We start from the raw sequence: 54,642 nt of genomic DNA, 5'->3' as shown, positions 1-54,642 counted from the left end.
AATCGATAGAGAAAAAATTAATTGTGCACATTTCAAATCACATTATTAAGTACATGTATTATTGAGTATCGATTCGCGTGTAACACCTTTATTTTGACAAACTAAAAAATATTGTCACGTGTTCCTATGTAATAGCATGGTAATATTCGTATTGCGCGGACTTGATGTCGACCTTTTCCCATGATACATCACGATTACATCGCAAACCGCTGGCGGCGCCCTTATTGCGAATAGCGAGAATTCAAGTGTGTTATTTCAGTTAGTGCGATGTACTTGGGCAAAAGTGTTTGTTCCTAAAATTTGAAACGACACTCAATGATAGGCCTTAATTCCTCTTTTGATATAAATAATGTTGGACACACGGCCACAAGTTCCTCATCCTTCTAATTATGGCTGCCGCAGAAGATGTTTGTTTGTTTATTTATTTATTTATTTATTTATTTATTTATTTATTTATTTATTTATTTATTTATTTATTTATTTATTTATATTTATTACCTAGCGGGGGGCTAGATCTTGATTTGCTATCGGATCTTTCTTTCTTTCTGGCAACAAACTTCAAAATGCTTCTCCTACATGTTACATCGTACAATGACGTCACTTGCACATATGCATCTAGTTCTATAGGGTGTTCACAGATTTGGGGTCAAAGATCATTAAGGGGTCATGTTAGGCATATGACCAAATATCCTCAAAATTAACGTTTGCTTTGAATTGATTGGTTCTCATGAATGGGGGATGAACCACATAGGCCTACACCAGAAGCGGGTACTTTAACCACTGCGCCATATTATCACCTGATTATCTCCCTTCAAATAAACTGCTGTTTCTGTTTCATTCCCTTTTTACCCTGAGGTGCCATTTCATTTCCCTTCCCTTTTCCCTTGAGGTGCGAAGCTGGTCTGTATGCGCACGATCATTACTGAAACGACTTAGTGATGGTGAGCGATCGAGGTAAATTAAGGAAAGTGGGACCCTTCCCATATTAATCAGTATGAAATATAGACGAATCCAACGAGTCAAGTGATGGTCAGATTAAAGCCGCTTAAAAATCTATGTTATATTGTATTGTGTTGTAAACTTTCATCATTCTTTTGTCTACGGAGAAATCGTCAAAAAATTGTCGAATTAGTCTCAAATGTGGTATACCATATTTTAGACTAATTCAACAGTTTTATGATCATGATGATTATCATTAATAAAAACACTGTAAACTACCAAAATCACACTGTATAAAATGTCAGTAATTCCATAAGGAATTAGGCACATTTGCAAGGAACATTTGCATGTTTTTATGCATGAATGTTTGAAAGGGACGACATTTTATGTTATAGGTAAGTTTTAAAGAATTCGATTTTCCAAATATATAAGGTCACCTTCCTTTAATAATGAAAACTTTCAACAAGTTTCTGAGGTGGCGTGATGAATCTCTGTATTTTCTTTTAACACATAAACCTATACATATACAGGCTGTCCCAGAAAACTTACTGGGTGGATTAATTTCGACATTTAAGCATTTTGACAAATAAGCATCAGAATTTAAAAATGCAAAAACAAAAATAATAATTTTACTAGAATCAGTTGACTGATTGCAAAGAAATGAGAGATTACATATAACACATGCGCCATTCACTTCACTTCAGTCCAAGTTTGAAACAAATATCATTGAATAACACAATGCACACTAGTGGTTTACATGCCAATGGGCTTTCTAAATGCACACTAGTGGTTTACATGCCAATGGGCTTTCTATTTTGTTTGATGAAATCCTTTTCGTTCTCAACCAATCTGTTTCTTGCAAAACATTTCATTAGATTTTGTTCAAATTGGAAAATATTGTAGATATCAAAAATGAAAACTTCATGTACTATGCAGGTCTATGCTCGGTACATGTAATACCATTTGTTTTGTTAAATATATAAGTTTTTAATTTAAACATAATTCATGTATTGCACAGTATCTCACACGTTAAGGGATCTAAAATGAGCGTTTATTGCGTTTCGACAGTATTTTTTGTAGGACATGAGAGCACCTCAGACCTATCGAATTGCATTCTGAATACGAAGCATGTCTTTCTGATATCAAATAATTTTCATTTTTGAAAATCACAATATAATATAAATTTTATGACAAATTATAAAAATTTGATATTTTTCAAATTTTTGATATATAACAGTCCTCGAAGTAAAGTATATAAATCTAATGATATATTCTTAAAGTGTATGTAGCAGGGAGGAAAAGCCGACGGTCAATTGAAAATTTTGACCTTTCATATTGAAGATATGGATTTTTTTCCCAAAAAGACCTATTTTTTTTTGGTGTTTTGGGAAAAAAATCCATATCTTCAATACGAAAGGTCAAAATTTTCAATTGATCGTCGGCTTTTCATCCCACCTACATACACTTTAAATATAAATCATCAGATTTATAAAGTTTACTTCGAGTACTGTTAAATATCAAAAATATCAATTTTTAATGATTTGCCATAAAATGTGTATTACATTGCGAATTTCAAAAAAATCAAAATTATTTGATATCAGAATGACATTCTTCGTATTCAGAATGCAATTCGATATGTCTGATGTGCTCTGATGTCCCAAAATAAATACTGTCCAAACGTTCATACCCCAGCCCTTAATGCTTTTGGAATATTTCCAAAAAATGGTAATTATTTTAAACTTCAACATAATGTTGCATGATATCAAGAATCACACGTAAAGCTGTTAGCACTTGATCATTGTCATTCTTGGCTCAAATATTCTTCGGAAAGTTGAAATAGAACTTGCATAACTTAAAGGATTAAAGCGGGGTAGTTTTCTCTGACAAAATATTGCTTCAAATATTGTCATGAATAATGAATGCAAAAGTTTAAATTTAAACAAAAACTTAATAATTTAAACATAATACATCGTCGGCCGTATCACATACTGACGTATTCGACATTTTTAACATTTTTGAGAAAATTGGTATGTTAGTTAGTTATGTTCTACTCTATATATTCACCAAAAATCATGCCTCAAAGTGGCTTAATTAGTAAGATATTACTTAATTTAATTATGTCGTATTTACAAAACCTTGAATGTCTGCATCACATAACGACGTATTTGCCGATCACCTATACTGCGCAAGCCCAGTATATCGTATCTGCAATTTGAAGAATTTGCCGTTTCACATACTGACGTATTTGCGCGACGTATTTGCGCGACTCTGCCAATGCACGGCAAAATTGCCGTTTTGTCCTTTTCACATACTGACGTATTTGCGCAACTATTTCACATACTGGCGTATTTGCGCGACGTATTTGTCATTTGAACGGAGAAATTGTCATTAGTCCTTTTCACATAGTGACGTATTTTATTTAATATTGATTTTTTGCAGAATAAGTTATGCTCTGATAGTGATAAGTGAATTATATTGAAAATATGGTATATTTGCATTACTGTTAAACTGGTTTTAATCGACAATAATATTTTAATCAAGATTATGCAGCAAATGAAAATCGCTAGATTTTCAAGTTCGATTTTCTCGAAATGCGTATTTTGCAAATACGTCAGTATGTGATACGGCCGACGACATGTATTGCACAGTATCAAAAATTACAAGCTACAAGTTCATCACTTAATAATGCATCACTGCATAATGAAATGAGGTACGCGCTGCTTTTTAATTGAATACATAAATACAAAACATACAAAGTCCATGAGAAGTGATTTTGAGAAAAACACCTGTGTATCATTTTTATTCCTTCAGTTAGATTTACCTGGTCAATATGGTAAGTTTTATGTGCAAATGAGTGGGTCAAACTGTATTAGGTATGACGATTAGCATTTCAGGGACTTCGTGGGGATCATTTTAAATGCTGGACTTCGGTGGTATTTTGAATCCTATACAAAGACAACAATGTTGGAATGAGATTACCACTAGTAAGATAATACAAAATAAAGCACACAGGTATGTATAATGTTGATAAGCATATACTGCCATGTAATATAAACCACACACTTTCCTTGATTAAACCCATTTTATTTTTCAAAAGTCACTCTCCAGCAATGAATGTGTTACAAGTGGACTTTTATACATACTGGATTTCAATCAATGTGTTACAAGACTCAAATCCTGGATTTGAGTGTTTATTTCATACATGCTATTTTTCACATGCTCAATAGACACAGAGGATGAATTTGAGTTGTTCTTTCATACATATGACAGTCCTATGTATAGCAACAATTTCCCATGCTTAACTCAATTTGGCCAAGTATGGACTTGGGTGGGTTTTGTATTAATATATTCAATTGATTCCGATGCCCATTTCTGACACTAATGCCGTACATCACCTTTATTCCAAAAAATATCAACGTTTTGCATGATTTGATCAAAACAAACGAATTATTTACAACCGGTTTAAAAAGCACCTAATCAAAAGAAGTTTTGCATTTCTCCAACCAATTGAGACAGTATTTTCCAAATAAACCATTTTTAAGAATACAAGCTTCAGGTCATAGCTAGAATCGGGCAGTCACTGTTTGCGTATTTGAAACAAACACATTTTCAAACTGTCACACAGTATATCTTTACTTTGGTACAAGATATTTAATTGTAAATTTTACATATTTAGTATCTGGATTGGATATAAGTAAATTATCTGAAAAAATAAGAATTCGATTGGTAAATTCGATTGGAAATATGCAATAAAATGTTAATGTATAAAACACCTTTGTGACTCCACTGAAATATCACTGCCAAGTTTCTTGTACCCGCTAACCTAGGTATCAACATGTAAAGAGAGATTTTTTCAATGAAATCACGTCATGATCACGTTATATTGTAGTATGTGAAAGTGATGACCGTGTTGGACGCCATCTTGGATTTCGAGGTGACAGAAGTACTCGCATAAATGTGCAAGAGTACACCAAGCAAATAAACAAGAGAATAAATGTACATGATATTTGTACGCATGTTTCAAAGTTTAAGCACGTTTTTGAGATATGGTCCTTGAGTTTGAGTCAGCAACAAAGAAATTCACATTAGATTTCAAAATCTTCGCAAGTTCATAGCCCTACTATTTACTTGATTTAGTCTTATAAGTGTCAGGGATTTATCTGTTTGTTCAAGGTCCTTTGCATCCTAATATTTCGAATCTCAAAGTCAAATAGGTGTTGTCCGATCCATCCAGGCAAGTGATACGCACGATACGGGCATATACTGGCTCGGGAAACATTCTGGTCACCGCACTATTAATGTCGTAGTTGCCTGGAAATATCTAAAGCGAAAAGAAAAGTGTAATTGTTTTGCTAGAATATATTATTCAAGTCAATAGCTAATATTATTATCACAAATAACATGCATATCCAGTCATTTTTGTGCATGTCTTGGCTATTAATTTAGACACTACAGCATTCAACGCTGACAGTTTGGGAGATAACAAAACCTCTCTATTGAATCTCTGCAGATCCTGGTTAGAAGCTAAGTGTGCTGGTAGTGTATTCCATATGATCCTGCAGAGTATGGGAGAAACGATCCAATGCGCCACGGTTACCCTTCATGACTACACCCCCACACACACACACACATGAATATTTATGAGTATATGTAATTTAAATAAGGCAAAAAAATGGTTGTTTCCTGTAGCGCTCGCATTTTGTTTTTGACGGCTTATTGTGCGCATTTGAATTTTTTTCACTTACAAAGAAAAAAGAAAGAAAAAAACCCCGAAAAATCGCACAAAAAAATATAAAACACATTACACATTACACAACAAACGAGCATAGTGAAAAACTACTAAATATTCTTGAATATGAAGAAATATGATTTTGTGTGTGTGTGTCGGAGAAACCCACTGTAAATTCTCATTCCAATTTGAAGCGAAAAGGGTATTTTTTTTTCCATTTCAAGACATGGATTAAAAAAAACGCATTTCGCATTTGCCTTAATACTGCATTTACAGTTGTTGGTTTATTGTTACAACTGCTAAGTATGGGATAAATGATCGTATTCGATATTCACTACAGTCATTGCCCTCTAAATGTAAGAGTGGAATTCACTCTTTGTGAATTTACTACAGTGATAACTGCAACCAAGAGTGAAATTTCCTGCACAAAAGAATGACAATTAACTCTTTATTGGGCACAAATGTGAGTGATCTCTAGGGCTGTTGGCAGTCTAAAATGAGTGACTTTTAAGAGTATATTCCTATTCACCTCTACGTTTCCATCGTGATCCATAATGAACCTCTCGCCTTTCGAATAGGTACTCAAGAAGGTTGACACTTTAAATAACGTCGTCCAATGTTCCAGAACTGCAGTTCCATCTAGACCTATAAATCGGCCACTACCTTGTGTAATAACTCCGAATACATTTGTCGCATAACCTTTAAAGAATATCAATTGCAGTAATGTTGATAACTTTAAAAGAAATGTTGGTTCCTTTTATCATGTTTACTGTATGTAGGCAATAATGTACGTACACGGAAGACGAAGACGGTCTTTTGATGAGAGATTTGACGCAAAAAAAAAATGCTCATTGGGTGAGAAGCTACTAAAGCTGGGGGTCATTCAGTGACACCTGCAACAATTTTGAACAATTTTGGAGACAAAATAACAAAATTCTGGTCGGGTCTTATAATCTAAAATCAGTTCAGAACTATTTAAAGAGGGGTTCATAATTTGGGTGGAAATGTTTTAGGAGAATTACCGTATACCGTATGATAGGCCTTGATTGATTTTCATAGGATTTATTGATTTCATATTGCTCGTAAAGCAAAATAGAAAAATATCTGTTTAAAAATCATTTTTTCTGGATTTCACCCTGATTCGTCTTGATTTCTACCAAAAATGTTTTCCGAGGGGACAGGTTTCTGCCTGTCCCTCCCTGGTTTAGTTTACGCCCCTGCCTGTTACCTATATCAGCTTGAATCCAAGGTTGAGGATCATTCGGTTCTGGTACCCATTTCCTGCCACCATTCAGTCTTCCGTCCTTGGCTGGGTAATATACTGTGGCCTGGAAGGGGTCCTGCAGAAACGATGATGCTTGAATACTCCCATCGGGTATATCTCCATTTTCCATTCCTAGTTTATCAATGCAAACTAGAATATCAATTAGACATAAAACATGATCATTGATTAAAATCTACATCTCAATGTAATTTCAATTAATTAAATTACCACTACATGTGATTAATTGGTAATAAATTCTTTAAATTGATGCAAGTAAAACTTAAAGCATGCCTACGGTCGCATTTGTTCGCTTCATTAGCATATCTGTTCTTGTTCCAAAAATACAAAAATCCGAATGAATTTTAGGGTGGCCTAGTTCGTCAAATCCCTCATAACTGACTGACCTGTTGGTATATTTCCAGTTACATGACTTGATTTTGTGGTCACTGAAGTCGGAGAATCATTAGAATCGCCATCTGCATTTGTGTTTAAACAAAATAGAATAATATTAAATATAGATTGTGTTTTTTGTTTACCCAGCACTGATTCTATACTTCTCCCAATAAATGCACAAATCTAAATCTAAATCATTTTATAGTGGCATCCCTCATAACTGACCAGTTAGTATATTTCCCGTTACAGGACTTGAATGTGTGGTCGCTGAAGTCGCTGAGGCATTGGAATCCTCATCTGTAAATAAAATATTTAATCAAATGATAAATATAAATTAACAGTGGTCTTAACCTGGAATTATGGAAACTTTCGGGCCGCATAACTGCTAAATTATTGGGCTAAAGTTATAAAAGCATACATATTCAGAATGGCAAAGACTTGATAAATTCATCTGTGCGGTCAAATTTGGGCCAAAATGCTCATTTTTGGAAAATATTAAAAAAAAACCGGTTTTTAAACTAAGATTGAATTTGGACTGTTTTGAAAGAAGATATTCTTTTGGTATTTTTCGTTAACACATCAGTTTTGATTTCGTCGTGTTTGTTGGCTTAATTCCCTGTAGTAGTTATTACGTTGTCTACCATTTGACGTAATAAAGCACCGTTCAACATTTACGTCAGGGAGAGTTTTATGGCGGAATCCGAATTGTTTTGGGGTCTTGAGGGGATCTGAATTTTTTACTTGAACCATGAGGGGGAAATGTATAAGTTTTAAATGGAGAAAAAGAGGGAAACAAAAGGTGGCAATCCGAGAATTTTGAGTGGACGCGAGGGGGAACGCGATATTTTTGGTCGATATTTTTTGGTCAAATCTCCCACCCCCTGGCGTGCAAATATTGAACTTTCCTAGTTACCTTTGATTTTTGTTGTCTTATTCTGCACCAATATATACACTCCTACGACTGCTGCAGCAACAACAGCGCAAACGATAATATGAATCCAAATTTTGATACATCGCTTACAAATTCGTCCGCCCTTGTTACTAGCTGTATAGAATGAAAATTAATTAAATTAATTAATCAATTAATAAAAAAAAATTACTATGTCTACTATATACTAAAAACACATGCATGCATTGTCATTTTAGCCAGTGTTCAAAGGTAATAAGGGATGAATTCTGAGACTGAATATCTTCAAACTGTCTCTTTTGCAACATAAAGGTTGTTGTTTTTTTTTTTTTACTTCTTCTTCCTTCCTCACTTCTAATTTCACCTTCTTCTTCTTTGTTTTCTTTTCTATCTTTATGTTCATTAGCATTGTTTGTTTATAATTTTACCAGATTCGTTATGACGATTAGCCAGAGAAGCCGGAGGCTCGTTATGACGATCAGTCGGAGTAGCCGGAGTACCAATTATTGTATCGTATTCGTGGTAAGGTTCCTCTGTATTTGATACCGGCATAGGCTCATCTAATAATAATAATAATAATAATAATGATAATAATAATAATAATAATAATAATAATAATAATAATAATAATAATAATAATAATAATAATAATAATAATAATAATAATAATGATACATATTACGTAGGATTTCACGCCTGTGCGGGGGGTTGAACCCAAGCGACCCGAACTATGAACACTTTGAAGTGTTAACACCTTGCAGGGCCGTGTAACGCTTATCATACTCTTTCAACATATATATTCAACTGCAAAAAATAACGGTATATATTAAAGAGTTTGAGAATATAATCACATCAAAAGAATCTACAACATCATATCACACCATGTACTCTATTCTTATCATATGAATAAAATCAATTTATCTCAATAGGCAACGGAGGAATGTGATCTTATTGTCCCTGAGTTTACTATTCTATACAGACCATTGAAAGACTCGACCTTCAACAATACAGTGACAATAGATTTGCCTGTTTATTTTGAAAGAAAACTTATAGCTGAATATAATTACATCGCTGAGCTATTAGCGATTGGTTTTAACCAATGATTGTTTTTTAACCAATCGCTCACCGAGCGCGAAATACAAGTATTAGCTCATTTTGTAATATAAGCTACTCTCAGCAGCTGGCGGGCAGTTTATAAAGACAAGTGCTTTGATGCCTGTACAAAATAATTCTTTACCTGGCGTGGACGATGTGCAAAAGAGCGTTTATCGTCCAGAAATACTTTTCAAGTCTATGTTTTTGCATACCAACCTGCGTGCGTCCTGCTGTTAACGTTCGGTGTCAGGTAGCCATCTTGGTTTGAAGCTTGCAGATATGTATGTTGTATAGCAATATCTTCATTGTTAACACGCGGTGGGCGACTGCTAGCCATAGTATATAAAAGTTTCAACTTCAACCTGAATAAAGCACAAGAATGAAGTATGTACCAAAAATTTGACAAATTATTGACATTAATAAAAGTAGAACTTTAGGAAATAGAAGCTAAGCTAGAACTAGTTGTAGTCGCGACAATTACTAATAGCTGTCTAACCCACAAGACCTAGGGGCTAGACATATTTCTGTTGTAACTGGCTCATCCATTATGACACGATATTGGATAGGCAAAAGACAAAGTCCTATCTTTTATTCTCTAATTGCCTGTTTCAAGTACATACTAATACTTAATTAATGATCGTATTACTAGTAAGGGAGTGGTCCCTCAATATATTTCTTCAGTTCACTCAAATAAGCGCTCAAATAACCAGAAATCCAATAGCATGATTAGGGCATGTCGGTATTTATTTTGGTATCATTTAATAGCGGAGACCCATAGCTATCCTATGATATGAAATAGAACAGTGTAAAAGGTACAGAAATCCATAAGGGTTGGGGTTGGTTAATACCCTTGGTAAAACGTTTAACCGAAAAATACGTCAAAAGAAACAAGGGTTAAAAGGGCATTTCGTGATCCACAGCCTCATCCTCCCACTTTTCTCAAAAAAGTAGAGATTTTTTTATACCACTGGATACCGCTGGCTACATAATGTTTATGTACCAACATTTTCTTGCAGATTAATTCGTTTAGCAAAAATAACGCCAAATTTGAATTTCATTCTGGTATACCAGAACGAAATTACAACATTGGCCTATGGAGCAGTGTAATACACTAAATCATGCATAACTCTCAAACGCAAAATTGGAACTAACTGAAATTTTGGGAATAAGCTTTTTTCGTAGATATCTACTGAAAAATGTCATAAAAAGAGCATGATAGGATCACGAAATCATCCTTTAAGTAATATTCTTGAAATGGTCTGAATATGTTTATCTTACCGTACTCCTCCTTAAAGCGTGAAACCAACAAATACACCAGTAAGACAAGGGTTAAATATTAATACAATGGTGAGAACTATAGGCAGTGTCAGAGAGTTGGGTACAACGTAAAAATCGCAACTATAGTAATAAACGATATCTTATTTTAACGATGACGTATGACACATTTGGGGTGTTTTTTGCCAACTGTGAGTTCACCACACAATCAAGTTACGTTTAACTCCTCTTGCTGCATGCCACGTTAATGTTGACGTGGTAATGAAATTTCCCATCATATTGTCCAACTTATGAGATCATAATTATATACACACATAGTTGGCTCTTTTTTTATCAGAATTAATTGAAAGAAGCACCCTTCATAGAAGACGAGCGGGGCCCAATGTCATTCAACCATGGCGGAAATATAGTACGTAATCATGGTAATGAAATTGGATACCCTCCGTTTGAAAAACAAAAAACTTCCTCGTATGACTACACCATGTCAGACGAGGAAGTAAACAACTTGTTTGTACGGGAATGTACAATTTGAGTCAAATTGACACTGTCATTGCTGACAAATGTTATATGTAATTGGTCCCATTGTTATTGGAAGCAATGAAATAAAATACATTACTCTTCTATTTAGGCTTCCGAAAATTTACATTATTTTGTCACCACAATTCATTGCTTTACCCTGTTCACGTCTTTCCATGCAAGATTGAGTTGTAACTTTCCTAGTTTATGTACTGCATTATTAATGCAGTACATTTATATTGCTGTCTTTAATTCACATGCGTAATGAACCATAAACAGAATATTGGAACAGGTCAATTATTTGCCTCTTTTAATCTTTACATTTATTTCACTTTATTTGTCACGTCTAGCCTTAACCAATGTTAACCTATTATTATGTTCTCAGAATCTTCCTTCCTATATTTTGTACAGAGTTGAAGAGTCCAATATAATCAACACTTGGACTCAAAACTTGGACTGTTGGATAGGCTTACTTTTCCCAGAAAATTTAGTTTTCTACACTTTTTTGACCAAAATTCATTTTTGACTTGCTCATTCAACAACAATCACATTATTTACCAAAACTCGTGTTTTTAAACAAAAATCACATGTTTTACCAAAAGTCATGTTTTTGACCAAGAAAAGATTCTGATAACATAATAATGATAAAATTTGATGGTTTTTTTCACCCAATACAAAATTTATTGGTCTCGCTATGAGTTTAAAAATATTGGACTCGACTTCGTCTCGTCCAATATTTTAAAACTCATAGCTCGACCAATAAATTTGTGTATTGGGTTCAAACCATCCAATTTTATATCATGTATACAGTAAGTTTTCCAATAAAACTTCAAAAGTACATTACTGACATCACAAATATAAAAAGGAACATGTTGCCGGCACAATCTGTTCCCCCCTAGTGCCTCCGGTGGACACTCGAATATGAAAGTAGGCCTACGTCTTGGCAAATAAGGCATCAAAACTACAAAATGATTCACAGCAATTAATTTGTCCAACTTAGTTATCCTATTGTCAGATATTTGATCAGTGTTCAGCCTACCAACTTCCCATAAATGATGAGCATTGTTAAGATAGTAAAAAGAAATTATTTATTTATTTATTTTATTCATATTTAAATAAACTGTACTAGTGGAGCTGACATGTCTACTTACATACAGTACAGGTCTTGTCAATTTTAAGTTAACTATTCTATAAATTCAAATGTTCATGATGACATGTTGCAGTTACTCCCCATTCCAGAAAAATACAGCACTATTTTTTTGCGATTAAAGTTCTGCAAAATGAAACATAGCTCAATCCTGATCATTAATTTAGTACTAACTGGAGATAAAAGAAAAATTCACTATTGTACTAATTTCTTGAAAACAAAGAGCCAAAAACATGCATTTTTGGCATGTTTTCTGACAATCGAATCACAAAAATCAAAGACTTGGAACAAGTCTAAGCATTCAAAATATTGAATATATGCCGACATTTTGCTCTAATTATCACTTTTACTGTGTTGCTATATTTAAATGATTGGTTATAAAAACGAAACATATCTTTTCCAAAAATTAGAATGCATAAATTGAAATTAGTCTTAGTACAAGTCTTTGGAGTTGATTGTCACAGCATACGGAAAACACCCTAAAAGCGCATGTTTTTGGCCCTTATTTCCAAAAATTGGCCAAAGATTAAAATTTTACTTTTATTGCCAGTTAGAACTAAAAAAAAGGATTAGAATTTAGCTATGTTTCATTTGGCAAAACAGAATAATATTTTTTTTATCCCAAAAAATTAGTGCTGTATTTTTCTGGAATGGGAAGTAGTGTGAAAGGTCTTTAGAAGAGACTGTTCATTCCAAATGTTTTCGCTAATATCATCAGCCGTTATCGGGTAGCTTACCACATTTATGTTGATAATATGTGACGCGATCAAGCAAAATCAGTCGGAACTCGGAAATATTAAATTTTCAGTTTCTTATAGAATAGTAAAAAGCATTTACAAATCTGGATTTTGCAGAAAACTCCATTGAAATTGAACCAATAACAAAGATATGAGCAATTAAAGAGTGTCCAAAACAATAGGAAACATAAGAAAATATTTCCTTTGTTTGGCTATATCTCAAAATCAATATTTCCGAGTTCCGACTGATTTTGCTTGATCGCATCACATATGTTGATGTATGTCTGAGGAAGATACAGTTGCTGCACGGTCTTGGCTTGCCGATTGCATCGCTGAAATACGATCGTGATTTGTTTAAATATTTCGTTGTTGAAGTTTGTGTTTGTTTCCTTTTTATAAAAGGCTTTTGATGTGTATTTTTGTATCAAGTACTTTGCATGTGTGTTTTATTATGTAATTATTTGTATTATGTAATTATTGTTAAGCGCATTGGTCTTTGTGGAGATGCGCTCAATAAATCTTGATATAATAATTATAATCCTCTACCTTCCCAGCAAACACAATTACACAAAACGTTTTCGACATCATTCGCAAAAGGTCAGAAAAGGTTGCCAGAAAACGTTTAAATGTCGGGTTATATATAAAGGACATATAAAGGGTATAAAACGTTTTCATAACATTCAAAAACATTTATTGATAACCTACTGCAAATATTGTAACATAATGTTATTTAAGTGTCAACAAAATATTGACTAAACTACTATTGCTATACTACTACAAGTAATACTTTTACATCTAGTTTGTTTCGTATTGTAGGCATCAATAATATTTAGAGCGGTGATACAATAATAAAATAAATCAGAACTTACCCTTATAATAGTACCCCTTTCTGCAACAGAACTATTAATCTGGATGTAACTGCGCTGCGTTACAAATTTTATTTAAACAAAATTAGTCACGGATATATGACGTGAACAGTGACTAACAGAAAATAGTCCGAAATAGAGCTGGAAATACCCTCTTAATCCCACCATTGTCTACAACAACATGGACAAGGTCGGTGAACATGGTAAACAAACTTAATAATGGATATTGCAGTCATATGCATGGTATTCATGGTATTCCTACTTTCCACAATTGTTTTAGTTAGTTAAATTAAACAGTGTGCTTTGAGGAAGTGTACATATTTCCTATGTACACTTTCACATGAAAGTAAACAATTTTCGGTTCAGAAATGGAAGCAAAATATGTGGCGATGTCGGGAATCGAACCGGGGGATACTCAGTGGAAAATGGTAGGTACATCAACATGCCAGCCACCCATACGGGTCGCATTTTCATCCTCTCACTATAACGATAGGTCATTTTTTGTGATATTGCTATAAAGATGTTTCGTTTTTTTTGGTCAATGAAACTCCCGATGCAACTATGAAAGTGGGTCATTTCTTCTAGCCTTGCACTACTCTAATAATAGTCCGGTATATACGGGAATTTAATGATGCCCCCCCCCCCCCGGACTCTACCAAACCAACTTTTTTTAGCTTCCTTTTATGGTCCTATAACACATTAAAATGTTAACAAAAATAATTCCCAGCACTCCGGTAAGGTTCAAGGTCAACACAGTGGTCAAATTTCAAAGTTGCTCAAATCTGGTTAAAAGGCACACCGAATTATTCCTTGCAAGGATTCAGAAAAAGTATAGTTTGACCTACCTGCGACATATCGTTCTTGAGCTATAAGCAAAAAGGTCAAATCTTTGGGGGGGGGGGCAGGCCAAAAATTAAAAATGCTCCGATGTCAACGAAATTGGTCTCAAATTGCTTGTCACGTAAAAACAATTAGTTGTTATATCTATGGATTTATATGTCAAATTCGGTGTCAAAATCTGTAATCTTTGTGTAAAGATTCCTTCATGTTTATGGTCGGTTGCTGTCAAAATGTTTGTTTGTTTGTTGGTCTGTAACAGCTTGTAATCTCATCTGTGGAAAAACACTGAGATCATTCATACAAGATGCACAATTAAGCCAAAACAATAAACTGAGGTAATTAATATAATCAGTCTCAGCCAAGAAGCCCCTTAAAAAGCATGCTGGCAATCATAAGCGCCAATCCGGAGAGGGGGGCAATCGGCCGAAATTGTCAAAAAGTGACTGAAAAGAACAAAAATGGGTCGTTTTGCTGAACGGTGGGGGATACGTCCCCTTATCCCCCCGGGATTGAAGCCCATGCTGGCAATAGCTACAGTTATGAAGGAAAAGGAAGAAAAAGAAAGAAACAGAAAGCCACTTTGGACACAGAGTGACTATATACTCACAATCATCACAAAGCTGTTTCACAAAAAGTATTCCCTTTCAAAACCGTACACTACCTGCCCTGGGTGGGGCATTAATATATTCGCCCTTAATACAGCTCTTACCAGACAGACACTCGACCAAAATTGCAATGTGTATATCCATTTCGTCCGTAAATTGGGACACTTACGCATAAATCAGCTCAAACAAAGATATGTGACCTGCTACCACGAAATAAGTATAAAGTCGCAAGTTGGTAGTTTCAAAACTCCCTGGCTATTGCGTTGGTGTTCTTTATAGTAATATCTGCGTTTGTGCAGGGGACACAATGGGCCATTCTCGAAGGACATACTACTGGCCTGCACAGGTGCACGGCCGGGTGCACGGCAAACAAAGAACATCAACTCAGTCTGCCAGGATGTTTCGAAACTACCAACTTGCGACTTTACACGCATTTCGTCGTAGCAGGTCATATATAAGGAGTGTTTTTCATCAATGTACTTGCTTTTAAATATAAACTTCTGTTAATGAGGTATCTTTTTAATTACTTTGTGATCAAAATACCGATTGGCATTATATAGCCTAAATGTTAATTGTAACTGTCCCATTAACCCCCATTTGATACGCGGCAATGCTCAATGACAAGTGGGACACTGGGCGTGACACATTACACATTATAATCTATTATTTAACGACTCTACATATGTGAGTGGACACTACCAATGGGTCGTAAACTCGCCAAATTGTATTCTGCGTTACAGTGTAAAATATGCGTGAAGGTCGTATTCATAGCTATCTCAATTCAGTGCGACAAGTATTTCATCAAACACTGTTTAAATCAATCAATAATACTATTGCTGAAGAGGATAATAAGCTTCTACCTATTTCTATAGTATAGTTCTTGTCTTTGTTTGCTTTGGCTAAATCCTGTTCAAGTGGTACATAACAAAGCATTGTTATTTGTCTAGGTATGTATAATCAACAATTAACAATGAGAGGACATTGCTGAACCTCGTTGACTTGGGAATGATTTGAAATGACCGCCAATTATGACTGTTTGATATTTATTACCAGAAATGTGGAAAAATAGACACGTGTAGAACCGATAAAAAGTAAAATTTTGTTGAAGGAACAGAGTTCAACAAACCATAACCCCGCTTCTGGATATCGTTTGAAGTCAAATGATACAACATTTTAAAGCTTATGAAATATATTTTCTGAACACGAAATAAAACAAAATTGACCGGGGCCGACTTTACGGCGGATTCGTGGTGTCCAGTCACATATTTTGAAAAGTAACCATGGTAGCATTTGGGCATAAATTACATTGAAATACCACAAAAATCATTATTGTTTTTACTATTTTCACGAAGTCCGTATGCAATTATAGCTTTCTGCTTCAAATTAAGTCCTTTTGACACACATTAACCAATTTGTAATTTCCAGCCACAACATCAATAAAAAGTCATAAAACATAGATATAATTAGCTAAATTTATTTTAGTTCATTAGCAACAGTATTATACATAGCTTAATATGTAACATATGGTTTTTGTTTATATTAAAAACATTAAAATCAAAAGCCCCTATCCTACTTACGACAACAGACAACTGGGATATTTACTCAGTTTAATGAATATGCAGAGCAAGTGACTGATTCCTTTATATGGTACCGTATGGTAATCTGATCTTCTAAATGCTGAAATAAACTTTTTTTTTACATATTATGCAACCTTTAAAGTGCCGAAAACCCAATAACTTAGCTATAAACCCTAATCCTTACCCTAAACTACGTCTTAACCCTAACATACAACCCAGTGGAGTTTCGCAAATGGGATGACCGTTCCCCCTACTTTTGTCAGTCAGTCGGGGAAATGCACCCAGTCGGGGAAAATGTGGGTATTACAAATGTACAACGAGCGAAATTTTCCTAACCTAAACTGCCGTAAACCCTAACTTTTACCCCACTCGGATAAAATGACCTGTTCAGACTAATATGGACTGTTCCCGAATTATTTTGAGCTTACTATCCTATTCCTCTTCATCCAAAGTGGTAAGGAGGCAAATAAGGATAAAATGTAAAATAAAATTGGTTTTACCCCCTAAATGGACCTGTATTGTATGTTGCCAAATATTAATGAGAGTGTACAAATTAACGCCCAGTTATAGAAATTTGGTTACTTGCGTACGTTAGGCAGGTGTAAAATACATCTGACTGAGCTAATTTCAATTACGTAACACATAAAGGCTTTGGCTTCATCTGAAAAGGTACCCCAAAACTAAGGCAAATCCCCGTAGGCCTATACCTTCAACGAGTAAGAAAATGAAATATGTAACAAACATGACAAACGAAAAATGACTTCACTAATCCCCACAAAATTATAGTATACGGGTCATCAGTCGGAGACCTATTCAAAACTGAGTTACCACAAACTGAAGAAGTTCTGTATCTTAATGCATGTACATATATATTGTTACACGCTCTTACATTCCAAGTCCATGCTCTCAAAATTCTCTTTATTAGTAGGTTTAGTAGAAGAACGTAAATTCCTGTTCCTGAAGGAGCACCGAAGCAAACTTCATAAAGATGAGCCAGGGAACCTCTATTATTATCGGGAATTGCCTCTCACACATGATCGCACACAAGGTCGTAGGCAATTGGTGGGACCTCATCTGCCCAGAACATATTGACCCAGGTCAGCATACCGCCATATCCTTCCCGACATGCTTAGTAGCCAAGTCCGTAGAAGAGTGGATCCACACTATGTACACAAATATACATTTGGCCACATTTTATTATACGATTAATACGAATTTATTAAACATGGTAACAAATATTCTCTAGCAAATCGGTTATACGGTGGAACAGGTAGGCATATTATTATTTCGGGATATTAAATATCTTCCTGACCAGCCAGATCTGCGCATGGTCAAAGACGAGGATAGACGAGTATCAGACCGACGCAAACTGGCTTAGTCTCCACATCAGCCAGTTTGGTTCCGCCCCTCCACAGGGAGCGTAACCTGTGTAGGAGACTCGGTCGGACCTGGTGGGACCTCATCTCTCCCCATCGATTGAAAAATTGTGATCTATAATCCCCGACATTGCTCTTATGAACTGACATCCACCTGGATGAGCCAAAAAGAAACATTTTAATTGCATAAGACGTAAGCCACCACTGTAGGCAAAAAGGAGAAAAACACATACAAAGCCACCACCATCCAATTCACTCAACCGCTAAACTACCTGAATTGGCTAGATGAAGATACACAATCAATAGAGTTCTTGCAAAACAAAAAGTTCATAAGCGTGAAAGAGATGAATAAATGCAAAGGAGGGATATGGGAGTTCATGCAGTTCATTGCCTTTTGTGTGGGTTGGAATAAGAGCCAAAACGCACCTCGGTAAAAAATAATACGATATTGGATGTTGCTGCATTGAACGAGGAACGTCCTATGCCGCCTGGCGACCCATTCGAACGAACCCCTTCCTATCCTTACTAAAATATCTCCTCTCATTCACAAAAATATCAGATATAACCACATTGTCAAAAACAAGCAGCTAAGTACATTAAAGACGTAACCCAATGCTACATGTATTAAAGTACAGATATCATATCTCATAAATGAAGTAAGCTAAGTAAGCTGAAGAACCACCTTTTACCCCACCCTTTCTGCATAGACGGTCAATACAAACACTTTTAACTGAAGAGATCCCGGGTTCTACCATCTCTACATTCTACCAACTGATTGCTCTTTCAAGCTCTCATACTTCCACCACGTACTTAAGCCATTAAGAGTATTAAGACATATCAGTCAATAAAAGTGGGCAATTGAAGGTATTATCACTTTTCTTTACAAGTTCTCAAGACAAGTCTTGACATTATTCCAATACTGTAAAGTGCCGTTATTCAGATGTCCATTAGGTCCGCCGTTATGGATACGGGCAAAGTCCTCGCAGGTTGGAGCGTGACCCAAACGTGACGAGGTGGCGTAGCGTTTCATGTAGGCGTGTACTGCTTGTTCGCTGCAATGGAAGGTTGCCGTACATGATTTGTAGTCTAGTGAAAAGATAAAGAAGGAAATATTACACTGAAAGTCATTACGTAAGCAATAATTAAACATTTTCATGTAGTTGGATTGATTAGATTTTTATTGTTTTTGGTTTTTGGTTTTAAATTGGCATCTGAACCAAGTGAATGTTTTACTCACTAAAAGTATGACTGATATGGCCATCTGATTCACCTTTCCGGAAACCTAGTTTCTGGAGTTCCTTAGTTTCTCTTCCAGCGGATAGCGGATCGAATACATGGCATAAGAAAGCAGAAGATCATACCCACAGTCTGTAAAAACCGTGGCTACCCGAATTGGACAATGGACACAGTGAAAAATCCAAAATAAAATCCAAAAACACTGGAAAATGGAACTCTAAGAAAAGCAAGACCACTGATGAGAAGGGCAAAGGCATGGTTGTTATCCCTTATGTCAATGGCTTGTCCGAGCGATACAGCCATATTCCTTTGATGGATTTTAGTCCACCCAAAAGACAAACGCAAGAAGGAAACAAACTCGACAGAATCTCGGAAGCGGCGATCAGACTTGGCTGTTATTTTCTCTGGAAAAGGTGGGTTATGATTATTCCCGACACGACGTGACCAGAATAAATTGTAATATGTCCGTCGCCGTAACCATCTCCGTTTTCTTTATTTGTTTATACATGTCCATTTTCTCTCTTGTTTTTCTTTCGTTCTTTATTCCATACAATTTAGTCCCGTGTTTACGTTTTACCTGTTTTTTTACTCAATTAAATTATGTTTACCGATGGTGCGATCGTGTCCATCGCTTCGCGTAAAAACTCGCACAAACCAGTGCGTTCTCAGCCGTTGGCACAGCCGTTGCATAAAGCACACGTAAACCAAACGCAATGTTTAACGTTTGGTACTTGCCAATGACAAGCCTTGAAGTCACATGACACTATGAAACCAGCGAATGGGCGTTTGTTACGAACGAATGAACGAAGTGAAGGACAGAGCTATTGCATAGCTGGCTTCGCCACTAAAAACTGGCATTTTTATCTACAAAATTGGATGCCAAAATTTCTCGCTTGGAACGCAAGTTATTAGAGAAAAAACAGGCATCATGTCTTATACGCCTAACCAAGCAATACACTATTGTCTTGTGACCATTCGTGACTAATTTTGGAGAGATTTGGTAAGATTAACCTTGATACGTTGTATCTTAAGTCATCGTATCAAACGGCGTATTTTCCGAGTATTTAAACATGGCGTCCATGATATCAACTATGGTCTGCTAGCATCTGGGTAGCGGTGCGGCTAGAATGGGACACACTCTGATTACATCGACAACCTAGTTCATTACTTGTCGAACACGATAGGATTTCAGGTAATAATACTTAGAAAATGTTCTCATAGCGCTAATAATCTGTTTGCTTCCCTCAATAGCTAGCTTTTGATTCAACAGGTAATTTGGGGGGGGGGGGCGGTGTCCAACCTTCAAGTAATTATTTTGTGTAAGCTAACCCTAAGCATATTCATAACCCTAATCCTAACCCTAATTCTAACAATAATCCTAACCCTAAACTAACCCTAACCAATCACTGACAGTGCCTGTTTCAAGTCTACAAGCCTCCATGCATGATCGTCTGGCAGGTTTTAACCCTGGCAATATTGGGTAGCCGTGTTAACGTAATTATGACTGAAATCCTATCGTATTCGACCAGTAATGTGTCTCACTCGGCTACATAAAACCATGGCAAGGTCAGGTTTCCATACCGGCTCAAACATTTCTCACACCAGTCGCCCGCAGAACTCACCGAAACAACGCTAAAGCATTTTTGCAGAGCAAGAGCCGACAAGAACTGTCTGAGAGACACTAACTTTCCAAGAACAATTAATGAATGGAATTCTTTGCCTGATAACATCGTCAACATCGAATTAACAGAAGTATTAAGTAAGAAACAACCAATCACTTAAGGAAACAGCAAAAACTCCATGATTAGTAGCTCTAACAGTGCTCTCATATTCCTTTGCGTTTGGATTCAGAGGAGGCGTTGCAAAGTATCTACTCAAAGTCAAAGTCAAATCAGCAATTACTGATCAAGACGCCTGTGCCAACCATGTAATTTGGGATGATTCAAAGATTCTTGGACGGGAGTATAACAAAAGAGAGAAGCTCAAGAAGCCATGGAAATAAGAAGAAGAAGGAGCAAGACCGGAAAGGAGGGCACAGGTCTTCCGATGTGAGAACGAAATATTGTAGTGAGTACAGATTCACTTGGTTTTGTTAAGCAAAAATGCCAATTCGATTATTATTTTTGGTAGTTTTAACATTTAGAAACTCACCTCCACCCAGTACTCCAGATGCGTACTCTTTGGCGTCAATGTAATATTCCTCTTTAATCTGATATGGCCCACATATGTCTGTGTTGACATCCTGGTGACATTTAATCTGAAATAGCCCACATTTGTCTGTGTTGACATCCCGATGACATATGGGATTCAATTGTTTGCAGTTGGATTCTGCCATGCATATGCAGTGGAGACATGCATAGGGTACGTAATCACGACCTAGTGAAAAAGAAATATATGACATGAGCATACCTCGTCATTCGGACTAGGGGCGAGATTAATGTGAATACTCGCAATCTGATTATATATAAAGGGTGTATTCTTTCAAATACAAAGTTAAAAACCTGCTGCCAAATAGTCTGACATAATGTTATATATAGTGTTTAAAAATGTTTTCCATATGCCTTTGCAAAAAGATATTTACAATAAAATTCTGGCAACATTATCAAAATGTTGTTGTTGGGCCGAGATCGAGGACAACTCTAAGCACCTCATTCCGCATAACTTGGAGGCTGTTGGTGACTTTGTTAAATCGAGCGCCGGCCTTTTTAATGATACTTGTAGCTACATCATTCATCCATTTCATTCGATTGCAGATGGAGCAGACGACCCCAAGCACCACGATTTTTTTTTTTAAGTGAGGAAATAGCATCTGTCTGTTCGAGGGTTGAGAGCCTGAAAGCCTCAACTCACAATCACCTGCTCCCACAAAATGAGCGTAAAGTCGGCAGGGCACTATAGAAGATACAGTCCATTAATCATGACAAAATTCAATAGAACACAAAAGACATTGTGGAGGAAATATTGATTAGTGACGACCAAAGCAAGAGCCAAAGCCAACTTTATGTTCATTTTGTGAGAGCTTGTCATATTGACTTACGGCTTTCTGGTTCTGAACCCTTGTGTTAATCGTATCCCCCAACAGCTTTTGTTTATGAGTAAGATAGCTTGTCCATTTTTCGCTCTTGTTTCCTTTTGCTATGTGATGGCACATAGAGAGGATATCTCCTACAGGCCTCTTCCACTAGCATCCTCAGGATGTGTCTGAGGAAGCAAAGTTGGCACTTCCTTACTAGGTTGATAAGAGGATGGGTGTTGGTCATACCATAGATAGCCCTCACCCCATTCGTTGGCACTCCATTGTATGTTATTCCTGAATATGTGTCCGTTGGTTGATCAAGGATCACGTTCTTGGACACTCCAATGTATGCTATTCTTACCTAAACAAATGTCCGTTGGTTTATCAAAGATGCGTTCTTGGATATTCCATATGCTATTCTTACCTGAACAAGAGTCCGCTGGTTTATCAAAGAAAACATTATCTTTGGACACTCCATAGTATGCTATGCGACCTACACAAGTGTCCGTTAGTTTATTAAAGAAAACATTCTTGGACACTCCATTGTAAGCTATTCGACCTACCCAGTGTCCGTTGATTTATAAAAGAAATCATTCTTCGACACTCCATTGTATGCTATGCGACCTATACAAGTGTCCGTTGATTTATAAAAGAAAACATTCTTGGACACTCCCGTTTATGCTATCCGGCCTACACAGTGTCCGTTGATTTATAAAAGAAATCATTCTTCGACACTCCATTGTAAGCTATTCGACCTACCCAGTGTCCGTTGATTTATAAAAGAAATCATTCTTCGCACTCCATTGTATGCTATGCGACCTATACAAGTGTCCGTTGATTTATAAAAGAAAACATTCTTGGACACTCCAATTTATGCTATCCGGCCTACACAGTGTCCGTTGGTTTATAAAAGAAACTATTCTTGAACACTCCATTGTATGCTATGCGACCTACACAGTGTCCGTTGGTTTATAAAAGAAAAAATTCTTGGACACTCCATAGTATGCTATCCGGCCTACACAGTGTCCGTTGGTTTATAAAAGAAACTATTCTTGAACACTCCATTGTATGCTATGCGACCTACACAGTGTCCGTTGGTTTATAAAAGAAAAAATTCTTGGACACTCCATAGTATGCTATCCGGCCTACACAGTGTCCGTTGGTTTATAAAAGAAAAAATTCTTGGACACTCCATTGTAAGCTATTCGACCTACCCAGTGTCCGTTGATTTATAAAAGAAATCATTCTTCGACACTCCATTGTATACTATGCGACCTATACAAGTGTCCGTTGATTTATAAAAGAAAACATTCTTGGACACTCCAATTTATGCTATCCGGCCTACACAGTGTCCGTTGGTTTATAAAAGAAAACATTCTTGGACACTCCATTGTATGCTATGCGACCTACACAGTGTCCGTTGATTTATAAAAGAAAACATTCTTGGACACTCCATAGTATGCTATCCGGCCTACACAGTGTCCGTTGGTTTATAAAAGAAAACATTCTTGGACACTCCATAGTATGCTATGCGACCTACACAGTGTCCGTTGGTTTATAAAAGAAAACATTCATAGACACTCCATAGTATGCTATTCTACCTCACAGTGTCCGTTGGTTTATAAAAGAAACATTCTTGGACACTCCACTGAATGCTATTCTTACCTGAACAAGTGTCTGTTGGTTTATCAAAACAGCATTTCACGTTGGTTGGTTTGGATGGACAGTACCCACTGAGAGGAGTACTTGGACACTGCACAGATGATATACAATTTCCGTCTTTAGTGGCGCATTCCAAATCGGTGTCGGCTGCAATAGACAGTAAATAACTATTCAAATATCAACCCCACAAAAATGCAAGCAATTTTTGACTGTGCCCCAAAATATGATATAGGGCCATTATTGATTTCATTTCACTTTATTTAGGTACATACCAAGGATAAAAACACAAAAAGTACACATAAAAGTACACTTAATTCCATTGTGGTCCTTGAGCCATAGTGAAGATATAAAATAGTAAAATATGGATTGCACTCTACATTTAGAATAAATTAACAACAGACAACATTACAATATCAAAAACAGTACACATCAAAATCAGTCAAAACCTTTTTGAGTATCGTCACCCTCACAACCAAAGCGCCCTAGTCACCATCACATGCCTCCCACCCGCAACCTCAACCCCCCGCAATCTCAACCCCCCGAGCGACAAACACACTGCCGATAAAACCCTCAGCCGCACTCCTCATAACCTGCGGAATTCATTTCTTTTGATGCACCCCACAGGCTAACGAAAAAAACACGGCCGGAAACTCCACCAAACATGGGTTCATCACTCAGAAGATCATAACCGCAGACAAGAAACACGTAACTATGACTCAGGCACCACGGCTATGAGGGTGACGATATTTTAAAAAGAAACCAGGACCAGCCTAGTAATAAATATAGTTGCTTTGATCGCTTACTTTGAGCTTATTCAATAGGTGACTTTTCACCTCCTTTTTAAATCAATAGGCTACACAGATACGGACTAAGATGAACACGTGAGAACACAGAAATACATGAGAAAATGTACAGTGCCACTAGTACATCAACACTTAAGCTACACATGCAAAGAAACCAAATACACAGTCAAATGTTGAAAAGACGAGTTTTTAGTGAACTCTTGAATTAAGTATGAGGTGATTTATTTTCTTATGCATGATTACGTGACAATTGAAATGCCGGGCCTTGCTTAATTGATTTGCTGACCGTCCCTAATTACGTGACACTTGAAGTGCTGGGCCTTGCTTAAGGCCATATTATAACATTTGCTGAGGAGAACGCCCTCAACAATTTGTTAAATTCAGGTTTTTACACGATTGTAATGTACTTTAGTAAACAAAGATTCTCTGCAAAAATCAAGACTCTAGGTGCTGTAGTTTTGTCAAAATCCGAAATTTTGAATAAACCGCCGGAACCGTCGTTTTATTATTACGATAGAAATATTAGTCGAACGCGTATGCGATGTCAATTACACAGTACTACATACACGGCGTGCGGGACACACACACACACGCCAGAGGATCGTACCATATTACAAACGCCGGAGTAACATGCATTGGCGCTAGTAGTAAATTCCAATTTTCTATGCTTTACCTCACTTGTTCGGCTCAAAATTAAAAGGGGACATATCTGACAGTAAAAGCTAACATTTTATGGAAAATAAATACTAATCTATTTTTACAGAAATGATATAATATGGCTTTAATTGATTAGCTGACCGTCCCTAATTACGTGACACTTGAAATACCAGGCCTTGCTTGATTCGCTGACCGCGGGTAGCGACTACGGCAAAATAACGTCGCCCTACACTCAGTTTAAGGGAAGGGGTATGAACGTTTGGACAGTATTTATTGTGGGACATTAGAGCACATCAGACATATCGAATTGCATTCTGAATACGAAGAATGTCCTTCTGATATCAAATAATTTTCATTTTATGAAATTCAATGTAATGCACATTTTATGGCAAATCATTAAAAATTGATATTTTTGATATTTAACAGTACTCGAAGTAAATTTTATAAATCTGATGATTTATATTTAAAGTGTATGTAGGTGGGATGAAAAGCCGATGATCAATATAAAATTTTGACCTTTCGTATTGAAGATATGGATTTTTTTTCCCAAAACACCAAAATAAAAAAGGTATTTTTGGGGAAAAAATCCATATCTTCAATATGAAAGATCAAAATTTTCAATTGATCGTCGGCTTTTCCTCCCAGCTACATACACTTTAAGACTATATCATTAAATAGGACTGTTATATCTCAAAAATGTGAAAAATATCAAATTTTAATAATTTGTCATAAGATTTGTATTAGATCGTGAATTTCATAAAATGAAAATTATTTGATATCAGAAAGACATTCTTCGTATTCAGAATGCAATTCGATAGGTCTGATGTGCTCTCATGTCCCACAAAAAATACTGTCGAAACGCTCAAAATGCTCATTCCAGTTCCCTTAATACAACCGGACGATTTATAGTTATGTTTTATGTTTGACCGAATTGTGCACGAAATACAAAAGCTGCAGACTTCAGATCACCTGGTTGGAGACAACATTCACTGTTAGCAATTTACCTGTGAAGCAGCATGTGATGTCGTTGCCTTGGGGTGGGCAAATATCAAATTTTAATAATTTGTCATAAGATTTGTATTAGATCGTGAATTTCATAAAATGAAAATTATTTGATATCAGAAAGTCATTCTTCGTATTCAGAATGCAATTCGATAGGTCTGATGTGCTCTCATGTCCCACAAAAAATACTGTCGAAACGCTCAAAATGCTCATGCCAGTTCCCTTAAGGTTACACACAATTTTGACAAAATTTTTTCAAAAACTGGCTGTACGTAGCCACCTAAAAAAATTATTTTTTCAAAAAATAAACATCATGGTAGACCCAAAAATTATACTTCACCTTAAAGGTGGCCCTCTAGAGATTATTATTATAATATTTTTAACGTCATAGCTCATACACAAATGTACTTTGCAAGTGTTTCAATTTTGTTCACGTGTCATGAGCATGAAGATTTTTAAGACAGAGGCCATAATTTCCTGACGCATAGCCCGATTTTACTCTCGATTTGGCTACTGATTATAAACAGGTCAACAAAATAATGTAGCTATTTATTTTCTATGCAGCTTGCGTTGATTTAATTTTCATAGCTCAGTGTATTGACAGAATTTCAATGGAATCTGGTACCACTTTGTTGTCATTTTGCAACAATAATATTGTTTTCGTGGAATATGTTGTCGACATAATTCTTAGCTACATTATTTCTATGATCCCTTTACAAACAGCATGTGGTATGCTTATTTTATTAGGATTCGCCAAAAACGAAATATCCGTGCGTTTATTCGCATCCATGCCGTCATTTTCAAGGATTTCAATATCTCGAGTTATAGCCAATGACAGAAATACACATGACAAAATCACCCGTTTTAACTATACCTTTCAATCTGTTGAATGCGCAATGGACATGATGATTACTAATAAACCTGGAATTGTAATCGCCAACTAAATACTCTCCATTTATGTAGAAAAGTGCAAAATTTCATCATAATTAGTTCCGAGATGACAGCGCGTTCACATGTTACTTGCAAATCAAAATAAACAGGTTTTACGCACGTCACTACTCACTGATGAGGTCAACTCGCTTCAGAACCAAATTGACCCAATGCTATGGCAAACAACTGTGTCCAATTGTATCTGCCGTTTTCTTCTTCCTCTCTTTCTTTCTCCCGCACTCCCCCTCCGCTGTCTCTTCCTCCTTTCCTCTCTCTCAAAAAAATTTAAAATAAATCCATAAAATATATGAAATTAAATAAAGAAGGATACGTAAAAATAACATAGGCCTAAATAATATAAAATAAATGAACACAAATTTAGAATAACATATAGGACCTCTAAATAAGAACAAAATGCATAGGCCTAAACGAAATGCATGAGAAAAAATATGAAAATAAATGAAATAATATTTACCTAAGGGAGTGTTTATAAAAGTTGTAACCTCAGACATCATGATTCGTAAAAAAGGGTGTGTTTTTTATCATGGGCTAAATATTTTGACCCCCCTTCATAAAAAAAAAGAAACCAAAATATATGTCATGAACTCATTAGCTACAAATTACCGTTTGGAGTTTGAGTCATAGTGTTACACCCAAATTGTAAAGTGTGCACATTTTGTTAATTTGAAGCTTGAGAGTATGGGCTTTCATAATTAAATGCTTAACATTCCCGGTAAGGACTGAATTGTTATTATCCCCTTTTAGGACCCCCCCCATCACCAAGTTAATTATTTCACTCCATAATGGGCAGATGGGTAGTGAAATAATAATATGGCCCTCAGGCAAATTTAAATGGCCTGGCAAAAATACTTGCACCCCGCCCCCTTGGCATGCCAAAACCATGCCCCCACCCTCTCCGCCTGCAAACAAATCCCTGGTCCTATTTTGCAACTCAAAACACAGAAAATACCACCCTTCTCGATCAGTATCCTTTGCAATATGATACATCCCCTCAAGAAATGACGCTCCCATTTACTTTGTTTTCAGAGAACCTAATTTGCAAACCCAAAATGGTATAGATAGATAGGCCCTAAATACGAGTGTAGTGAGTACTAGGATATTTTCCATACTGTTTAAAAGGAGCCCATAAATGATGGGTGTCAAAAAAGTCGTGTCCTCTTTTGATTTGCCAAATATATCTGCCCCTTCCAAAAATCGTTTCACATTTGCCCAATGGTGCATGCTGCCCCCAACTCTTTTGTGCTATGAATTTTTTTCTTGTTTGTCCGGGGCCACATACTCTCATGTTACGCATGCGCGTATTTTGAGGGGCAAAAAAGAAGGGGCGGCGGAAGATGAAGGGGTGGCAACAGGAATTATTAAAGACAAAAGGGCGGGACAGAATGGGTGGGAGAAAAAATTATTAATTAAAAGGGCGGATGATTTGGGTCAACCTCGGCCTGTTGCTGCAAGGGGCGGCAAAATTTACATTTTCCCCGGGGGGCACTCAAATATGACAGTGTACGCATGCGTGACCAAATTTTTTTCAAACACCCCCTAACCGAGTTTTACCTAGCCCCTTAATAAGGTAATTTAGTGTAGAATTTACCCCCTAATGAGTTTTTGGCTGATGAAAATGCAACAAATGTACCCTTTTTTGGACTCATAATTTTCCAAAAATTTGAAAAGGTACCCTAAATAAGTTGTCCAGTTTCAGAAAACTACCCTTATTCTTGAAAATCACTGTTTTTTAGACCCTAAACGCGTCACGCGCGTAACTTGCCTTGCCTAAAAAAACACCCCTTTTACTTGTTTTTTTGTCATGCATGCGTACAGACCATTTATGTGAGTGATCCCCCCGGGACATTTTCTTATAGCCCCCCGGGGTTGGAGCGGCCACGCACGATACGCTTATGTTACGCGTGTAAGTACTGGCATACAACCGACGACGATGCACCGCGGTGATCAATTCTACCGCACCGGGGGTGCTCAAATATTCGCAGACCAGATCACGGTTCGTACCATCATAGTATTGGAGATAAAACTTACAGTGCCATTGAAATTTTATTGATTTTGTTGGTCGTATAAAGGCAGCCGCGGGGCCTGAGGAAATTAGCTGGACATAGTATAAGCAATCCCACTTCCCTGGTATAAGAGAGAGTGTTCAACAAGACTAATCCAAACCATGTAAGTTTTAGGTTTACAAATTGCACGTGTTCCTAACAATTTGGAATTTACAGGGCACAGTGTCATCGCCCCTATATCTTCATGGTAGAAATCACCATGGTAGGTTGAATCCACGGCCACGCATGGCAATTTTCTTCCGATCTTTAATATGAGACGCAGTAGCCAATTGACCTGACTAAGGCTACTGACAATAGCCGGGGTTGTATACGACATTGCGGTCAATGGTCATACTGCCTCCACTGTGCGGGGTATATGGTGGCCGACGCTGGTACTTTGGTGTATAGTACCAACGTCGGCCACAAAGGGCTTGTGTACTCGGTAGTAGCAGCGGTAATAGCCGCGAAGTAACATTGCAGCAGAGGTACTCCGTCGTCAGGAATCTTGTAGTGTATATAGGCTGCGCGCTGTAGTCCATACAGGACCAACGCAATATAAAATTAGAATTTTGGTCAGATTTTGAGTTCAAGACGCATGGCCTTTTCTCAAGACGCAAACTAACGCCTATCATATCTGTTCAACACGTATTTTCAAGTTTATGAGACCAGATCTGGTTTCTTGAGACGAAATCATTTACGGGAGATATTCATTATTTTCCACCCCGGTATCCGAAGATTTTCGTCTGATATCAAAATCGTGCATAGCAATTCACGTGTATCGATCCCGTGTATTTATTTTAGTATCTCTGCTGCACCAAATAATTATTCGCCAGGCGATGTCGGGGCGCATGGGGTGCAAAGATTTTGACAGTCCATGAAGGAGGGCATATAGGGGCAAGCAATTTTTAGCAGGCCGTGCAATTTCTGGCAAGCCAAGGGGAAGGATTTTTGGCTGGTCATTTTTCCATTCCCTCCTCGGACAGATAATTACCACCCCCGGTATTGCACAGGAGTCCAGCCACATGGCATAATTATGTAGTAGCCTGAGACCCTTTAGCACTAAAGTGACCTGGTGACCTTTTACTGTAGTCTAATATAGTGCGTCTACCAGGGGTCAGTTGTCAATAGGCAAAACTGAAAAAATATTCTACATGAAGCTAAGTGTTTTAGTTTCTACGGTATATTGGCAGAGTTTTAGTCTGAATACTAGGCTAAAAAGAAGATTCATAGGGCAATTCTGGTCGGTAGAACTTCAGCTCCCCCAAGTCTTGTTCAGATGCTGACCGCCCTGAAATTTAAAATTAGTAAGCCAGTTTTGTGTGCCTTTTAACCCATGTTTGATTACCCCCCCTTGACAGTTGCCCTGCCACCCCCATCTCAAAAATGTCCTGTCTATACGCCACTATTCCCTATAGTACCGGGTAATACGCAAATATTTGTCAGGATTGCCAGTCACGAACTATTATAATAAAAAAATTTTATTGGCCTAGTTTTTATCTTTTTCTGGCTTTTAAGTTTTATATAGGGAGGGCTGTGCGTTTGGGGCCGAGTTAGCACTAGGTCGAGTTGGTTGGTTTGTCTTGGTTGGTTCCAGCCAGTTGGCGCGGCGGCTTGTGCTAAAATACGAAGGAGCACCAAGCTGACTGGGACTGGAACAAATTACATTGCCTTGTGTTCTGTTCAGTTCAATATCTATATTTGAATAGGAATTGTTTTGCGCACTTACAAAATTTTTATGGAACACATTTTCTTCAATATTTTGTCAAGTTGACGTCAAATGTTCTGTTCTATATTATTTGGCAATAGTGTCTTTTATTCAGAGCACATCCAAAGTTGTAATTTTGTGTTTTAGATTGCAAAAATCGGATATTTTTATTCACGACTGCACGTCTGGGGGCTTCGCAAGCATTGGCAAGGGTGCAGAATTCGACAAAACTTTGACGGTAATTTTGCCTGTTTGGACACTAAAAGGCATTCGATCCTTAATTTTGTTTGAATAGAGTTTTGATTAGGTAACACAATGAGATGTGTACCGATTTTATATACAAAATTGTGAAGAATTGTTTTCAAATGTCCGACCTGTGTACTTTTTATTGATTACAAATTGGCGTGTGTTCGTCCTATATATACATAGGCACGTCGTATATAGGACTGGTAGCGAGTCTAATACTGTAAAATCCCGTGTAAAATGTGTTTATCGATGAGACTACTTACATCGCTAACAAGCGTCCCTAACAACCCGTCAACTTTAAGACAAATAGGTGAAAAATGACACTTTAATGATTTGTTTTCATTGATTTTTTTATTTCACGTGATTCATGCTCATATCGCCTAGCTAAAAAATGAAAAATATTTTTTAGACTAATCAAACCAATATATAAGCCCATATAACCTTAATACAACCGGATGATTTATAGTTATGTTTTATGTTTGACCGAATTGTGCACGAAATACCAAAGCTGCAGACTTCAGATCACCTGGTTGGTTGGAGACAACATTCTCTGTTAGCAATTTACCTGTGAAGCAGCATGTGATGTCGTTGCCTTGGGGTGGGCATAATCCCATTTTGTATGTTCCGTTTGGGCAGCTTGAGGTTGGCATACATCTTCCGGTACATCCACTGTTGGGATGATTGTAAGTAACACACGGTGGCTCATTTACTATCTCTCCTGAGAGAAGCAAGCAAAAATTAAAATAATATATACATTTTATGGTGTAATCACGAGGCTTCAGGACACTTTACACATTTTGGTGCTCACGGTGGGACAAAATCTTCTCGGGAATATTACGCATCATACATCACTTCAACTACGGGAACTGTTTTATATTTGTGAAATGTGTTTATTTAATTGAAATACTAAATGTTTAATTTTCTTGTTATTATTGTGTCTTTAATAAGTGTAATTATTTTTGGAAACATGGCCTTATGTTGTATTTTGGCTCATATCACTTGTATCATGGCTAATCTGAAATCGTTTTGAAAAAGTTTATCCCAAGTTTTGTTTGGTTTTTGCTTGCAAATTTTTAATTTTCTATTTTATAAAAAGGACTATGCATTTAAAAAGTTGATGCGCTATGTTGGTTTTGTATTTTGTAAAATTATTTTGATGTATTTTGATGTAATGTGATCCCTGGGCCTCATGGAAGAACAGAGGATAGCCTACCTTAAAACATCCACTGAATGAGTAACCCAGGCAAGAGAAATAAAGCAAAACACGACATCAAACAGAACAATCTTTTGTTCAGTTCATATTATAGTTTGGCTGAATTATAGCATATGTTATAATACATATGGTGAGGCAATATATTACGTAACGCAGTGTTCCTTTGATGTCGAACTGATTTGCCGACCAGGTATTCATAAAAATTGTACCATTGTTTCGGGCAAAAGGCTTCGGCCATTAAATTAGTTACTGTGGAGCAAATCATACATAATGGCTTTAACGCTTTACTTGGCAGGCAGCTGTCAATAAGTAATGAAAAGAAAGTCAAGTGTAAACGCTCAACTTGAGAAAGTGATTCCATTGTTCTCACGTATCGCAAATGTGTTTTGTGCGTGACTCAAGCCTACATGACTGTATAGAGCCTCGATGTACACTTCTTTATGTATAAAAACTGCGGCGATTTGTCTTTTGTCGGCTTAACCGCAACGTTGTGTACATATTGTATCTTATTGTATAGCTTTTGTTCTCAATCGATCAAGATCCCGGTTGTAAAATTAACTGACACTCCATCCAGACATCCACACTTATGATAGGGCTATTCTTTTGGTATTTTTCGTTTTCACGTTGCATTTGTATCTCCTTTTGTTATTTTCAGTTGAGTAGCATGTTATAGTAAGTGCATTGCCCATTGACGTAAAAAGTTACCTTTGTTTTGTGTTTTCTTATTTTGCAGCAATATAAACACTCCTACTCCAGCAGCAGCAAGAATAAAAACGAAAACAAGAGTACTGATTATGATGCATCGCTTAGACATGCAAACGTCCTTCTCACTAGCTGCAAAATAGAATGAAAAATCAACTCAATTAGGTGATTACTGACAAGTCTTATACGGGCCGTAACACCACTTTCGCCAGCGAAGTGTTACGTCTAATCCGATAATCACCAAGTCAACTGGATCACGCTTTTGAGTTCTACACCACGATCGGAATGATCGCAACACAAAGTCTATAGACGAATCCAAATCCACGCATTCCTACACCTGACTAGCAGCCTTTAGTTGGGTAGCCGTCGGCTACAATGCACCCAAAATGTGAAATGATTCGGCCTTGGCTGAAATTTTAAACTGCATTCCATCACCCGTTTTACACCTTCCGCGAAAACACTAGTAGACAAAAGAATGATTTAAAGTTTACAACACAATAGACCCTATAGTTCCCTTCGGCAAAACACACAGCTTCTACATGGTCTATTCGCTGTTGAAGAGACATAATAATCGGATTAACTACACCATATCAAACGCTACAAATGGATGTACGACGGGATTACCTGCGGAATTATCTCTATTGTATATATTATTCTATTAACCCTCCTCGTCCTTGCATCTTCTCTAGGTGTTAGGCGGCTTTTATTTGCACAATGGGGAGCTCAAAACACCAGGTTGGTGCTAGCGGCTACCCAAAGATGGCCGACCAAATCCTGACCATGACTTGGCTCGTTGGATTCGTCTATAGCATGTACTGTCAATTCCAAAAGGTGCGTGATCCAGTTACCAGAGAGTTACGTAACCACTTCGCTGGCGAATTGTCTATTAAAACACCATCTGAAGTCGCTCGCTTATTATAACACGAGCTGCGCTTTATTTGTTTTGAACCTTCTGACAGTTTAGTTAGCAGGGCGGTACACCGCATATCGCCAACGGTCCTGGAACCTAGGAATGAGTTCAGATATCAGAACCGGGGATGATCCCCTTCTCTTTTCGAATAGCTTTGACACTTAACGTGCACAAGGTTTAACCCTCCCGGCACTCGGGCCCAACAGCTTTACGTGACTTCCAAACCACGAGATGTCGCACCTACATAATCTACACGTACGTGCTAAGCGGCAGTATGGGGTAAGACATGTAAGAAGAAAGTAGTATATTCTGTAAATGAACTTCTCCTTCGATTCCTCCTCCTCCTCTTCCTCTTCCTCCTCTTCCTCTTCCTCTTCCTCCTCTTCCTCCTCTTCCTCTTCCTCCTTTTCCTCTTCCTCCTCCCTCCTCCTCCTCCTCCTCCTCCTCCTCCTCCTCCTCCTCCTCCTCCTCTTCTTCTTCTTCTTCTTCTTCTTCTTCTTCTTCTTCTTCTTTTTTTTTTTGGTGATTTTTGCCATCTTTTGTTTCTTATTGTTCAGTAGCATTGTTTGTTTATCATTTTACCAGATTCGTTGTCACGATCAGCCAGAGAAGCCGGAGGCTCGTTATGACGATCAGTCGGAGTAGCCGGAGTGCCAATTATTGTATCGTATTCATGGTAAGGTTCCTCTGTATTTGATACCGGCATAGGCTCATCTAATAATAATAATAATAATAATAATAATAATAATAATAATAATAATGATAATGATAATGATAATGATAATGATAATGATAATGATAATGATGATGAAGATAATAATAATAATTTTAATAATATTTAGAGTTACAATAATAACAACAACAACAACAACAACAACAACAACAACAACAGAACCTCAAATCTCAGGAAACACAAAACGTTTTACAGAAATTGTTTAAATGTCGGGTTATATGATTATTGGTTAATGAAATGCGTGTCACTTGTTGGAAGTGAAATTGTACAAAATGATGCACGGGCACTGAGATGTTGATGCCTCTAATGCACGAGCCCCGCAGGAGGAGTGCATTAGATGCATCAACGTTTCAGTAAAAGTGCATTATTGTGAACAATTGTAAATTTCTCGAGCAACAAGTTTATTAACCCGTTTCATACACGAGAAACTTAAACCACTTTCGGGCTATTGACCTTTCCGGATAATGGGTTCGTTCCCTGTGTATCTACATTGTGGACCATTTCATGGTTTAGGGCTGGACTTAAGAGAGTAAAGCGGTGGCCAAAGTTCTAGCTAGCTAGACGTGTATGCTAAGCTTTATGTAATTCAAGTAACAAACCTGTATTTGCGATTATTTCGAGGTAGCCATCTTGCGGAAGTTCATGATTTTGAGCGAGATTTCGGGTTTGCAGATAGGAGTGTTCTGCAATTACACCCTCCTGCGTTTCTGTGAAAAGCAAATACGCAATTATGATATTTTAAAGTTACTGCCTTAAGGGGTACTACACCCCTGGCCAAATTTTTGCCTATTTTTGCATTTTTCTCAAAAATTAAAGCGCATTGGTGACAAGTAAGATATGTATATTATAGGGGCAAGGACTACAACTACTGTACTGAAAATTCAGCAACTCAAAGCAAGTAGTTATTGATTTATTGATCAAATATTGGTTTTCCCTCATTTTTGACTGTAACTCGATATCTGTTATCTGTGCTGAAATAAAATTTCCAGTGCAGTAGTTGTAGTCCTTGCCCCTATAATATACATATCCTACTTGTCCCAAATGCGCTATAATTTGAAAGAAAAATGCAAAAATAAGCACAAATCTGCGCAGGGGTGTAGTACCCCCTTAACCTCAACCCTAATTCAACTTGCTGAATTTACTGAATAGTTAAGGTGGATCGGTGGGAGCATGATCTAGCGGTGTTTGAACTCAAATATTTAGACAAATAAAGCTGATTCATACCGGGTCCATAAAGGAGGTTCCAAAGCTTGGGGTGTCATTTTCAATATTTAAAAGTGATGCTGATTATTATATTAGATGTGCATTAATCATTTTATGCAAAGCGAGCTGCTGCTGATTTTTGAGGATGTTGGTTGATATCCTCTCTGATTGTGACTTGCCAATACATTTTGTGAATAGTTTGTAGGTAAGAACAATTAGGATAGCGCGTGACCTTGATATGTATGTGATTTCCAACTTATTACCGAAGATAAGTTGTGTAAAATCATAGCAAAGTTGATCCCATGCCTACATGGTTGGTCAAACAATGGCTGAGACCATAGCTTTTTTCTCACCACCATTGTCAACACTTGCCTGTCTTCAGGTACTTTTCCTACTGAGCTCAGCTCTATAAAGCAATATAATGCGCGCGATGCTAGCTTGTTAAAGTTGAGCCTTTCTATTGTATAGTAGGACCACGCCTCTGGAACAAGTTGCCCACCATCGTCCGTGGTCAAGAAAATACCACCATCTTCAAGAACCTTCTTAAGACCCACCTCTTTCTCAATATGTAGCTCTTTTCCTTTCCATGTCTTTTCTCTTTATGCGCTTTGACTACTCTGTAAAGGGTGCGTTATAAGTCTTATTGTTTATGTTTATGCTTATTCCACTAATTCCATGTCAAAAGATCCACAATTAATGTATATAACAACAAGAAGCGGTGGTACGCATACTGATACGAAGCTGAAGATATTACCGCTCCGGCTGAAACGTGAATATTACAATTTCCGCACCACGTCGAAGCTAACTTTTTCAATGTGCAATTATTGTCAGACTGTATGTAGTAAGGTTAGGATAACAACAAACGACTGGTAAGTAAGTCTACTACATAATGACGTGACTAAAGGTCAAGTCGTTTAGAAAGGTGGGCAAGAAATAGCAAGTGGTGCTAAGAAACTCTCAGATGAAGTTGTTACCACTAGCTACCACTTTCACAGGTGCCAACAGAAAAATCTACAACTTCCTACAAGACAGGAATTCTCGAGTGCCTATAGTAAGTTACGAAGCGATTTCACCTATAGAATCGTTATAGCCAAATTCAAAATGGCCCCGACTGAAGTTGACAGAACGCCTAAATGTGTCAACATATGTGTATTCTTTGTTTAACTTGATTTGTTCGGTTTTGACAACCCTAGATAGCCTCTTCTGAAGCTTATTTCTATTGGGGTCCATTTGAACACCGGGACAGGTTTGGCCAATCAGGGTTTAACATCTTACTCTTCTTGAAGCTGACTGCGAGCTACATATGCAGGTCTGTACACGGGACCGACGGCTTTATGTCCTTAAATATCTCATGATTCGTTTATCCACAAATCCAAATATGTAGCAATACATTATGATTGATTTCCATGATCCTTACAACTGAAAATTGTCTTCTTATATTTGTTTTAATCATCAGCAACTATCCTTAATCCTTAATTTAATACGGTCATTTGGATAATGAAGTTTAAAATTACAGCATCAAAATTACCCAGCGTACATGTTGTATGGACAGTGATTGCCGTAATGTTTTAGTTCTCTGTGTAATGTAGTATAATATAATGCAAACCACCAAAATCTCATTCCATACTAGCGCAAATGTGAAGCATTATTTTGTCATCATGGCGTTTCCACCAATGAATTAGATAGTAGTAGATGGGGATAAAAATCAGCCCTACGAATTAAATGCAAGATCATGTCAAAAGATCCACAAAACATCACACTTGACAACACACCAATTAACAAAGTGGAAGGCTGCTTTTTCGGGTAGTGATATATGCCCACAGCATGGTAGAGGAAGATGTCAAATCAGTTTAGCAGCCTGGGAATTAGGGACACTTACAAAATCAGACCAAAGCAAGCTTGAAGTATTCGAGGTGAGATGCCTGAGGTATATTCATGGTGTTCGACTAGGCCTAATAGACAAGAAGGAACATGGAGATCAGGAGCACACTGAACGAAGACCATTCCGGATAGGGTAACCTAACGACCGAAGAAATGATTTGACCATGTTGCCCGTATGCCCAAACCACAGTCTCCCTCTGCAAGCCTACCAGAATGACGTCACTGTCCCTAGGCCACCTACCAGATGGAAAGACCAAGTAAAACACACAATAACGATGCCACTGCAGGATGCTGAACATCAGGGCCAAAGCAAACTAGACTCGGAGGTCTGTGGAAATAGGTCAAAGTCTTCCAACGCGAACGTGAATTTGTGAATTCCGGATTTAGTTTTGCATAATGACCAACCTTGTACCTGTGTGCGTCCTGCTGTTAAAGTCAGGTGTCACGTAGTCATCTTGGTCTGAAGTTTGCAGATATGCATGTTGTATAGCAATCTCTTCATTTCCAACACGAGGTGGTCGACTACTAGCCATGTATGTATATAATATTGACTTTGATCACCTGAATGTAAAAAAGTTCAAACCAATGTTTAATGTTTGGAAAACAAGGCACTTGACATCGGCCTGTATATGAAAAATGATATGGGTAGAAATAAGTACAACTTAAATCAGTTCTTTAATTTGATATGGAACTGAAATGTGGTGGAAAAGTAAAAGAGAAGAATTACTTTAAAATGCAGTTGTTTTGATATCCAAAATCGCTGGAAAATATTCTGCCCACAGTGAAATGTCTCGGTTTCACTGCCGATATCGATCCGAAATTTCTCGTGATCATAATCAACGCACTGCATGGTTTATTGTTCTATTGTGTCTGAATTAGGAGGGTATGTATTGATCAGAAATTTCTCGTGATCTATTGTGTCTGATTTAAGCGCTGACATATTGAAAACGTAACTTTCTATTCATCGCTTATTGACAGTCACCTGCCAGGAAAAGCGTTAATATGCTGTCGGGTCGGTGACCAATATAATGGCGGAACACCTTTGTTCGAAACAATGGTACCACTGTTATGAATAGCCTGTCGGCAAATCAAATCGGCATCAAAGGAACAATACGTTACGTAATCTATTGCTTCTCCTTTCTATATAAGCTCCTTGATCGTGATCGTGGACCTACTATGGAAGCTAACGGACGGGGCAAACGAAAATTCCACTTGAGTGAACAGGATTGAAGAACAGGTCGTGGGAGACTGGTGATATACTATACTGCGCCAAAAAAAGCATCCTTACACTTGAAAAAATAATTGGGGTAAATTTGCTCATTCACTAGATCAAATCCTGCACATTATGACACCACATTGAATCCAATGTGACCTCAAGAAGTAAAGTTACAAACAATTGAATAGACGAAGGTCCAGTTTAGAAAGTGACAAACTGGCCTATATAAGGTGCAAAAAGATTCCAACAAGCGCAAGAAAGACACAACACAGTTCAATTAATTGTTCCTTTTGTTTTAAATTAAAAGCACGCAAAAATTAGCTATTCACCACTCTCAACACAGATGTCTAGTCTGTGGAGTTTTGAATAGGCCAGTTTGTCACTTTTAAAACTGGACCTTTGTCTAATCAAATGCTTGTAATTTTACTTCTTGAAGTCACATTGGATTCAATGGGGTGTCATAATTTGCCGGATTAGAGAGTGCATTTACACAAATATGGTTTAGTGTTAAAATTAGGATTTTTCTTCCAGGTAAGAATACTTTTTTGGCGCTGTATATATTGCTAGAGTCTTTTTGGTCAATGATGTTAGGACTGACGCTGACTCACCTGCCTGGGTTTTCTGTTTAACTTTTTCCTGGTTACTCCAAGGGCTCCAAATCAACATGATCAATATCTATACTATTATGCTACATGTGGTAGGGATTTTACTTATAGGCGTCCTTTTTACGTATTGTAAGCATCATTGTTCGGAGGGGATAATGATAATAATAATAATAATAATAATAATAATAATAATAATAATAATAATAATAATAATAATAATAGTAATAAACTTACTCTTATAGCGTCTTATGCTGCCATCCTCAGGAACAAAACTATTAATCTGGATTATGCATTGCGTAAATAATTATTAAAAGGAAATAATATAGTACAGGTTCATTGGAAAAGGGAAATGGCTCAGGTTATAGGTCACCTGGTTGTGGTCAAATGATATGATCTTACCTTACTCTTATATTGCCACTTTTTGGAACAAAGCTATTAATCTGAATGTAACTGCGGAACAGATTTAAAGTTTGTTATACGTTAATGTATCAATCATTACGATCAGCGTATTGATAGATTCTGAATTCATCAGGATTTCAAATTTTAACATTGGCAGTCATATATATCACGTGGCTCAAATACATTTAGAATTTCAGCTCAAAATGGAAACCCTTCCCAATAATTATTACCAGCATTATTTCAGCATTTTGAGTATACAATAACAAATTTAAAATTTGAAGGAAATCGTACATTAAGGCTTTAATTGCTGCATTCATTATTTTAGTTAGAAAAATATTAATATCTTAAAATAAAACGTTGTCAGGCCACAAGGAAATCGTACATTAAAGGGCATTTCGTGATCCACAGCCTCATCCCCCACTTTTCCCAAAAAAGTTGAGATTTTTACACCACTGGATACCTCTGGCTACATAATGTTTATGTACCAAATATTTCTTGCAGATTAATTCGTTTAACAAAAATATCGCCAAATTTGAATTTCGTTCTGGTGCACCAGAACGAAATTACAACACATTGTCTATGGAGCAGTGTAATACACATAATCATGCATAACTCGTAAACGCAAAATCGGAATCAACTGAAATTTTGGAAATAAGCTTTTTTCGTGGATATCTACTGAGAAATGTCATAAAAAGAGGATGCTAGGACCACGAAATCCTCCTTTAAGGCTTTAATTGCTGCATTCATTATTTTAGTTAGAAAAATATTAATACCTTAAAATAAAACGTTGTCAGGCCACTGACCCGGTTTGAAGGCAAGGCTGCATAAAACTGGTCAGGAAAATCAATCACTGTATCATCAGTTAACCAACAGTGTATCAAGCAAGTTGGGGGAGTTGAAGCGATTTTTGGCAGGCCGAGAGGTGGAGGCAAACATTTTTTGGCAGGCCGTTTGGAAATGTCCCGGGGGCTCATCATTATTTTGCACTTTGTGGATGGGTCGGTTTTTTATTTTCTGTTTGTTTGTTTTCCACCTTTTTCGTAATTGACCACTTCGCTGCCGGTATGGCGGCGTTTGGCTCAATTACTTCAATTATGCTAAGCAGAAAACTGAAAGTAACTATAAGGAACCATAAGGACTATCCAGCTAAGACTTGGTACATATGTAGTACAAGTACAATAGAAGTATATTACGTATAGCATTTTGCTAATTTTAAACTGCATAATTAATTAGAGGCTATTAGAGTTCATTTTAATTTGTCAAGAAATTAACCCTAATTAATTATGCAGATTAAAATAAGCAAAATACTAAACACAATATACTTCTATTGTGCTTGTACTACATATGTACCAAATCTTAGCTAGATAGTCCTTATAGTTACTTGGCAAATTAACTTTGCATAACTGGGCGTATGTAATTTACATCTTTGGCCTCGCATTCAGTGGTTAGCAGAGCCAAACGCCGCCAACAGCAACGATGTATTCAATTACGAAAAAGGTAGATAAAGTCAAAATATTAAGCAGACAACATTATACGTCGTATATTGACACCAAAATATTACCATATTGGTATATTTACTGATGAAATATAAGGCTGATGCCGTTGTTCTTTGGTAAATAATGGCGATTTTAAGCATATCTTCGGCTTATCTCTAATATTTTAGTGACTAGTTGTTTGTTGACAATTTTGCCATGCTTATCGACAATCAGGAGAATTGCTTTGTCGACAATATTGTCGACAACAGCCTTGTCGACAACAGTGTGACGGTATTAACAATCTTCCGGAGCATCTGAGTACCCCTACCCCGAGTTTTTGCCCATTTTTACTGGTTTGGTCTAGGCTATTTAACAAAAGGCACTTAATTTAATGACAAATATCATCGAAATTACTTAAGATGTAATAGGCTTATTCATTACACATTGGGAGATTTTGCTTTTTTTTCGTATGTTTTCTAGAACCAAATTTTGGATGTTTTTACCGACGGAAAAACATGTTATCGACGGAAACTTTTACAATAATACTACAAAGTTGCAAAAAAACTACAAATTTGCTAGAAAATGTTGATGCATGCCGCTTTTCCAATTGAAACACACAGAAAGACCACTCACCGTGTCAAAGATCAATTTTCCAGACTTCCTGTGTACAAGCTGTAATGTCAGCGCCCATCTAGTCAAGTGGTCATTGAATCAAGTGCCATTATTCAAATAGCCTAAGATGCCTGTTCATACACACTTGAAAAGTTAGGAAACAAACACTGTTCTATGCTGATAGGTTTAATACCACACACCAAAATTTTATTTCGAACTTGTCTCACCAAAATCTTGCAAAGTTTACAAAGGATATTTCAGGAAGAATAGTGCCCATTATAAATTACCCCAACTGATGTGTAATAGAAGGGAAAAATGAGAATACAAACAAACGGCTTACACATTGAACACGGCAATATTTAGAAACACTAAAACAAAATACTAAACACAATATACTTCTACAGGCTGAGTCAAAAAGAAGTAAACTCATGTTTGAGGGGCTGTAACTCGAAATCTATAAGGAATCTGTTAAAAATGAAAATACCACTGGAAAGAGCAAATTCTACACAAAACTAAATAAAAAAAAGAATTGTTGCAATTGCTCACAGCAAACTCAAGTTATTCTCATTTGAATACAACCACCCATTTTTGTAGCTGCACACGGATTCACTTCCCAAGTAGGGCCTACCTATTATATTGATTGGTAAGGCGCGATATTCAAATGCAAATAAAGTTCTGTGGCAGCTGTGGTTTCGATCAATAATTCCTACATGTTAAAGGGCTCTTTCCAATACGAATTTTACCTCATTGCACTATATTATAATAAAACGGGCCAAATGACAATGGCACCACAATTTTTCTGCACTGGAGCGCACGTTTCTGTCGACGAAGTATGATGAAACTGAGAGTCCCACTGAAGTTCAGCGTCTTTTTCGTCTCCAATTTCCTACAGCAAACCGGGTTTCATGCAAGGTAGCAGTATATAAGAATGTAAACAAGCTCAATGTGCATGGGACACTAAGGAACAGACAGTCGGAAGCTTCAGGCAAACCACGAACTGCTAGATCACAAGTGAACATTGCTAGAATTAGACATGCGTTACAGCAAGACCAAAGATCAGCTCAATCCTTTACCCAACATTCCCCAATTAAGCTTCTGCCGGATCGTTCGTAAAGACTTGAATTGGTATCCCTACAAACTATAGTGCCGTCATGGACTTTGTTGAATATTAATTAAAAGCAAAAGTTGTCTTTTAAACAATAAATCCTGTTAGCACTTTGCTGATTCGTCGAAATTGAAATGGATGAAAATCAATCAGCCGTGTGCAGCTACAAAAATGGTTTGTTGTATTAAAATGAGTATAACTTTAGTTTGCTGTGAGCAATTGCAACAATTCTTTTTTTATTTAGACATGTAGAATTCGCTCTTTCCAGTGGTGTTTTTATTTTTAGCAGATTCCTTGAAGATCTCGAGTTACAGCCCATCAAACATGAGTTTACTTCTTTTTGACTCAGCCTGTATTGTGCTTGTACTACATATGTACCAAATCTTAGCTAGATAGTCCTTATAGTTACTTGGCAAATTAACTTTGCATAACTGGGCGTATGTAATTTACATCTTTGGCCTCGCATTCAGTGGTTAGCAGAGCCAAACGCCGCCAACGGCAACGATGTATTCAATTACGAAAAAGGTAGATAAAGTCAAAATATTAAGCAGACAACATTATACGTCGTATATTGACACCAAAATATTACCATATTGGTATATTTACTGATGAAATATAAGGCTGATGCCGTTGTTCTTTGGTAAATAATGGCGATTTTAAGCATATCTTCGGCTTATCTCTAATATTTTAGTGACTAGTTGTTTGTTGACAATTTTGCCATGCTTATCGACAATCAGGAGAATTGCTTTGTCGACAATATTGTCGACAACAGCCTTGTCGACAACAGTGTGACGGTATTAACAATCTTCCGGAGCATCTGAGTACCCCTACCCCGAGTTTTTGCCCATTATTACTGGTTTGGTCTAGGCTATTTAACAAAAGGCACTTAATTTAATGACAAATATCATCGAAATTACTTAAGATGTAATAGGCTTATTCATTACACATTGGGAGATTTTGCTTTTTTCGTATGTTTTCTAGAACCAAATTTTGGATGTTTTTACCGACGGAAAAACATGTTATCGACGGAAACTTTTACAATAATACTACAAAGTTGCAAAAAAACTACAAATTTGCTAGAACATTTTGATGCATGCCGCTTTTCCAATTGAAACACACAGAAAGACCACTCACCGTGTCAAAGATCAATTTTCCAGACTTCCTGTGTACAAGCTGTAATGTCAGCGCCCATCTAGTCAAGTGGTCATTGAATCAAGTGCCATTATTCAAATAGCCTAAGATGCCTGTTCATACACACTTGAAAAGTTAGGAAACAAACACTGTTCTATGCTGATAGGTTTAATACCACACACCAAAATTTTATTTCGAACTTGTCTCACCAAAATCTTGCAAAGTTTACAAAGGATATTTCAGGAAGAATTATTGCCCATTATAAATTACACCAACTGATGTGTAATAGAAGGGAAAAATGAGAATACAAACAAACGGCTTACACATTGAACACGGCAATATTTAGAAACACTAAAACAATGCAAACTAAAACGCACGAGATAAAATTTATGATGATGATGATAAAGGGAAAGAAGAACCACCCATCCCGCAATATACACTGCAAAAACATAAACATCGGAACAGATTGGTGCTCATAAAGTTAAATGTTTAGCATTTAAACAATTATTTAATGTTTAAACACATAATCATATGTGTTTAGGATCTAACGCTATCAATTGTTTCAATGCTAAACGTTTAACTTTCTAAACACCAGTTGTCAACATGAAATTACAATGGAATATTACATTCATAAGCAGCTTAGCCAAAGAAAAAACTTATCATACATACATGCCTGTGTGGGGATTTGAACCCCAGACGTTTAGATAGCGGGCTTAAGAATAACTGGTTTCCAATCTATCCCATTAGCCAACTTATTTATTTAAAATTTACATATTTTTTTTATATGGTATGCCTTAAGGAATCGGATATTAACGTTTGCACAGTATTTTTTGTGGGAACAGGGAGTACACCAGACCTATCGAATTACATTCTGAATACGAGGAATGTCCTTCTGATATCAAATAATTTTGATTTTTTTTTTTAAAATTCGCGATGTAATACAAATTTTATGACAAATTATTAGAATTTGATATCTTTAAATTTTTTGATATTAAACAGAACTAAACTTTATAAATCTAATGATTTTGCATTATTTGATAGATTTAGAAAGTTTACTTCCAGGACTGTTAAACATCACAAATAAAAAATAATAATTTGTCATAAAATTTGTATTATATCGCGAATTTCACAAAATAAAAATTATTTGATATTAGAAGGACATTCCTCGTATACAGAATTCAATTCGATATGTCTGATGTGCTCTCATGTCCCAGGGCCCTTAAAGCCTTAATGTACGATTTCCTTCAAATTTTAAATTTGTTATTCTATACTCAAAATGCTGAAATAATACTAGTACTAATTGTCGGGAAGGGTTTCTGTCCATTTTGAGCTGAAATAACAAGGTAAAGTGAAAGAAACGTTATTGGTTATTTTGGCCGTTTATCAAGTTGGGACTTGTGTAAGCATTACAAATATACCAAAAAATCAGGTTTGAAAAAATTTAACCAATTTCATAATAAGATCGTAGATTATGGCTTTAAGTAGAGAAATTACCTTTTCGTGTAATGTCCTATATTTTGTCTTTAATATACGGCTTTAGCCTTAACCACTAGCAGGCTATACTACATCTAAGACACTAACAAATGTGCAAAAAAACACCAGAATTTTGATGATTTTTTTCGATTTTCCGAATGAGCTGACAGTGGTACGTGAAAATAAAATCAGGGAAAGAAAATGTATTACCCCTGATACCATCTATTCAGGGGTAAAACTTTTAACGACATGTCCACAATATGACACATTTAGAATTATACAATAATTCAAGGGTTTTTTATGCACCATTTTACAAATAAATATATAATTAAATAATAATTAAATGAATGAATAAATGAATGAATGAATGAATGAATGAATGAATGAATGAATGAATGAATGAATGAATGAATGAATGAATGAATGAATGAATGATGAATGAATGATGAATATTGATTGCAAAAACTCAGTTGCATTAATTATTGAATATATATTTCGAAATGCATGTCTTTTGTCAGTCTGATATAATAGTAGTTGATTCGTTGACGCTGTTGTTACCGGGGTCGCTATCCTCTAGATTTGGCATTTGTAACTTTCTAAATGCTGCATGTTTTCCAATCTTGATCATTATGGCATTCATTATTTTTGCAAGCGGTAGCGCAACAGTAGATCCCAATCCCAATAACCACCATACCATCCATTGTACGCTGTTGATATGTAACACCATACATAGGGATAACCAAAATTACCGCATCCGGCCCACCCTCCCCCGGTCTTGCTACCTGAGTAACACGGTTTGTCTGTTATGGTTTTATCCTGCATAATATAAATACTACTAATAACTCTTTCTTTGGGGTGATCCCTATCTTCTGGTAGTGGTTGCCGGATAGACTCGAGGAATTCTCTATCCTTGGTAGGGTCCCTGTCTTCTGGTGGCGGCTGGGCTTTGATGAACAGCGTTGAGAACACCATAATCAGCACAGCAAAATAGGTTTTGGGTGACGTCATGATCTGAAAAATAAAATATACTATCAGTATCACAGCTGTGTTACTTACCACCGGTGGCATAGCCAGGACCTTTTCAGAGGGGGGAGGGGGTCGGAGGTACACCTGAGCACACATTTTCGCCCAAGAGCTCTCAAGCAAGCAGTGAATTGTCTCCACACAGTCATTGATTACACTACACGGTTGAGTGCATAGCATTGTAAGAGCTGTGGAGCTTTTAGCTGGAAAATGGGCCTCTGTGATTGGTTTTTGTCGAAACCTCAAGTGTTCCCTTCATCCAATCAGATTTTTTTATATCAAACGAAAGCTAACACGCCCCCCTAAAAACACTTTTCGTCATTAGGTCAACAGATAACGCAATTCAATGCTATAGCAAGGCGAATGTGGTAAATCTGTTGAAAACTACCTATCCAAGCACATAAAAGTCAAAACCTTAAGTGTTCCTTACAATATTTTTCCAATTTTATGTCATTAAATGAAAAAGCACTCTAATTTTGTCCATATACTAGCGTCATTAGAATGAGCAATGGCCAATTCTCTTTAAATTGCAAATCTTGTGCAAAAAGTTTCGCCTGTTTTGTCATACGGTTGTAAATTCAATGAACTATGACTTTGCTAAAGAGCGCTTACAAATTGATATGCTACGCCACTAACGGCGGCGGAACCGGAGGAGGCAGGGGACAGTGCCCCCCCACTTTTTTCGACCGGGGCTGGCCTCCAACTTTAATCAAATCCACAATGTGCTGTGTATCACATCACACAGCGTCATCATCCTTATATCTTCGTGTCAGAAATTGTCGTGATAGTGGGTGAATCCACTAGTTCTTCAACAGCCACGCATGGCGATTTTGTTCGAGACAGGCCGAGCGACTCAGGCTAAGCACACCACCTGTTACGATAAAAATATACAATTCTTTCCCATCACGAATGCGGCGTTGCCATTAATCAGCTGAAATTGTTCATTTTTACGATCTGCGCATGCTCATTTCCCTCTTTAACGTTACCAACTCAAGAAAATTCGATTTTTTTCCAGTTTTTGTTTTCAATACGCAGGCTGGGTTTTCAATACGCACAGTGAAGCTTATCATATTCTTACAACACACATATTCAACTGCAAACGTTTTTTTACAAATACCAAAAATAACGAGATATATTCAAGAATTTGAGATTATAATCATATCAAATATACACCATTAGATCACCACATGTATCCTATTTTCATTATAACTAGGAATAAAATCAATTCATCTCAATATGCAACTGAGGAATGTGATCTTATTGTCAATGAGTTTACTATTCTATACAAACATTAAACGACTTGACCTTCAACAAAATAATTGAGCATGGAGCTATTATAACATGGAGAAGCAATAGATTACGTAACGCATGATTCCTTCGTGCCGATTTGAATTGCCGACAAGCTATTCATCGAGAGGTACCATTTGTTCAGGACAAAAGTGTTCCGTCATTAAATCGGTAACTGGCCCGACAGCGTATTAACGCTTTACCGGGCAGGCTACTGTCAATAAGTGATCAAAAGAAAGTCACTTAATATGAAGCGCCCACTTGAGCGAGAGGTCCCTTTTGTTCTCATACAGCCCACGAGTGTGATTTAGTCTTCGCCAGCACGCAAAAGCACATTTTACCGTCGATGTACAGTTATTTACCACCCGCCTTAATTTAGGAGTCTCATATCTCATTTAAATTAAATAGAGTTGCTGGTCGGTTATCCGTAACAACGTGGCGTGCCTGCCAGGTATAGGTCCAGGTCTATCTGTGTTACTTTCTATCAATTAACTATATTTCGCAGTATTGGTTATAGGCCTATTCAATAAAGTCAAACGGGTTTCTTAATATCACGAATATCAATTTTAAAAACCAGGGGCAAGTGAGGGAGTGAAGGATGGGTCGAGGAGTGAAAGAGGAGAAGCACATGGGCGATCGAGATTGGAGGGGAGAACAGGAGACAAAAAGAAAAAGAAAGAGCGAGGGAGTGACGGCATAAGAAAGAATAAGTGCAGAGAAAGAACAAGAAAGGAATGAATAAAGAAAATAATAATAATTATTATTATAGAAACTAAACACATAACAGCACTCGGCAGCCATTCATTAATGCCAAAACCTTTATGCGTTACTTAATTAAAACACCCAGTCAGATGTATTTCACACCTGACAAACACAAGTCACCCAATTTCGAAAACTGGACGTGGAATGTACACTCTCATGAATATTGATTGGCAACAATATTTCAGCGCTCTAATCAGACACAATAACAATAAACCCTGCAGTGCGTTGGTATTTAGCTTTAATATTTTGAAAGACAACTCATAGTTGAATTAATTACATCGCTGAGTTATTAGCGATTGGTTTTAGCCAATAATCGGTTTTTAACCAATCGCTCACCGAGCGCGGAGTATAAGTATAAGCTTATTTTGTAATAGCTACTCTCAGCAGCCGGCGGGCAGTTTATAATGACACGTGCTTCGATGCCTATACAAAATAATTCTTTACCTGGTGTGGTCTATGTGCATCGTATATCTGGGTGAACATAAATAATTAATTCTCTATAGAGCCTGAAAGAAAGTGTAAACATGATGCACCAAAATGGCTTCAAAAAAAAAAAATCCAACCCCCTGTCACGGTATGGATCAACAAATCCCCTTTTCGCTTCTGCTTTGGACACCCAACACCATATGCTTAAAGCAATGATTTATACAATAGTACTATAGTGAAAACTTGTCCAAGCACGAATGGCTTCAATTTGGGCCTTCATTTAACCCATTTTCGGATTTTTTAACTACTGTAAACAATATAAAATAGTCTGAACAAATTCATCAGGATCGTTCATAAAAGTCACTGGTAAATATTGTTCTCAAGACAGATCCAAATAAGTAAAATTAGGTACTCACTAGAAATATTTCGATTCCTGTCAGGAATCTTGTCAGAAATAATAATGCGTGTATTACTTCGCCGATCGTATTATTGATGTAGCTTCACGCAGATGGGTCGTTGAAACAAGACGTAAGACGAATAGCGATATGCACACATTTTATACATTAACACGTTTTAAAACTTTAAAAACAACATATCATGACTAACACTCTCGATTTCGATTTTTTCTCGCTTTTTCGATTTCAGCAAAGGGGTGCCCCATGAATGTTAGTTACAGTGTATTCAATAATATCCATAATTAAAGCCATAATGTATAGACCTAAAAAATTTTAGACAATTTACACCTAATGAAATCAGCCAAAATTGTTGTGTTTGTAGGTCAGCAGAGCAATTTTGACATAAAGTCAAAATTATGACTTCAAGTCCGCCATATAATTAGGAGTCAATCATGTTTCCCCGTTGTTCATCACCAATTAACAACGATGCGTGCGAGTCGTCTGGGCTGCCCGAGCGAAGTAAACCACGCAGACGCGCCGGACGCGAGTTGTTAATCGGTGATGAACAACGGGGAAACATGATTGAATCCCTTTTAACAACGAAACAAGCTAAAGATGTCTAATTCACACGATTCTTTCATTCGGAATGTCCGTTTGTCATTGTCATTCAACCTTACAACAAGATCGCGGTATTTATCTGTTGATATCAGCAATAACACTTAAGAATAAAGCGGTAATATTTAGCTGTTACCGCCAACATAAGAGAGTTCATGTTTACGTTCCAGGCATGACGAAGTTTACCCGCTTATGCGTAACGCGTACGCGTAACCTTGCATTCGCGTATACGCTACTGGACTGTGGATTCATCACGGATTAACAACGCTTGGCTCCTGTACAAAGGTATAGAAAGAGTTCATCATGTACCCAGCAAACACAAAAACGTTTTAAAAACGTTTTAAATAAGTTATATTTTGGCTTTTGGTTTAGGTAAAAACGTTTTAATAACATTAAAATGTCGGGTTATATAAAGGTAATAATAACGTTTTAAACGTTTTGTATGAAAACACACTACAACAATATTTTTAAATGTTTTCACAAAATGTTTATTGTAAACTATTTTTACAAACATTTTTGCCAAATATTGTGTCAATAACATTATGTTAAAATGTTTGAACCCAGCAAACACAGAAATGTTCTGAAAATGTTTTTTTCAAACCCTTTTAATAACATTTAAATGTCGGGTTATACAAAGGTCATGAAAACGTTTTTAAAACGTTATTGAAAATATTTTGGGCAAATATTTTTCGCAAAATATTTTTCCAACCCCAAAATAACATTCTGTTTAGAATGTTTTGTATCAAGTTTTCAAAAATGTTTTTGGAATGTTATTAAAACGTTTTTATACCCTTTATATAACCCGACATTTAAACGTTTTCTGTAAAACATTTTTGTTTGCTGAGCAATAAATAATAAAAAAATGTTTTTTAAGGTTATGAAAACGTTTTATACTCTTAATATACCCTTTATATAACCCGACATTTAAACGTTTTCTGACAACCTTTTATAACCTTTTGCGAATGATGTCGAAAACGTTTTGTGTTTGCTGGGTAGTTATTGTTAACTACATGTATGCACACAACACAGGTGCACTCACAATAGGCAATTGAACCCTACTGGTAGCGCTGTGTTATAGCTATAGGGGATGAACTAGTTAGCGTCATATGTCAAAAAGTATAAAAGCTATGATTTTAGTACTTGCTCTATGTTTCAATTACTTATTCTTTTCCAAATATCTGAATTTTCAACCCGGTACAAGCTTTAATAACGGGGAACATACATTTTTATGAAAAAGAAATCCTACCATCTATCCAAACTCGCCGTGTTATTCCAATGCACTTTTTGCTTCACCGGGCAGCCCTGGTTTGGTCGTATTTGGAAGATTGGTGTCATAAAACCGTAATAGGTACAAATTTAGTACTTTCTGTCAATCAAGTATGGCTTATTCTCTACATGTCAATTTTAAAATAATTAGCATAGTCCTTATAATAACGGTGGTCCGCCTTGATGAGTAAATGACAGCAAACCAGTGAAAAATACCCCAAAACTCGGTCAGTGGAGCTCCGCTCGTACATGTCAATAGCGTCATTATCGATTGGATTAGTCGTCCGTAGCGGACAATACGGTCGCTCATTGGATTAATATTATCATGTGGTAATAAATTTGCATTGGACAATAGATTACTATATAATGGTTTAGTACTGCATATATCGGTTTAATCTTCAATAAGCGGGTTTATGGCTGGAAAGGTCGCGGTGAATTTGCCGTGGACGTAACTGCACTATGTGTTGAAAACTCCATGTTAAACGGCTCATATAGCCAGTGGGGTTTCTTTCATAACACTTTACCTTCTAAATTAAGCTTAAAATGGACATAAACCCTTCCCAGTAGTTATTACTAATATTATTTCAGCATTTTGGGCAAAGAATAACAAAATTGAAATTTGACGGAAATCTACATTATGGCTATAAACGAACATTGTTATCAATGTTTCTCCCTTTCAAGAATAAATTGATCAGAACTGATATGACATTTCAAGTTTTAATCGATATCAGTACTGTAATAATTAATTTTTGAACACAATGGCCTCAAAACTACAAAAAATCAAATTGAAATTTTTGACAACACTCAATTTCATGCCAAGTGACATATACGGACAAAGTTTTCATGGTCCTCTCTAACACAAATGCCAAATAACATTTTATCATAACTCTTCATACTGCAGTTACTGTCCGTTTTCCTATACACAATACACAGTGCTCTTACCATTGACGCGTAACCTCTACAAATAGTGTATATTAGAAGTATGGGTAATTGCCTAGTTAACGTCGCTGTGTGAAAAATAATTTAGATGTTTGGAAATATTCGTACTTTGGTGTTTTAGTGTATGTTATAGGTAATAGTACATTGCCTAGTTAACGTCGCTGTGTGAAAAATAACCGGCCAATATTAAAAGTATTCTTCTAAAATTCTAGAAAATATAGTTTTGTAACATGTCCTAAATTTTTAGCTAATTTAGATGTTTGGAAATATTCGTACTTTGGTGTTTTAGGAAGGATATGTGAACGACAGATAACACCAAAATATATGAAGAAATTATTTCCAAACCGTGTTAAGTCAACAATCATTATGTTGCTCATTTTCAAGAATGCTGGTTAACAAAAAGCAGACAATTGTCTCATTTCGATACCATTGTTTCCTTGCGTTTCCTTTATAATCGGTTACCCAACTGAAGCTATAATACCAGCTCATTGCGATACCGCACATATAAAACAGACACATGTGGCATGTGCACAACCAGAGAAGATCTGATTTAATCAGTTGAGCTGTTTTCAATGAGTGTTATCTTGGTTTAATAGCTTTTAATGGGGTTTAAGTCCCGCAAAGGTCGTGGTGAATTCTGTTTTCCCTGGTGGTTTTCCCTGGTGGTTTGTCAGGGCTCTCTATTCACACGGTCGGACATCCGGGAACATTGTCCCCTTCGTCCCCTTTGCACAAGCGCGAGCATAGCAACCAGCTCGCGAAAGGGGAACTGCACATGGGCATACTGGTTTTAAAAGACCATTTCCCCTTTGTGACGTCAGCCCGACCAAGAGAATGGCTATCGTGTTTTGTGGCCTTACTGTTTTCATTTTTCATACCCCATTTGTAGCAATCTTCCTTTTTAAAATCGTTATAGTAACCGTGTTTATAATGATTTGAATATGTATTGATGGTATCAAAATTTCCAAGGTTACCTTTACCAAATTTCTTCGTGTAATCATTGATGATTCTTTAACTTGGTCTAATCATACAACTCATGTATTGAATTATTATTTCCAAATACTCAGGTATTCTGTTTCGTCTCAAAGATATTCTTCCAGGTAATACATTATTTTCTTTATATAATACTTTAGTCCTACCTCGTTTAATGTACTGTACTCTAGCCTGGGCTGATTCAAATAATACCAAGCTCCGGTACATACCTCAAACAGAAAAGAATTATCAGACTGTTCAAACTCCCACTGGTTTACTCACACTCCTCCTTTATTTAATAATTTTAATACTTTGACCATTTATGACATTCACATATTACTTAAGGGTAGACGAGGTATTGTTGGTCGAAGCAACCTAAAAATTGATTTTCATTATCTAGATCAATATATTATTGAAAAATAACACCTTGATGTTTTGCAAAAGTTCATTCTGCAAATCATATACTTTGCAAACTTGCTTAATTTATTGTTGTTAATGAGTTATGTACGTTTTACAAAAGTGTTGTTGTTTCAGCCCTCTTTACAACGTAACTCAAGAACCGCAGCACCTACAAAAGTATATCTGTGATATTTTTATTCTTCTACACACTCGCTATGAATTGAGCAATACAGTTTTTGCCAAGGCTGACTACCATTCGTAAGATGCTGTGAACTACCAAATCACAACAGTTTAAAATAGTTAATAACCTTAAG

General features: G+C 36.7%; 2 protein-coding genes across 5 annotated transcripts; both read right to left on the bottom strand.

The window, feature by feature from the left end:
• Window positions 1–3,573: 3,573 nt before the first annotated feature.
• Window positions 3,574–14,020, bottom strand: LOC140168414 (uncharacterized). Of its 4 annotated transcripts, none has more exons than XM_072191802.1 (9): window positions 13,872–14,019; window positions 9,544–9,689; window positions 8,661–8,792; window positions 8,239–8,370; window positions 7,551–7,622; window positions 7,337–7,408; window positions 6,897–7,082; window positions 6,198–6,367; window positions 3,574–5,260 (listed from the first exon to the last, which is right to left on the bottom strand). In XM_072191802.1, exons 2-9 carry the CDS (start codon window positions 9,662–9,664, stop codon window positions 5,108–5,110), a joined length of 1,038 nt encoding a protein of 345 aa, XP_072047903.1. In that variant the 5' UTR covers window positions 9,665–9,689; window positions 13,872–14,019; the 3' UTR covers window positions 3,574–5,107. The 4 variants fall into 4 exon arrangements, with proteins under 4 accessions (XP_072047903.1, XP_072047905.1, XP_072047904.1 ...); XM_072191804.1 differs by lacking the exon at window positions 13,872–14,019 and adding an exon at window positions 11,278–11,338; XM_072191803.1 differs by lacking the exon at window positions 13,872–14,019 and adding an exon at window positions 10,606–10,942.
• Window positions 14,021–18,182: 4,162 nt separating this feature from the next.
• LOC140168413 (uncharacterized) lies at window positions 18,183–40,333 on the bottom strand. The gene is made up of 9 exons (XM_072191801.1): window positions 40,284–40,333; window positions 38,641–38,789; window positions 35,744–35,851; window positions 34,994–35,125; window positions 33,505–33,633; window positions 32,152–32,304; window positions 24,184–24,327; window positions 21,654–21,878; window positions 18,183–19,352 (listed from the first exon to the last, which is right to left on the bottom strand). Exons 2-9 carry the CDS (start codon window positions 38,759–38,761, stop codon window positions 19,147–19,149), a joined length of 1,218 nt encoding a protein of 405 aa, XP_072047902.1. The 5' UTR covers window positions 38,762–38,789; window positions 40,284–40,333; the 3' UTR covers window positions 18,183–19,146.
• Between the last annotated feature and the right edge of the window lie 14,309 nt (window positions 40,334–54,642).

This window comes from Amphiura filiformis, chromosome 13 (assembly GCF_039555335.1).
Source record: "Amphiura filiformis chromosome 13, Afil_fr2py, whole genome shotgun sequence".
Classification (NCBI taxonomy): Eukaryota; Metazoa; Echinodermata; class Ophiuroidea; order Amphilepidida; family Amphiuridae; genus Amphiura; species Amphiura filiformis.
Note: the sequence above shows the minus strand (reverse complement) of the source record. Positions and strands in the feature narration are given on the sequence as shown.

What these genes read in the sequence shown, in the direction of transcription:
- LOC140168414 (XM_072191802.1), bottom strand. Translation starts at nt 9,664, where the DNA reads ATGGCTAGCAGTCGCCCACCGCGTGTTAACAATGAAGATATTGCTATA. An exon ending in TAACAGCAGGACGCACGCAG is followed by an intron (nt 8,793 to 9,543) that starts GTTGGTATGCAA and finishes TATTATTATTAG; the next exon opens with ATGAGCCTATGCCGGTATCA. An exon ending in ATCACGATGGAAACGTAGAG is followed by an intron (nt 5,261 to 6,197) that starts GTGAATAGGAAT and finishes TTTTCGCTTTAG; the next exon opens with ATATTTCCAGGCAACTACGA.
- LOC140168413 (XM_072191801.1), bottom strand. Translation starts at nt 38,761, where the DNA reads ATGGCTAGTAGTCGACCACCTCGTGTTGGAAATGAAGAGATTGCTATA. An exon ending in TAACAGCAGGACGCACACAG is followed by an intron (nt 35,852 to 38,640) that starts GTACAAGGTTGG and finishes TGCTTTTCACAG; the next exon opens with AAACGCAGGAGGGTGTAATT. An exon ending in CGAAATAATCGCAAATACAG is followed by an intron (nt 35,126 to 35,743) that starts GTTTGTTACTTG and finishes TATTATTATTAG; the next exon opens with ATGAGCCTATGCCGGTATCA.